At 48.1% G+C, this 63812-nt stretch overlaps 1 protein-coding gene and 1 long non-coding RNA gene across 2 annotated transcripts; both read left to right on the forward strand.

Moving 5' to 3' along the window:
• The first annotated feature begins 42777 nt into the window (after nt 1-42777).
• LOC135982820 (olfactory receptor-like protein COR4) lies at nt 42778-47399 on the forward strand. Its single transcript, XM_065591024.1, has 3 exons — nt 42778-43691; nt 45747-45767; nt 47369-47399. The coding sequence occupies exons 1-3, from the start codon at nt 42778-42780 to the stop codon at nt 47397-47399; spliced, it is 966 nt and encodes a 321-aa protein (XP_065447096.1).
• A 6454-nt stretch (nt 47400-53853) lies between these two features.
• On the forward strand, nt 53854-56406 carry LOC135982960 (uncharacterized). The gene is made up of 3 exons (XR_010600454.1): nt 53854-54126; nt 54922-55384; nt 55992-56406. It is a non-coding gene; the product is annotated as an uncharacterized LOC135982960 (long non-coding RNA).
• Nucleotides 56407-63812: the final 7406 nt, after the last annotated feature.

The raw sequence follows: 63812 nt of genomic DNA on the forward strand, positions 1-63812 counted from the left end.
TCTCAGCTCTAGGATACCGCTGCTTCTGTAGGCCACGCAGCAGGCTCCCCAGCCTTTAGAATTGCTTTTCCCCCTGCCCTAGGTCTGAGCTGTGTTGGGGGCAGGGGAGTGAGATGAAAACTCCACGGTGTTTGGGTGAGGGCAGAAAGGGAGTGGCAGCAGTAGGAGGCAGAACGGAGCAAATTGCATGGAAAAGAGGGGAAATGTTTGACTGGGCGTCATGAGTCTGAAAGGCAGCGGGCTTAGGGTTTAGGCTGTGATACCTCAGACCACTTCAATCTCTCCATTCCTGAGGAGAGCCCTGTTGGGTCATACATATAAAATCAAAGGATCCTAGAAGGAGCCTGGCTTGTGGTTGAAACTTGCCCGTAGCTCAATGTTATTAGTTTTACAGTAGCGACTGGAGGTGCAAACTGAGACCAGAGCCCCAGAGTCCTTGATTTCAATGGGGCTTCTTACAGTCTAAAGCATGTTAAGCATGTGCTTATGTTTCCTTGGATTGGGGTTAGCGAGCTCAGTACCTTGCTGGTCTGAGCTCTTATTCTGGGTGAGCTGAGAAGTTGGGAAACGTCTGTAGATCCTAGGAGAGCTGTTAAAGCAGAACTGCAAAGAAACTGGAGGGATTTGACAGCTTTATATGGCATAGTGTGTGGATTCAGTAGCTTAAGGGATACTAAACATCACACTTCAGGGCTTAAACCAATCTCTAATTATTAGAGATCATGGCAGGATGTGGGGAAGGGCTGATTAGTCCACATCTGCCTATTGAAGGCTATTAAACCTTCTTTTGAAACCTCTGATACTAGCCACTATCAGAGACATGATACTGCACTAGATGGAGCTCAGGTCTGATCCAATCTGGCAATTTCTATGTGTTTATCCAGTATTTCATAATAAGACCGGTGAATCCAAATGCTTCTGCAGACCAAAGTCCTTCTAAAGAGAGAATCTGAACCAGTGGGTGCTGCCCCATTCCAAACGGAGTGACCGTAGGCACTTATCGGCCAGAGAGGGGGTGCTCGTGACAGGCGGGTGTCGAGGCCGTTACACTGAAAACTGAAATCTGAAGTCAGATTTGATTCAGGTCTCTCTTAAACAGCTATAAACAGATGCAAATCAAGAGGAACTGCATTGAAATCCCCTGGAGTTCCATCTATGTAAAACCTGTGCAAACCAGATCATAATAATCATAATAATAATAAAAACCTCAACCACAACAATATACTCCACTGTACAGAGCTTTCTCCATGGGGTACTCCTGGGGGAATTCTGCAACAAAACAATATTTTTAAATTCTGCGTATTTAATTTGTCAAAATAACACTATATAATCACACCGGTTTCAATTATTTTGGTAATTTTTCAAAATACCTGCCAGCCACAGGGCCCCCCTGGCCCAGACACCTGCACCCTCTCCCATCCCCCAGAGCCCAACTGCAGCCTTCCAAGCCCAGACACTCACACCCCTCCCTTTCCAAAGTCCAGGGAGCCAGAGGGAGAAACAACCTGATGCTGGGCCCTGTGCTTGTATGGAGTTTCCTGCATGTCACCTCCTCCTTTCAGGGTGTGCCAGGAGCCCTTCATCTCCATTTCCCTACCCTGGCAGCATCTCCTATGTGCAAGCTGGGAGCTGGACTCTGCTGGGTCCAGCGGCCCCTAGTGGCAGCCAGCAGCTCTGCAATGCCAAATCTGGGGGAAAGGGAGGAAATTCTGCACAGAATGTTAATGTGGTGTGAATTCTGCACTGTGCAATGGTACAGAATTCCCCCAGGAACAATGGGGAGAAGAAGTGAGAACAAATAATCATGTCACTTAATACACTGCTGGTCGATGCTCAGATATTATGGTGATGTAAGTCCATATAGACTAGAATCAGAAATTGGAGCTTTATTTTGGGCCTCCTTCCACCCAAATGCAGAAGATCAATGATCCTTGTGCAAGAAAACAGGAATAGAAATAGTGGGCATGTGAGTAAAAATCTCTTCTCGCACCCCCGCTCCCAACAGAACAATAGATCTGAGGGCAATTATTCTGTACCCAAAATGTCTGTCTGCAACGTGAGTCTTAGATACTTAATTGTGCGATTCTGTCATCAAGAGATCTGATGGTGGTGTGCTGAGGTCACTGCCTTTCATGCTGATAATATTAACTCCTTGTTTCCTTGTACTCCCCTATTAATCTGTCTGTGTCCAGCTGTTCCCTCTTGACATATTTAAGCCATGTCCTCCTCATATTTACAGCACTATGCCCTGACTAAAGAATGAATTTTCTGAGAATTTGCTAGTGAATCTGTTAATTAATTTCTGAATTAAAATTAATTTTAAAAATATGTCCTTTAAAAATTTAACACAGTGTCAATCCATTTATTTCTCCCTAAATAACCCAACCCAGGTCCTCCCTATTTCAATGGAAATGACCAAAGAACTAAGTCTTGGGTGGATCTGGGGCAGTGGGTGGTTTTTGAAAAGAACTTTTTAGGTCTTTTTCCCTGTTATTTTACTTAACTGAAAATGTCCCCTTCACAGCAAGATGTATTAACAAACCACTATTTGATAGTGTCATAGTCTTTGAAACAATTTACATAGTAATTTATTTCTAAATCACTGTGCATGCAAGCTCGTTTTCATTAGTACTGTCTAAAGGGTCGCCACTTTTCCCAAGGGCAGGACACACAGCCTCAAATGCTCTGGGACTGGCTGGTGGAGCTCCAGCACCCCGTGTCCCGTTGTGAGCTCCTATAGCAACTCCACCTTAGTTCAGACTCCCGGGGAGATTTTACCTTCCTATGGGGTGATGCAACCCAGCAAGTGTTTACAGTGACCCGGGGCAGCCTTTTCAAAGCAAGGTAGCACTTCATAGTCACCTGGAGTTTTGCATGAGCAAGTCCCAAGGCTAGCAGAGGAAAACCAAGCTTAAGAGAAAGTGAAGTGTAATAATAAAATCCGGCAGGCCATAAAAGGATTTGAAGAGCAATTAGCAAAAGACACAAAAACAGAAAGTTGTTTTTAAGTACCTCAGCAGCAGGAAGCCTGTTAAACAACCAATGGACAATTGAGGTGCTAAAGGATCACTCAAGGAAGATAAGGTCATTGTGAAGAATCTCAATGAAATTTGCACAACTACTAACTGTGGTATGTAACCTATCCCTGAAATCAGCCTCTGTATCAGATGACTGCAGGAAAATTAATATAACCCTGATTTCAAAAAATGATAGAGATGATCCTAGCAATTACAACAGTAAGTTTAATTTCATTACCAGGCAAATTGGTTGAAACTATAGCAAAGAACAGAATTATCAGATACATAGATAAACATGATTTTTGAGGGAAGAGTCAACATGGTTTTTATAAAGGGAAATCATGCCTCACCAATCTATTAGGATTCTTGGAGCGAGGTCAACAAACATATAGACAAGGGTGATCCAATGGATATAGTGTACCCGGACTTTCCAAAAACCTTTGACCAAGCCCATCACCAAAGACTCTTAAGCGAACTAAGCAGTCATGGGGTAAGAAGGAAGGTTCTGTCATGGATCAGTAGCTGGTTAAAAGACAGGAAACAAAGGGTAGGAATAAATGGCCAGCTTTCACAATGGTGAGAGGTAAACAACGGGGCTCCATAAAGAACTGTATTAAACATATTCATAAATTATCTGGGAAAAGGGGTAAAGAGGGATGTTTCAAAGCTCGCAGATGATACAAAACTACTCAAGATAGTTAAGTCCAAACCTGATTGCAAAGAGTTAAAGAGGGACCTCACAAAACTGGACGATCAGCCAAGGACATGACAGATGAAATTCAGTGTTGATAATGCAAAGTAATGCACATTAGAAAACATAATCCTAACTAGACATACAAAATGATGGGTCTAAATTAGCTGTTACCACTCAAGAAAGAGATCTTGGGAGTCAGTGTGGACAGTTCTCTGAAAACTAAGTGACGTGGTGGTTCAAAAAGCCAACTTAATGTTAGGAACCATTAGGAAAGGGATAAATAATAAGAAAGAAAATATCATATTGCCTGTATATAAATACATTGTATCCTCAGTCCCTGAATACTTTGTGCAGTTCTGGTTGCCCTATCTAAAAAAAAAAAAAGATATATTAGAATTGAAAAAGTCCAGAGAAGCGAAATAAAAATGTCCGGCATTCAAGCTTTATTTATTTATTTTTTTGAGAAAAAGCTGAAATTTTCTGCTAAAATGGTTAATGCATAAGAATTTATGTGTATGTGTGTAAAAACTCCATAGGCAAGGGGAACATGTTCCGAAAGTTTTAATGGTGAATCGTTCTTCTTTAGAGAATTGCAGCCTTTCAAAATGGCCACCAGCTCTCATAATTGTTGACAGGAATGAGGCTAAAGCTGCCTTTAAGGAAAGACATCCTCTTTCAATATGAACACCTCTGCCATTATTTCCAAAGCAGTAAAGTCAAGCTGCCCTCACAGAAGCTGGTAGTCCATGTCCGCACAGAGAGCCGTCCTTGAGAATAGAAGATGCAAGCTGTTTTGAAAGAGGGCCGTTCCTCTTGGTATCTTCTGAAGAAGAATTTTACTCTGGAAATATTTTGATTCAAATTGAGGGCTAGGGACAGAGCATCTTTTGGGGACAGAGAGTCACCAGCTTTCAAACTCGCTTCTACTTTGGTCCACAATCCCTTGGATGTGTTAACATTCTGGGAATGTGGTCAAGCACATCTTCTTTCCCAGGCTAGATTTGGGAAGCTGTGTGGATGAGCTGATGCCTCCAGCATGTCTTTGGTTGAAGCTTGTAGGTTACTTTTATAGTTACAAAAGACAATTCTCTAACCTAGGACTTGTTTTTCAGATCTTCAGTTTTGACGTACCTGTTTCAAATTAGGAAGAGCACCTACAGCCTGTGATACAACCCCCACCTTTTCATATTCTCTGTATGTATATATATCTCCTTACTATATGTTCCATTCTATGCATCCGATGAAGTGGGCTGTAGTTCACGAAAGCTTATGCTCAAATAAATTTGTTAGTCTCTAAGGTGCCACAAGTACTCCTGTTCTTTTATTAAAAAAATCAGCTCCTCGCTAGAAGCTGATGCTGCATCACTGACCACCAAGTTCAATGAATGAGAACTGCATGGGACAAAAAAAGCTAGAGGGTTTAACACTCGGATCAGTGTCTGCGCTCCTCTCTTCTTTCCTCTCATGTTGGCACCATTATCGTAGACCTGACTTCTCATGTCAGCTATCGCAATTCCCATATCTTCCAGCTTTTTAAGAAGCATATTTGCCATTCCAGCTCCTGTAGTATCATCAATGTCAATACATTCTAGAAAATGCTCTCTGACAGCCACCATTGCAGAGACATTTTCACTAGGTTCTGTTGTTGTTACAACACGCACCATTAAAGTCATTTGTTCCGTACGGCTGATGTCGGTGTGCAGTCCAGAATAACAGAGTTATATCTTGCTGACTTCAGATCTGCCACAATCTTCTCTTTGACTTTTGTTGCCAGTAATTGTATGATCTCATTTTGAATTATTTTTCCAAGGTCGTGGGGTGTGTCCATTTCTTGGGTGGTGACTCTTCTTAGATGCTCCTGGAGTACAGCATCAAACTCAGCCATCAGCTCCACAATTTTAAGGAAGTTTCCATTGTTTGGCACATACAGCTGATCTGAAGTGCCACGCAGTGCTAGGGTTTTGGGTAGCAAGCATTCTCACAATGGCAATGAGCCTTTTCAGAACATTTTGCCAGTAAAGAGACTCTGATGCAATCTTCTCTTGATGCTGATCATCTATGGTGGCCTTTAACCTTAGTCTCATCTCAAGTTCTTTCCACCTATGGAATGCTCTCGCTTGATTTGCTGCCTTCTCATGGCATGCCAGATTTCTAGCCAGATTTTTCCAGTCCTTTGCTCCTGTAGAACCCAATGCGGCTGGAATATTAGACTGGAAGAGTTTGCAACAAAAACAGTATGCAGCATTCTGGGTTTTTGAGTACATAAGCCATGGCCTCTCCACTTTGTCACCATTGGGGATTTCACACAAGTAATGTGTTGGAAGGAAACTTCTATTTTCATTAAAAAGCAACAGAGGGTCCTGTGGCACCTTTGAGACTAACAGAAGTACTGGGAGCATAAGCTTTCGTGGGTAAGAACCTCACTTTTTCAGATGCAAGTAATGGAAATCTCCAGAGGCAGGTATATATCAGTGTGGAGATAACATTGTCATTGTCTTTGGGGAACATGACGTTTTTCACCTGCTGTGGCCCATGCAGTACAAGGAAGTCCCTCAGGCTACTGCTCAAGTGGGTCCACCGTCCTGGATCATCTAGATTTAAGGAACTAAACTCAGCAGCAGCTGTTTCTTGCACCTCCACCACACTCTTCTCTGATCTACACTTTTCTTCAGGAATGTGCCTGGTTACATCCATTGGAGATGGAGATATGGATGCTGCAGTAGCTGCCAGGTCACCTGCACTCTGACTAACTGGACGATCAGGCATCTCCTCACCACTCCCATCCTCACTGGGGCCGGAAGGCTCACCGTGAACATTTGTGTCTATGTATCTCAGGAGAGCTCCTTCCTGCTTAGATAGAAAAGCTTCCTTTGCTTTCTTTCTTTTTCTGAATGCTGCCCCAGAGGACAAATAAGCAGGCTGGTAGCAGGACCTGAGTGAGGGAAGGTATCAGCGTCTTAAGGGCCTAACTGGCTCCTACTACCTCAATTCACTGCCTGTTCTCCTCAAGTGGCTTCAGGGAAGCAGCAGGAAACAGGAAGCTCCCTGAGAAGCTGGTGTTAATCAGTCCAGGCTCCTGGGGGTGCTGGAGAGGTACATAAGAGGCTCCTCCTCCTCTCTCTTCCTGCAGCTCCTGTTGCTTTCTGTTATTCCATCTCATCTTTTCTCCTGCCTGCCTGTTATATCTCTTGTGCCCTCCTTCCTCCAGCCCAGCACGCCACCATCTCTGTGCGTCTAGAGCAGAGAGGATACATATGTACCAGGAGCAGACACAATTTTCTACACTCTGGGTCCTAGTGGCGCCCTCCACAGTCTGTCACCTGAGGCAGCCGCCTCAGTTCGCCTCATGGTAAGGCCAGCCCTGTCCTGTGGGCACGGAGAACCTAACTCCCACTGAGGTCAGCCAGGGAGGCTGGATGTGGACTTTACAGGAAATAGACAGTCAGGACAGCATAATCAACTGGAAAAATGGCGTATTGCTAATTGCAACCCAGGCTCTCACTGTGTGGCTCTTTGTCCTGCCTCTGCTGTCTAGAGCGTGAGCAGAACTTGATGAGAGAGCTGCTGCGGCAGTGGCCCCCATCTAAGCGTGTTTCCCGTCGTCTCTCTTCTGGCTGTGGATGCTCGACTGCAGCAGCTCTGCAGAGGTCCCAGCCTCGCTCTCTAATGTCCATTCTCCCCTTGCTCGCATGGTGATTCATGGACCATTGAGTAGCCTCGTGAAAACATCCCAGTTGTAGACACAGGCACCAGAACTGATTCCCCAAGCCAAAGTCCCCTTCGCAATCCAGGGAAACAGCCTGGGTTGTCTGGAGCGCAGGGTTTGGCCCATGGTGACTGCAGACATTGCACCTGCCGCACAGCGACTCCTGGGACCCCTCTAGCCCATCAGCACTCGGCTCTCCTGCATTCTGCTGAGCGGCTGAGATCTGGGGGAACAGAAACCCTTTGTTAGAGACGGAAAATCTCCTCCCAGGAACACTCTGTCAACGGCTGCCAGAGGCCTTCCCTGTGAAACTCCAAATGTGCAGCCCCTCGGATTCCCACAGGGGAGATCTCAGCTCATTCTCTTGTCACCCATGGCTGCAGTCTCTGACAGGGGGAATGAAGAGGGGTTTTTGCCAATGGTCCCTTCTACAATGCCCATAATGGGAGGCGGTTTGGCCTGGTGATGTAAGGCCCGGGTCTGAGAATCAGGGCTCCTGGGTTCTGTGACAATGGACAGGGATGTAATCGAGTGGGTGGAGCTGGATTGGTTGACACTGAGTGAGAGGGGCTTGTGCTGAAGGACCCTGGTTCAATCCCCACCAATTCCTGTGATGTCTACACGTGGCCATGATTTTACTTACCTATCAGTGTAGGTTGTTTAGCCTATTACTGGACACAGGTGTTACATCTGCTGCTGGCCATCCCTGAGATGTAGGTCCTTCATCCACACAAGGACATGGCACATCAAGGTCAATCCAGCAGCACCCATCCGGTCTTCACTTCCACAATGCACGGCGAGTCTGAGCTTGACCAGAGAAAGACAGGGTGGTGTTCTTCAGGGGAATCTGCTGGAGCGCCCGTCTCCCCTGCTCCACCTCACACCCCGGCACCCTAAGTGTTTTCCAAAGATACCACTAATCTCGGATAAACAAAGCAGCTGAGATGAGGTCAGTGTGAGTGGATTTACTGAGCAGTCTCATTCTAATGGAAGAACAGATTTCTCCCCTGCTCTAGGGAGATTCCCATAGGAAAAAGTCTCTGATGGTGGAGGCAATGCTAACCCTCAGCCCCTTGAATTGTAGGAAATCAGGACTCGGGGAGTTAAGGGGTGTCTCTGTCCTGCTGGAGGGAGCAGATCTGGAGAGCAGAAAGAGCACTAGTGGCATTGTAGGAAAGACAGTGACTTCTACCTGTGAAGGTGGCTGAAGCTTCTTGCAGACATTAGAGTCCAGGATCCTTACATCTCTGTTGGGGATCCTTTCCCTAGGAATAAAATAAGGACATCACACAGAGAATGACGTCTGTAGCCCAGGTCTGGGATCCAGGGAAAAGGTATGATCTCAGCCAGGCTACATACCAGGAACCTGATTTTTGTCTCAAGAGCCACAATTACCCAGATGAGCTTTTCTTCTCCATTTGCTTTCAGGTTATTTACTCATAGTAGTCATTTGTTTGCTTTGCCGTGTTTCCACTCTCCGCATCTGTTCATTGGTTTCAGTAACATTCTTTCAGTTTTTGCTTCTGTTTCCTCTTATTATAGTGTAGCATCTGCTTAGCACTTTTTAAACAAATCAATTAGAAACAAAATCCCGATCCTCCATTGAAGAGGAAGGTTTCTGAGAATTTGGCTGCAGAACTTTAGTGTCTGCATATTTCATTCACTATTATTTATTCAAGTGCAGGTCTGATGCAATCTGCCCACCCAAGAATGCCCATATGAAGCACGGGGTGCCCTTAGAATACCTGTTAAAAGAGAAGAAGAGAGTAGATTAAAAGGTGGGGAAATCAACCAATGCATCAGCACTTGTCTGCCTCATTGAAGCACCAGTCATGGGAGCCAAACAGGTTAAAAATCCCCATAGTTTTTCCCCACTAGACAGCCATCCAAAAAGAAAAAAAGGCCTTCAGCCAATTATTTCCTTACACTCTGAAGAGGTGAAATTCAGGCGTGTGCAGACAGCAGGGCAAGGTCTGTGCATCACAGCGGGTTTAAGTGGCACTTCACTGCACAGGTGCTGTGAGATTTCAGTGGCAGAGTTTTCCTCCTGGATTGGAACAGCCGGCTGGAATCCTGCGAGGTACAGAGCAGAGAGAGGTTTGGGCCACAACGTTCACCTCAGAGGCTGAGCTTCTGCAGACTTTTGGGATGTTCCCGTCTGAGGAGGATGCTTTTGGCCACCCCCAGTTCAGAGCTTTCAGTCACCTCAACCGGTGATTCTCTGGCACAACTCATCTAAAGTAGCTGAACTTTTCAGGCCTTGCCCCCATCTCCGACACCCCTTGCACCTCGCATTGCCCTCTAATAGCCCCGTCCCTTCTCTTGATCCCTGCCAAGCCCAAATACAGAGCCTAGCTCACCCTCCTCCTCTCTTAGACCCTCCCCTTACACGATCCTCCCCTATCTCTGACAGACTGCTCACTGTGCCCTTCCCCAGCTCCTGGAGGAATCATGGCTCCTCAGAACAACCTGGGAATGGGCGGTTCCTACCTCTGTGTGGGGTGCGTGGTTTTCCGTCGAAGCATGACTGAGAGCCAGCACGTCTCGATTTCACAGGATGAGGTCATGGCTCCCCAAGCTGGGCCAGCTGCAGGCTGCATTGCTGGGGACAGATCCCAGACATTGGAAGACAGAGGGGGAGGAAGTCCCGGTTCAGAGATCCCCATCGAAGACGGGCCAAGGGGGGAGGAGAGAACGAAGGGCAGAAAGTGAAGCTGCCTCTGTGGGGAGGGCACTCCTGTAAAACCCAGTCCAGTTCCCAGATCTCCTCCACATTTCCAGGTGTGACTTTGGAGAGGTCATTTCATCACCTTCATTCCCTGTCTGTAAAATGGGGGTAGTAGTCCCCCCCACAAGGAGGAGAAGGTAGGACAGTCCCATTGTCTGTGAGGGGCTCGGTCCCTCTGGGCACGGATTGTGCCAGAGTGAGGGAAGGGACCCAGAGTTTGCTCCCTAGAGCCAGGGGAGGAGGATGGGATCAGAAGGTCATCCAAGGGGGATGGGTCAGGAACTGCTGCAACAGACGGGGCTTAGGGATTCGGTCAGTGCCAGGGACTTGCTACCTCCCTTCAGCAAATGGCTTCCCTCTTCTATCTGACTCCTTCCTAGTGTCCTCGAGGGGCTCCCTTCGTTCTTCTTGAATGTGGTGGATTCATTGACCCAGGTCGAAAGCTGGGAAGTTTGGAGAGGCCATTAGTAGTGTGGCATGAAATCAGTGGGAAATCTATAGTTAGCAAAACAAAGGTGTCATTGGCCTTTGGAAATTTGGAGCTGATCTTTCCTCTTAGCCGAAGGTACTCGTGCACAGAGGGATGAAGCTCGCGTAGTCCACGAAAGCTTATGCTCTAATAAATTTGTTAGTCTCTAAGGTGCCGCAAGTACTCCTGTTTTTTTTGCGGATACAGACTAACACGGCTGCTACTCTGAAACCTGTCATCTTGGTCATGTGATCTATGAGAGTCAGTTCCATCATGTGGCCATTTGAATGAGTGAAATTCCTGGCAATGGCTGCCATGGATGGAGCAGGGTCTTCAGAGGCCTGAGATGCCAAGAAGTTAGGTGCGTGGTGCCTTGGTGAAAGCGCAGAAGTCACGTGTGTCAAGCTAAGTCTGAATTTCAGTCCACATCTGGCAGCACCAAACAAAGCAGGCCCTGGTGGTCATAGTAGATGCATCTACTTCCATGAAGAATGCTGTGCGTCAAAATAGATGCAGTGGTGAAGGCAATTCTGAGCTGTTTGCGGGTTTGTTGGAACTTGGATGACCAAACGAATGTGGCCATTATGTGGAGGAGAGCTCTCGTGGGGTTTACTGGCTCTGAGAACCCTGGGCCAATGCAGCAATAAAGTTGGTGAAGTCTAGGAAGCGCAGCTCTTCTTGAGGACTTCAAACTTTGTCCCATTTATGAATGGCTTCCACCTTATTTGCATCAATGGTAACATCTTCTGGGGAGAAGATGTACCCCCTAAACTCTGTGGAGAGTTCGCTGGAGATATGCTTTACCAATTCTGTGTTGAGACCACGCTGCCGAAACCTCTCCAGGTCCGGATGAGGTGTGTGTGCTGCTCTGGGTTCTCCGAAAAGAGGAGTATGTCACCTGAATAGATGACACTGTTCCCAGATACATCACCGATGAAGGGTTGCAAGGTCAGGGGACCATTAGTTAGCTCCAATTGCATATCAGACAGTTAAAATGTCCATAGTGTGTTTTGAAATCTGTCTTCCATTTGTCCCTTGCCCAAATGAGTGTTAGATTGGAAATCCTCGCAGATGAAGTTTGAGGAAAACCTTTGCAGATTTCCTGGGAGCCAACAATTGTGAGATTCACAGCCGGGTGTAATGGCCTGGACTTGGACACTGGCTCTGGTTCTGCTTCTGCTTTGTTGATGGACTCTGATCTCGGTTTTGATCCTGGTGTGTCCCTGGATCTTGATTCTAGCACCAGTCTCACACTTCTTATCAAACTGTCTGTACTGGGCTAGCTTGATTATCACTTCAAAAGTTTTTTTTCTCTTAATTAATTGGCCTCTCAGAGTTGGTAAGACAACTCCCACCTGTTTATGCTCTCTGTATGTGTGTATATATATATCCTCAATATATGTTCCATTCTATATGCATCCGAAGAAGTGGGCTGTAGTCCACGAAAGCTTATGCTCTAATAAATTTGTTAGTCTCTAAGGTGCCACAAGTACTCCTGTTCTTCTTTTTGCGGATACAGACTAACACGGCTGCTACTCTGAAACCAGTCTTAGCCTAGGTGCCATCCTGCACCTCGCTGCGACCTAGGCTCCTACCACTGGACCTAATTATCAGATGCAGCATGTGACATCAGGTTGTGCAACTTTTTGCATAAAAGCAGGCTCTCCGCAAGTAAGTGGCCAGATCACTCCAGGTGTGAACAATGGCCTCACTCCATGAGCCTGGCCCGGTTCTGCCCCTACTGGAGTTGTGCAATGGAGAAATCATGGAGCAGGTCCTCAAGGAATCAATTATGAAACATTTAGAGGAGAGGAAAGTGATCAGGAAGAGTTAGCATGAATTCACGAAGGGGAAGTCGTGCCTGACTAACCTAATTGCCTTCTATGATAAGATAACTGGCTTTGTGGATGAGGGCAAAGCAGTGGATGTGTTATTCCTTGACTTTAGCAAAGCTTTTGATATGGTCTCCCACAGTATTCTTGCCACCAAGTTAAAGAAGTATGGGCTGGATGAATGGACTGTAAGGTGGATAGAAAGCTGGCTAGATCGTCAGGCTCAACGGGTAGTGATCAATGGCTCCATGTCTAGTTGGCAGCCGGTTTCAAGCGGAGTGCCCCAAGGGTCGGTCCTGGGGCCGGTTTTGTTTAATATCTTTATTAATGATCTGGAGGATGGTGTGGGCTGCACTCTCAGCAAGTTTGCAGATGACACTAAACTAGGGGGCATGGTAGATACACTAGAGGGTAGGGATCGGATACAGAGGGACCTAGACAAATTAGAGGATTGGGCCAAAAAAAACCTGATGAGGTTCAACAAGGACAAGTGCAGAGTTCTGCACTTAGGACAGAAGAATCCCATGCACTGCTACAGACTAGGGACCGAAGGGCTAGGTAGCTGTTCTGCAGAAAAGGACCTAGGGGTCACAGTGGACGAGAAGCTGGATATGAGTCAACAGTGTGCTCTTGTTGCCAAGAAGGCTAATGGCATTTTGGGCTGTATAAGTAGAGGCATTGCCAGCAGATCGAGGAACGTGATCGTTTCCATTTATTCGACATTGGTGAGGCTTCATCTGGAATACTGTGTCCAGTTTTGGGCCCCACACTACAAGAAGGATGTGGAAAAATTGGAAAGAGTCCAACGGAGGGCAACAAAAATGATTAGGGGTCTGGAGCACATAACTTATGAGGAGAGGCTGAGGGAATTGGGATTGTTTAGTCTCCAGAAGAGAAGATTGAGGGGGGGATTTGATAGCAGCCTTCAACTACCTGAAGGGGGGTTCCAAAGAGGATGGAGCTCGGCTGTTCTCAGTGGTGGCAGATGACAGAACAAGGAGCAATGGTCTCAAGTTGCAGTGTGGGAGGTCCAGGTTGGATATTAGGAAATACTATTTCACTAGGAGAGTGGTGAAGCACTGGAATGCGTTACCTAGGGAGGTGGTGGAGTCTCCTTCCTTGGAGGTTTTTAAGGCCCGGCTTGACAAAGCCCTGGCTGGGATGATTTAGTTGGGAATTGGTCCTGCTTTGAACAGGGGGTTGGACTAGATGACCTCTTGAGGTCCCTTCCAACCCTGATATTCTATGATTCTATGATTCTATGATTCTATGGTTCCTTTAACCAACCTCCGTCCCTGGAGCTACTCCACCATTCTTGACTCGGACACCCGGCAGTACTATAAGGGTCCTACCATCAATCAAACCCTAACCCCCGCCTCTTGACCCCTTAGCCCCACCCTTTGACCCTTAGTCCCTCCCTTCTGTCACTGGAAGTCCCACCTCATGGGGGTGTTACTTCCGGGATCAAGGTGACCACATGACTGGAAGCAAGGTGTGTCATGTGACCCCTCTAAGAATTCCTCCCACCACCCTCTACCAATCAGGATGGGGTTCATCCCGAAAGGACCACCCCGAGAGGAGATTTGACCAATCAGGGCGAGTTCCGGAGTGGGGTGACCCGTCTGGAAGTGGCTTGTGTGATGCCTCTAAGAGCTCCCCCCACCGCCCTCTACCAATTAGGATGTGTTTTGCCCTGATAGGACTGCCTCAAGAGGAGAATTTGACCAATCAGAGCGAGATCCGGGGCGGGGTGACCCATCCAGAAGTGAGCCGTATGACCCCACTAAGAACTCCTCCCAAAGCCCTCTGCCAATCAAAGTGCAGCACCATTATCCCATAAGTCCCAGCGCCGGACAGAGGAGGCCATCTCTTACCAAGAACACGTGTTTTAGAAATCGTGGAAAGGCTGCTGAGTGGAAACATGGACTCCTTCACTACCCCGGTGAGAACTTTGGACTTTGTTTTAGCCCCGAGGCCTCTCTTTGTCCACCCCCTTACAGGTGGAATGCGATCACGGCTTGGGGGAGTCACCGGCGGACAAAGTGAATGGAAAAGACGTTGCACAGGTAAATGAATGATTAAGAAGCGACGGTCGAGGAGGAGGTGTAATGGGTTAGGAACTGGGGGTTGTGTAAATCGAAAAACAAGCAGTGGGGTGCTTACACTATTTCTTTTCCGAAAGTTTTCATGAAGCATCTTGGTTTGTTTTCAAGGAGCTGTATGTCTTTTAAATAACAAATCAATTGTTTGTGAGCACCTAGCTCTTGTGGGTTTTTTTGTGTAAAAGTGACCCATTTACAGCAAAAAGCTGAAATGTATGTTGTGGGAGGGGGAAAAAATCCTAAAAAAATGTGCTTACAATAAAACAAACAGGGCTTGTTCAGACATGTGTTTGAGTACAGTAGAGTTGAACTGAATGGGTTTAACTACACCTCCCCCCCTCACTGAATAGCCAGGGTGACTGCGATTACTTACCCTTGTTGCCATAGGGTTAAATTTGATGGGGGTGCACCCATAGTAAGGGGGGTGGGTGGGTGTGGATGGTGAGTTCTGATTAATATGAAATGAAATAAAACCTCAGGAATTCGCAGATGCGACTGGAAAGTTTAAATATAACCCCTGGAGTTGGCAGAACTCCATTGGACAGTTTAAATATGACCCCAGGAGTTGGTGGGACACTATTGGACGGTTTAAATATGACCCTGGAGTTGGTTGATTGCTATGGGTCATTCTTTCTAGGAACCCCCGCCCCAAACTTTAAGCATGAAAGACATGTTTAATAAAAAAGCCCCAAGACATTCATTAATATCTGCAAAGGGCCCCCCACTTGGAAATGGGTACTGTTCGATACTGTAAGATGGCCCTACTGAAAAATTAATTTTAACTTACTTAAAAAAATAGCCCTGTTGTGCAGACAACTTGGTTCCCCCACCCCAGATCACAAAAGGGTGTGCTATGGGAGAGGTGCCTAAAGTCCTTAAGGATCTATTCTTTCAGAGCTGTGGTGATTAAATTAACATGCTAGCTACTATGTTGAAGTCTGTTTGAAACAATGGGCTAAGATGCTATAAAAAGCTCAGGTATGTTGGAGACTGTCCTTTTCAACAGAAACGTTCTTGAATGGCTGCTGGACTGCAGAAAGAGGTAAGGCTTGCTGTCTTTAACTCTGAAATGCCACTCTTTGCCCATGCTGTCTTTGGAAAATAATGGTGTCTAGGGTTACCATACGTCCTCTTTTTCCCGGACATGTCCGGCTTTTCGGCAGTCAAACCCCCGTCCGGGGGGAATTGCCAAAAAGCCGAACATGTCCGGGAAAATGGCGGCTCTGCTCCTCCCCGACTCTTTGGCTCTGTTTAAGAGCCGGGCTGCCCGAGCGCTACCGGCTTCGGGCAGGCCCCGGGCCTCCAGACCCTGCGCCCCCGGCTGGGCGCTTCCCCTCCCGGGCTCCAGCTGCGCTGGGGAAGCGCCGGCTGGGGGCGCAGGGTCTGGGGGCTGCCCGGCAAACCCTGAAGCCGGTAGCGCTGGGGCAGCCCTTTCCCCCTGGCTGGGAGTGGGAGGGAGGAAGGGGCGGGGTTAGGATGGGGAAGGGGCGGAGTTGGGGCGGGGCTAGGGGTGGGGAAAGGGGCGGGGCCAGGGCCCGTGGAGGGTCCTCTTTTTTTATTTATGAGATATGGTAACCCTAATGGTGTCTATCTTCCTTACAGTGTGATCTGCTTAGCATGGAACCAGTAACTTTAAGCTGCAGTTCACCAACAGGCCAAGGTAAAAACCATTTTAACTATAGTTGTGCTTAATACTTTTTTTTAAAACTTTAGGTATTACGCAAGTTGTATAGGGATTTGGTGGCAATACTAACTACAATTTGTTCTTGTTCTTTAACCTGAAGGCCCAAACACAAATGGGGGGGAACAGAACAAGCATGTGCTTGCAACACTTTATCCCATAGTGAAAGGGAACTTTTTTGAAATTGGCTTTTAAATGCGTGGGGGCGTTATTGAAAAGTATTTTTTTTAAATGTGCTGCTTTGTGTGAGAGAGGGGTCTGTGCAAGGCATAGGTGTGGGGTTTTTAAAAGTACTTGGTTTGTTTCAAACTAACAGGTTTTTTTACTGTGCATAATGTGTTGTTTTTAATGGGTTTGAGGCAATTGGGGGAATAATAGTAACTAACCCAAAGGCCCAAGCACACGTGGCTGAGGGACAGAACAAGCATGGGCCATTTAAATGCATGGGGGGTTATTGAAAAGTATAGGGCTGCAAACTTGGTTTGGTGTGTTTTATAAAGCTGCTGTTTTGTGTGTGAGAGGGGTCTGTGCAAGGCATAGGTGTAGGTTTTTAAAAAGTACTTGGTTTGTTTCAAACTAACAAGGTTTTTTACTGTGCAAAATATGTTTTAAAATGGATTTTAAAAGCAGTTTGGTTTTTTATTCTGCAAAATGAGATGTATTTTTAAAAAAAAAATTGTGGGTTTTTTGTTGTTTGTTTTGTTTTGTTTTGTTTTTTAAGTGGTAGAAATAAACTCAAAACCTGTGTTTGTTGTACAGCCTGAAATGGATTATTTGTTTTAAAGCTGTGACTTTTTAAATAGAAAAACACCTTAATGAATATTTTATTTTTTAAGTTTACAAGACGGTTTCATGTGTTTTATAATAATGTTGTTTGCTCCGCAGTACGGTCAAAACATGAGAGATCCTTAGACCAGAGGGAAAACAAGCTCAAAAGAAAAAGGAAAGAGAGACCTGAAAAGGAAAATTCACCAGCATCAGTGATTGATGGATGGATGAAGCCCCGTAAATATATTTTGCTTATTGGTTTGGTTGTTCTATGAGGTTTTGTATTTTAAGTAAATACATAGGTGTGGGTGAGAAGGATGGTAAAGTTCAGTTTTGTAAAATGTTTTTTTTTTTGGATCCTCCCCGAGGTATTGCAACAACACAACCACAACTCCAGTTCCTTAGCGGCGGCCGCCACACCAAACCCTGAGGAAACTGTGAGTGAAAACGCCCACATTCACAAACCCAGAGCATGCGCTCTAGGGGCTCTGAACGTGCGCAGAACCACACACCTTCACAAACCCAGAGCATGCGCTCTAGGGGCTCTGAACATACGCAGAACCACACACATTCACAAACCCAGAGCATGCGCTCTAGGGGCTCTGAACGTGCGCAGAACCACACACATTCACAAACCCAGAGCATGCGCTCTAGGGGCTCTGAACGTGCGCAGAACCACACACATTCACAAACCCAGAGCATGCGCTCTAGGGGCTCTGAACGTGCGCAGAACCACACACATTCACAAACCCAGAGCATGCGCTCTAGGGGCTCTGAACGTGCGCAGAACCACACACATTCACAAACCCAGAGCATGCGCTCTAGGGGCTCTGAACGTGCGCAGAACCACACACATTCACAAACCCAGAGCATGCGCTCTAGGGGCTCTGAACGTGACCAGAACCACACACATTCACAAACCCAGAGCATGCGCTCTAGGGGCTCTGAACGTGCGCAGAACCACACACATTCACAAACCCAGAGCATGCGCTCTAGGGGCTCTGAACGTGCCCAGAACCACACACATTCACAAACCCAGAGCATGCGCTCTAGGGGCTCTGAACGTGCGCAGAACCACACACATTCACAAACCCAGAGCATGCGCTCTAGGGGCTCTGAACGTGCGCAGAACCACAGACATTCACAAACCGAGAGCATGCGCTCTAGGGGCTCTGAACGTGCCCAGAACCACACACATTCACAAACCCAGAGCATGCGCTCTAGGGGCTCTGAACGTGCGCAGAACCACACACATTCACAAACCCAGAGCATGCGCTCTAGGGGGTGTGAATAAAAAACGAAGGACTGAAAACTCCTGCAATGCTGGAGTTTGCTAGGGAAAAAAGAGTCGCTCGATTAATCTAAATACAAAGTACATGGTTCTGTTCAAAACCCCAGGGATAAATGACAAATCGCTACGCTCGCTCGGCAAATGTACCCCGGCAAAGCTCAATTCCTTCTAGAAGCTTTTGAGGATGCTACCAGAAGACCTTATGGCTACCTGGTGGTGGATTTAAATCCTTCCACACCAGAAGCTTATAGACTAAGAACTGGTCTTTTCCCTCCAGACAGGCCGGCGGTTTATACTTTGAAAAGAACAACAGGGGGTATAAAAAGAGATGAATTATTGCCAGGCCCCCTTTTAACAGCCGGGGCTGCCGACCGAAAACCTGTCTAGCTGCATGAAGAGCAACCTGGGCCTTTTAAAATGACTTAGCAAATCGTCCCCGCAGCAAAGGAGGGCTATACTGTGTTAGGCCTCTGACGATCTAGTAGTGGCCATCTCAGAAATAGCGCTCAATACCTTAAAAGGAAACGTACCTTTAACACAGAATCAAGTGCGCGTGCTGAAAAAGAGACGCACGCTTTCCTGTTCTTTTTGTAATAAAAGTGTTTCACTTAAAAGAAAGAAGCATCTGGTAAAGAAGTCTGGGGGGTTTATCGGCCCTCTGTTAAGTTTTGCTATCCCTCTGATAACGGGGCTTTTAACTAATCGATAATGGAGTATGCAGAAAAAATTTACCTGGTGCCCAGCCACCCGTTGGAGCAATTAAGGGCTCCCCCTCTGACAGAGGAAAATATTAGAACGACCGCAACTCGCTAACTGGATGCTGAAATGAAGTCTGTACTTCAAAGAACTGATGTAGCCGAATACAAAAAGGCTAAACTTTACAGCGCCGGGCTTCAAAAGTACCTAATGTACGTGAAGCAGAACGATGTGGATAAAGGGAAAATAAGTCTGTTTCTACCAGAACAGGAACAGAGTGTAACTGCCAAACCTCCAGAAACACCAAAGACCTCAGACTCTGTTGCTCAGGAGGTGTTGGATAACGTGAATAAGCGTTAGTATTGCTAAATAAACTGGGCCAGGACGAAAATATCTCTTCATGGAACGATAAAGGGGCTTTTGTGTATAAAAGTTCTGTGGCTAATGGTTCTAACATGCTCGACTTAGGCAGGGCCATCACCCAGACGCGCTCTGTTCCTAGCAGACATGTACCTAAACAATGGGGTGTGTTTCTGAATGCCATGGCAGAACTGAACGTACTATCTTCCGTCATGGGCAATTAGGTGTTCCAAAAGATCTATGTTGGCCGCAAGACCTCGACCGTCTCTTCTTAATCGTTCATTTACCTGAGCGCTGTCTTTTCCGTTCACCTTGTCCGCCTGTGACTCCCGCAAGCCGTGATCGCATTTCACCTCTAAGGGGGTGGACAAAGAGAGGCCACCATGCTCATCAGGGTGTCTCACAAGCAGTTTGGTTCGGGTTCTGGCATATCCATCAATAGCCGGGCCAAAGGGCTCCCCTCGGTCGCTCCCTCCTCCTCCTCCTCAAACTGTTGCTGATGTAGCGCTTTCTCTGCGTATGGTCAAAGACAGTCGGGGCTAAAACAAAGTCCGAAGTTTTCACGGGGTTGGTGAAGGAGTTCATCTTTCCTCTCAACAGCCTTTCCACAATTTCTAAAACATGTGTCGTTGGTAAGAGATGGCCTCTTCTGTCCAGCGCTGGGACTGATGGGGTAATGGTGCTGCACTCTGATTGGCAGAGGGCCTTGGGAGGAGTTCTTAGTGCGGTCATACGGCCCACTTCTGGACAGGTCAGCCTGTCCCGGACCTCGCCCTGATTAGTCAAATCTCCTCTTGGGATGGTCCTTTCAAGACGAAACCCAACCTGACTGGTAGAGGGTGGTGGGAGGAGTTCTTAGAGGGGTCACACGGCCCACTTCTGGACAGGTCACCCCCACCCTGGAAGACACCCTGATTGGTCAAATCTCCTCTCGGGGTGGTCCTTTTGGGATGAAACCCATTCTGATTGGTAGAGGGTGATGGGAGGAGTTCTTAGAGGTGTCACATGACATCCCTTTGCATCTGGTCATGCGGCCGCCTTGACCCCGGAAGTAATACCCCCATGGGGCAGGATTTCCGGTGACAGGTGGGAGGGACTAAGGGGTCAAGGGGTTGGGCTTAAGGAATCAAGGGAGGGGTTAGGGTTTGATTGATGGTAGGGCAATTATACTATGGCCGGGTGTCCAAGTCAAGAATGCTGGTGGAGGTTGTTTAAAGGAACCCCTACATTTTCAGTCATTTCCATTGCACAACTCCAGTAGGGGCAGCACCGGGCCAGGCTCATGTAGTGAGGCCATGGTTCACACCTGGTCCCCTTTTGCACATGGATGGCACTTGGCTAAGAGTGATGCTAGACACACCAGGATCAAAACTGAGATCAGAGTCTATCAACAAAACAGAAGCAGAACCAGAGCCAGTGTCCAAGTCCAGGCCAGAGGTCGAAGCCGGGTGGTCAGACCAAAGATCATCCAAGTCCATTCTCAAGCCAAAGTCCATAGACACGCCGAAGGTCAAATCCAGGTAGTCAAAATCCGACGGGTTGGGGAAGATCAGGAGGAGGAGGCAATGCTGGAGCGGGTGGGTGGAGGGACTGGAGCGAGGCTAGAGAAAGGCAAGGAAAATACTGAGGCGTGGTTCATAACCAAAATCTGGAGCCAAGAAGGGTCATGCCAAAGTCATAGCCAGAGACCTGAGTCAAGAGTCAAGCCAGAGGCAACAGCGAGGAAACCGGAGGGCAGGGCAGGGCAGGGCAGGGTGGTACATGCGGGAGGGAATGAGGATGGCTTACTGGAGTCCAAGAGACCCCTCATCGGTGGACTCCTTTCCTAGCAATAGAAGAAGGACAGCAGGATGACCAAGATGTCTCTGACCCTGGGGTCCAAGCCAAGGGGAGCTCCCATCCAGGCTATATGCCAGGACCCCATCACCCTCCCTGTTCATTTCACACTCACTGACCCCCTAGCTGGAGAGGAGAATAAAGGGCAGAAAGTGAAAATGCCCCTGGGGGAAAGGCTCTAGGCTGGGACCCTGTCCACTTCCCAGATCTCCACCCAGGATTGTGTGACCAGGCCCACAGCCCTTCCTCTACGTCTCAGTTCCCATCTGCCAGATGGGGAGGATCCTTCCCTGCCCCAGACTGCTAGGGGCGAGTTTCATTCCTGGCTGGGAAGGGTTCAGATACCAGGTGGGTGGATTGGGCCCGAGGTGGGGGATGGTCAGACATTCGCTGCGTCAGGGGTGACACGGGCCATGGGAAGGTGTGAGCAGTGACGACAGGGGAGGGGCTCCATGTCAGGCCACCCCTCCCAGACTGCAATGGCTATTGAGCATAACCCCTGGTTCTGCGGATGCTCTCATTTCTGGGCCAGCCCCACAGCCTGATTCTTCCGAACCAGTATCTGGCCTGGCCCCAGCTCCAGGGGTCGGGGTGGGGCAGGGTGGTGAGAGCGAGGTGCTCGGCCTGGCTTTCTCTCAGTGCTGTGGGCTCTATGGCCGCTCCCCCCAGCCCTTCCCCCCCAGGCACAGTGAGACAGAGCAGTACCTGTGGCAGGGGCTGGGGGCTTCTAGTCATGTGAAGCGGGGGGTGGGTCTTCAAGTCTGCCATGTGGAGCACTGCCCCTCCAGTCCTTGGGGCACCTGGGCAGATCTCCTGATAGCAAAGACCTCGAATATCACGTTTGCTGTAATGTCCCCCTGTTGCCAGGGAACAAGGATCAATCAGAGACTCGGACACCCACGAGAACAAAGGGGATTAACGACACCGGGAGCCAGCAAAATTTCCTCCCTACCCCCCACGTCTGAGGGACGGATTCCCCCACCCAACCCCCGAGACAAAATCTCGTCTCTTCTCCAGTGACTCCCATCCCCTCTCCCACCATTGGGGAATGAACTCCTGCCCGCAGTCCTCTCAGTCCCCCCGAGAGCTGTTCTACCTCCCAACCCAGCTGGGGATTCCGCTCCGCTCCCCAGAATCCCCTCAGCCGCCCTCGCCCCCTCCAGCTGCGGGGCTGGGAGGCTTTGGGCAGTAGTGCCGGGGGGTGAGAGGAAGTGGACACCTTTCCCCAAGGGATCCCCCATCCTTAACATGATGCCATGGACAGTAGCTCTGGGGAATGGGGCACTTAAGCAGCCTCCGCTGACTGACTTCTCCAGCTTTCCCAGAGCAGGTGGGGGCTGAGATAACATGATCCCAGAGCACTAGGAACCGGCCTGAGGCCCGGAGGGGATGAAAGGCTCCGAGAGGTGGCTAGGGGAGTTGGCAGCCCCTAGCATGAGCAATGGCAGCGTGGCGTGTTGATGTGATGCCTGTTAGGAAATAGCCTTGCTGGAGAGCTGGGTCTGCCCTGCTTTGAGCTGCTCAGGGGACAAGCTGGCACCTACCAATGGCACCTGCCTGGGTTCATCCTCTCCTTGCTCCCAGGTCAGCGCATGGGGATGGGATGGGAGTGACTGTCAATGGCCTGGAGGTGAAAGGCCCTGGGGTTCCCTCCCCAGTTGATCCCTCTTTGGTTACCTCGTCATCTAGCAGCTGGCCGGCTTGCCCCAGGATGGAGTAGGTGAGCAGCAGCCCAGCCTGGCTGACATGGAGCAGGGGGTGGTGTATGGCCTCCAGCGCCCCCTGAAGAAAAGTTCTTCTCTGATCTTCAGTGAATATCTCACGAAAGACCTAAAACCAACAGAACCAGAGCCCTTGCAATGGCTCAGAACCAGGCTCCAAATCCCTCTGGTGGCTCACAAGGTGGAGAAGAGTCCTGGGGCAGCCAACCTTTGGGGTCCCATGGACCAAAGAACCCCCTTCAGTAAGAGGCTGCAGGCACTGAGGCCTCCAATAGCTCTTTCTGGAGCAGGATTCAACCCAGGTGCCATGAGATGCTGGAAATGGGTCTCCGCACTTTGAAACCAGCTCACCCAGACACTCTACTGCTCCCAGCAGCGATATCTCCTGCAGCTCACCCGCTAGAGGTGAGGGGTCTTTTAGATCTGGTTCATTCCCACGCCTCACCCCACTGACATTCCCAGGAACCTCACATACTCTGCTGCAAATAAGTAGCAGGCTCTTGCCCTGTGTCCATGACACACTCACTGCAGGGGGAGACAGCTCCACACCTGAGCTGCTGCAATGCACCGGCAGAGAGTCCTTACCTCTCCCACCCTGGCCAGGTTTCTATAGCCCAGGTGCTTGGTATCCTGGAGCCCTTCCCGGCACCACAGCTCTCTTCCCTCGGTGATGTTGAGCCCTGGGGGAGAAAGACACACCCATTGGGGAGGTTTGACATTCCGCTTTCACTGCCGGTTTCCGTCTGGGTGCACACTGGCCAGGGTCCTCGTGGCATCCACAGCCCAATGGAATCACAGGGTCCATACCAGGCGGTTTAGTACCAGAAGGGGGATTTGTTTTAGTCATCACAGTAATCATGTGACCCTTAGAGTCATTGTGCTCTGGGAGTGGGTGCCTGTTAATGGTGGTGTCTAATACTGAGAACCCCCCACACCCACTGAAGTCAGGATCTGGCCCTGACTACCCAACTGGTGACATCCTACAAGCTTTGTGTCCTTCCCCTGTGGTCTCTGCTCCTACCCCTGCCCTCATGATGGGCTCTTTCCCTCCATGTCTCTCAATAGCTCTGTTCCTGTCCCCTCACGAGCTGGCTGCCCTGTGGGTGGGCTATTTCCCTGGGCTGGCGACAGAGCCGGGCTCTGAAATAAAGCAGCCAATTTCCCTGGCACTTTCACACTCATCTCCCTAATTCAGAGAGAGTGGAAGAGAAAGAGTCATCATCTAAGGTGGGATTGGTCTCAGAGGAGGGGGCTTCTTTCTGTAGGGTCCCATTGCCCAGCAGAGGGAGTCTCAAAGGAGGGGCCTTGTTACTATTGGGGTTCCTCTTCCCTGCTACAGTGGGTCTAAACAGAGAGGCCTTAGTCCTCTAGGCGTCCCAATGGCCAGCTGGAGCTAGTCTCCGAGAGGCTTGTTTCCATGGGGTCCCATTGCCCAGCTGGGTTCTTACCCCTCTTCTGCACCAGGAGCCTGTGCAGCCAATATATCCCAGCCCTGGCTTGCTGGCTGATGTCCTCGGCTGGGTGGGCTACATGGAGACCCAGCTGCAGCACAAAGTCACCTGCCATGGAGAAGTCGGAGGAGGTCTGGTGGAAGGAGGAGGAGAGGGGAATCCATCAACCTTCTCCCTTCAGCTCTCCAGTGCCCCTGGGCCAGAGCTCTGCTCCCACCCCTCTGTAGGAGGCGCTGGGCGAGAGGAGCGAGAGCTCTCTGCCCCAAGGGAGCTTGGAGCAAAGGGACCAGGGCAAAGGCCCTCTGTGAGCACTTACTGCCTAGCTGCTCCAGAATAACAAGGGCCCTGAGGCCAGGCACAAATCTGCCAGCCCGTGGCCTATGGAATGCAGTCCATTGCGGACCCAGGGGGGACCAATTAGCCATGGGATGAGGAACTTGACTCAAGCCCTGACTCTGCAGGATGCTGGGGTCAAAGGTCACTTACGTCAAATCCAGGCAGGGAGGTGGCGAATTCGAGCAGGGCAGCGCTGCTCTGTATGGCCCTAGCTCTCTCCAGGGCCCTTTTTGATTGGATCCAAACATGGATGTGCTGCGGGAGAAGGAGGCAGGGGAGGGTCAGTGGGCAGGCGTACATGCTCTACAAACGAGCCTCTCCCGGTCCCCATGGGGCTTACACCTTGCGCTCAGGGTGGAACAGCTGACCCCGGGTCGCAGAGCTTGAAAAGGGGGTCCATGACACTGCCCACGTCTTGCTGAGCACAAGCTCATCGTCTCTCCAGGCTGGGACAATGGTCAGTCTTAGGGCTGGTCCGTTTGCCCTGAACCCCTGATCCATGAACAGCACGTCAGGATCAAGGCACATGCCCTGGACCCCAGACCCCAGCTGCAAGGGCCTTGGTAGGATGGATGGAATGGCCGTGAGGACAATCCCTCCGGGAACTGCAGTGTCCCTAGGACAGAAGAGCTGATTCCCTGAGGCTCCTCCTGTATCTCAGGGTCTCCCTAGAAAGGAGCCAGTGACTTTTCTCAGAGGCCCATGTCCTGCATCTCACAGGGGTTTCAGTCTCTCAGTCCCCAGCCAGGCCTGCTGCTCACTGTTAGTGCTTAATGCAATCGGGCAGAGCGCTAGCTGACAGTCCCAGCTCCTCCCCCCTGCACTGGCAGCTCTGGGAAAGTGTGGCCGGCTGGGTCCAAGCTGGAAGGACACAATGGAAATGTGGCTCTTCTAATCTCTCCTTTGCTGCCCTCCCACAGGGTTCAGGGGCAATTCCACCCCAGACCGTCCCATTCTACTCACCTCCAAGAGGTGCTGCAGCTTCTCCAAGCTGGGGGTCTCTGTCAGCAGGCCCCTGAGCATGCTGTCCAGGCTCTGCAAAAAGCTCTTGTGGAGAGCCTGCAAGAGGAGGGAGCACCACACCAGTCAGGGGACAATTAGGAGGATTCTCTAGGAGCCCTGGCAAGACTCAAAAGGCACATCCTGGCCTCTCCCATTCACATCACTCAAGAGAGACTAAGCAAAAGTTCATGGCCGGATGCCTGCTGCCTCTTCAATCCTTGCTCTTAGCAGTTCTCTGCACAGGGCCTGGTACCCAGCAGACTATGGAACAGCCAAACTGCAGTGGGTGGGAAGTAGGATTCCCGGGAGAGTCCAGGCAGCAGAGCACAGAATGAGGAGAGGAGGGAAGTCTGGGATCAGCCACGGAGGGGTACTGCAATCCCCTCTGGACGGAAGGGGCCCCCACGGCCAGTTTCTTGCGGGCCTGTTCCCAGCTCTGCTCACCCCTCCCCTATTCTCAGCAACTCTATCAACGTGAGGGAGCAGGGACCAGAGCCTGCTCCTGCTCCGGGGACAGAGAAGTAGGATCAGGACATACCTGGAAGTGGGGGGTGTCGTTCCCAGTGCCCATGGTGAAGATTTGGTGCAGAAGCGCGCTCAGGAGGCGAGATTCCAGCTCCAGGGGCAGTGGTGGCTTCAGTTTGCTGGCAGAAGAGAGGAGCCTGTCGTACACTTTGCTGCACCAGTGTTGTGCTGGCACTGGCATGGACATCACCCCCTCCCCCACAGTGATCCCCTCCCCACGGCCACTGTAACGTTCCTGGAGTGAAATCCACCCCCCAGCCAGGAAAGAGGGGACGTTCCCGCCTCCTCTGCTGGGGGATGGGAACAGCCACAGCTGGGGGTAACCTAGGAGGAGGAGGATTTGTGACTCCCAGCTCTGGGCCCGATCAGCACCAGGGTTAGGGCAGCTGGACGGGAGGGTCCTGATACCTGAGGCTGCAAACCACGTCCATGGAGCTGGAAATGATGGAGCTCGGCTCTGACACCACGGGGAGAATTTCAATCAGCTCCTGGGAGACCCGAAGGAAACAAAACCATGTGTAAGACCAGGCCTCGCAGACCCACAGGCACTTCCCAGGGTGGAGGCCAAAGTGCTCTGCAGAAACAGCCAGTGTCACCCCCACCCCCAACCAGCTGGGCCCCCCCATTCCTCCCATCCATCAAACTTCCTTCCCCCTCTCCCACCCAATTCCCCCCTCCCCTCCCCTCCTTTCCCCTCCGGGCTTACAATTCCCCACTGCCAGCTCCTGATCAGTGTCACAATTATCCCCTTCCCTGCTCCCCAGCCCTCACCCCAGGAACTCCTGTCCTCTGCTTCCCCCTCCAACCCAACTAACGCTTCCTCCCATGTCTGGCTCCCTCGCCCCAGGGGCCGGGCACGGGGTCCCACTCACCACAATGCTCTCCACAAGGGCCGCTTTGGAAATATAGGGCTCCAGGGTGTCCCACCCCTGCTGCTGTGCCAAGAGACACAGACTCAGCACAGCGTCGAGGAAGCGGAGCTGATGGGCCCTGCTCCCCATCAGCTAGGAGTGGGGTGGGGGGAGAGAGAGAGAGCCTGTTACATAGGGACCTCCCCACCCAACCCAAACCAACTCTAGGGATCAGGACCTCCATGGGGTTGGACAGGGAAAGCCGCCCCTTCCTGAAACCAGTGTTGCCCGGCACAGACCGGGGTTGTAACTTGGACAGTGTCTGCGGGGAGCGGAAACCTTGGCCTGTGTGGGACAAATGTCCCCACTTTGGGGTGCCAGAGAACAGAGGAGACGTGTCCCCCCATTGGGGGTGAGGGATTCTCTTGGACAAAACCCCCCTGCCTGGGTGGAGATGGAACAAGGGGCAGGACGGACTCGGTGGCAGTGCAGCTGGGGGATTTTTGTACCTTATCTCTGCCCTGTAGATACTGCTGGATCTCTGTGATGATGTCTTGTTCCAGGGACACATCTTCCTCCTCCTCCTCTTCCTCTTTCTCGTCCTCATGGGCACTGGGGGGCTCTGCACCAGGGGGGAAGGAGAAAGTATAATCCCTTCTGCTGCTGGGGGGATGCAGTGGACAGAGAAGGCTCCATGTTTCCCCCTTCTCTGTAAGAAGCCCCATGGCAGCGCGGGCCCCACCCTGCCCCTGCGAGAGACGCCCTCAGCCCCATGAGCCTCAGGGCCCCGTGGCAGTCGCCCGCCCCAACATGATCAGGGGAGGCTGGAGATCCCCAACTCCACCCAGCATCCCCTGCCGCGGGGTGTGGCTGTGCCCCCCCCCCCACTAGTGTTAGTGGGGCTCACATGGGTCAGTCCCGGCACCTTGGCGAGCCGATGGGCACAGGGGGTTACTAGTCCCCCACCGCCCCAGTCCTCCTCCCTTTCCCCTGGGTCTCCCCTCACCTGCAAAGAGGGAGCATTCATCCGCACGCCTGTCAGACCATTCAGAGGAGCTGCTGCCCCCTTGGGAGTACGAGAAGCTGCTGGTGTTGGTCCCAGAGTCGCTCAGCTCCTCCTCCTGGCTGGCGGGGGGCTCCTCAGGGACCAGGGTGGGGCTGGCGCAGGGCTCCTCAGGGGCCAGGGTGGGGGTGGCGGGGGGCTCCTCAGTGGCCAGGGTGGGGCTGGCGCAGGGCTCCACAGTTGCCAGGGTGGTGGGTGGCTCCTGCTGGGCCCTGGGATGCAGCTCCTGGCTCCTTGGCTTCCTGTGAAGGAAGCCCCAGAGCTGCCTTGCCCGGCTCCTGCCCTCTCCTGGCTCCCTCCTCCGTAGCTGTACCCGGGGCCACCTCCATTTGGGCCCAGAAGGTGCCTCAGGGTCAGCTAGGGGAGCTGGTGTCATCCACTTCCTGCAGCATGCCAGGCAGCTCCTCTGTTTATGCTGGCCACCAGCCTCTTCCCCGCCCGTGGGGCCAGAGGGGCCGCTCTCCTCCTCAGAAAGACGGATGTTCTTTCCCTCTGGCTCTGGAGCCACCTGCCTGGCCTTCCTCCTGAGCATCTGCCTCAGCCGCTCCATCCTGGAACTGAGTGGGGAGCAGCCGTGAGTCTGGGTTCAAGGCAGCCTCTCATTAATGGGGCCTGCCTGCTCCCCTGCCCACCTCCCCTCCGCTGAGGCAATTCCTCCTCCCCACACATCCCACCCCAGGGCACAGGAACCCTCATCCTGGGGAACAAACCCTGCCAAGGGACAGGCTGGGAGCCCTATTGGTGGGATATTTCCACCACACTGGGGATGGCTCTGGAGAACTCCACTTACTTACTCTAGATGGGATGGAGCTGGATGGCAGATGCTTGCTGTTGGTCCTTCCTTTACCCTCCTCCTCGATCCTCTGCACCCAGGTGGCCTAGAAGGGGTGCTGCAGAATCCCCTGCCAGCAGGGCAGGGGGTAGAAGTGGGGAGATCAAAAGTGACTGTGAAAACAAGACAATGTTTTATTGCCAGGGGATGGATAAACTCAGGCCAGCAGCCAGGGATTCACAACACTGACCGACGAACAGAAGGACACCTCCCATCTCAAGGTCTCCTAGTATCTCACGCACATTCCTGAAATGTGAGGGCCCAAGGGCTCTAGGGGAGTGTCTCCAGCCCCACTGTTGGAAACAGAGGCCTTGGCAGGAAAAGCCACTGCCTCAGGGTTGCACTGGGAGTCAGGGATAGAGCCGAGGATGGAGCCCAGGAGTCCTTTGTCCAGGCTCCCGCACTAACCGCTAGAGGAACACTCCCTTCCAGAGCTGGGAAGTGCTAGTCTCCCTGGCTCCGAGGGTGACCTGTTGTAGTGACTGACGCATTTGCTACTTGTCCCCCATCCAAAGCCAATAACACATCTCTGTGTTGGCAATCATGAGTTAGACCTTCTCAGCACCCCTCTGTCTCCCGCAGCTGTCAGGTATTCCTTGGATTATGGAGGCTTGGATGCTAACAGGACTGGAATTTGTTACTGGCTCCCTGCGTGGTTCTAGCCAATGAGGGTCTCAGTCTAGCCTCAGAGGCCCACACCCCCAGACACTAAAGATCAAGGTGGATTGATTTCATTCCAAATGATTTGTATTTATATTTTTGAGTGATTTTCCTAATGAAAGATTGATTCTCATGAAATTCTAAGTGGTGGCCGATGACAGAACAAGGAGCAATGGTCTCAAGTTGCAGTGGGGGAGGTCTAGGTTGGATATTAGGAAAAACTTTTTCACTAGGAGGGTGGTGAAGCACAGGAATGGGTTACCTAGGGAGGTGGTAGAATCTCCATCCTTACAAGTTTTTAAAGGTCAGCTTGACAAAGCCCTGGCTGGGATGATTAAGTTGGGGTTGGTCCTGCTTTGAACCGGGGGGTTGGACTAGAGACCTCCTGAGGTCTGTTCCAGCCCTAGTCTTCTAGGATTCTATGAATAGGTAACCATTAAAACATGCTGGTTTTGCAGGATACATAAGAACAAAAAGGTTAACTGAAACATTTGTTTTCATTTCAAACACACTGAGGTAAAGAAGTATCTCTAGTTCGTGCATTGAGCTGATTGTTCCTGGTCATAAACCTCCTTCCAGATTTTAGAGGTAGTAGCTCACATCTCCTCCTCTCTAGCGTTTATTCATATATTACAAGAGGAAAAGAAGCCTTCATTCTTTTTCAACTCCCAATCAGTTTCTTAAATTGGAATGAAGTAGCTGCATCAACTGAAATGAAGAAAATAGTCTTTTTGCACCTGCAGAAGAGGCGATTGCTGCCGAAATCTGGCTGAGTATTTCAACAACTTCTGCACCCCCAGGTGCTTAGGCCATGACTTCCAACAGTTCAGTGGTTTGACTTCCTCTGAAACTTGGCAGCAAACATGGACTTCTTCATCGATGTATTTATTTAAATGACTTTCCTAGGCTAGAGCAACTATAGGCCTTAACATAGCTTGTCATAGTTTCAAATTTTATACTTGATAGGTTTGTTTAAAAAAAAAAAAAGCTTTTTAAATTTAAATTTAAAAAATCCAGTTTAAATTTAAAAAAAAATCTCTTTGGGGGGGGGTTTGGTTCTGAAAAAGCCATTGATTGGTATTCCCCTTGATTTTAGAAGAACTACTTCATTTGAGAGAATCATAAACTGCTCATATTCTCTTAAAGGAGAGGAGGCAGCAGAATTCATCATATCAGTAATTTGTTGCACCTTATTTGCTCAGTCTTAAACAAACAAGTGTCCAAAACTCTAGTTAGTCTCTTTTATGTAGGCCCAGCTAAGAGGTGGTAGGGGGGCAGGAATGCTGTCTCCGTCCCTGAACCAGTATTAATTGCACAGGATATTGCCACAAAACCTCCATTTTACTGCCAAATTGTCTAAGCCATTCCTCTTCTGCGCTTCCTGGTTTATACGTTTCAAATCTACAAAACCTTCCCCTTGACCGTCCCTGCCCAGGCGGTGCAGCAGGCAGAGGAACCCGAGCAGTAACACTGTGACCCCAGAGGTAACTCAGCCCCCCTGTCACTCACTGACTCCACTAACCCTGAGCATCAACCCGAAGCCTGCGGCCTGCCTTGGGCATCGCTCCCACGGAAACCTGCAGGCTCATTTACTGACTTATGCAAATCACCTGTGGAGAGTTAGCTCTGACTATCTGAATTCACTCTAAAGCAGTGGTTCCCAAACTTTAACAGCCTGTGGACCCCTTTCACTAAAATGTCAAGTCTCATGAACCCCCTCCCAAAAATGAATATTTCCAGGGATTTTCAACTTTACCTGAGTATAAATTAGAAAAGAAGTGATCTTGGAAATACACAATTTGTTTTTATGACATGCTTATTACACACTATTCATTATTATTTATTATTTATCATTACAGTATTCTTATTACATTATGAAAATGGCAACACTCTTCCAAGATCTCACTTTCGTAGCTTGTATCACTTGGAATAAGCCTGTTATAAGACAAGGCTCCTATGTTTCATCAAGGAGTATCAGATGTGAAACAAGCATAAAGGTATTTAAGAAGCCAACTTAAAGAGTTCCTCCTACACAAGCATTCAGGTCTTGAGCAGTCCAGGCAAACAACGCACATTACAACAAAGTTTAAACTTGTTCTTCATAATAATTGTAAAAACAATCCTAGCTGCCTATTTCATTTTAAAAACAGCCAAAAATATCTACCTCCCTTTCCATTTCTTATAAGGAGTCTTGAAATTTAAATCTCTTCAGTGTGATAGATATGCTTGCTTTGATCTGCTTACCTCTTGGAAGTCCAGGGGCTCTGGGCTGCTGGCCCCATGGTGCCTGGGGTCCCTAGGGGCAGCTCTGTCCGCCATTAGGGAATTTTTTCCCGAGAACCCCCTGTAACATTTCGCGAACCCCCAGGGGTTCACGAACCTCAGTTTGGGAACCACTGCTCTAAAGTCACAATGCCCTTCAGCTTACAACACCAATGTAAGGGACAAGAGGGAAGGAGGAAGAGGGAAGCAAAATGATCAAATTCCAAACACCCCCAGCGAGTCACAGATTCATAAATTCCAAGCCCAGAAGAAACCACTGCAGTCTGACTTTCTGTTTTGCTTCGGCCATAGAACGTCCCTCAAAATAATTCCCATAGGAATTAGAGCAGATTTTTTAGTAAAACACCCAATCTTGATTTTAAAACAGGCAAGTTGTGGAAAATCCAGCACAAGCCTCAGTGAATTGCTCCAAACTCTGATGTTTAAAATGCTCGCCTTTTTTCCAGTGTGTATTGGTCTAGCTTCAACTTCCAGCCATTGTCTGCTCATAACCTTTATCTGGTAAAGTGAAGAGCCCATTAGTAAATATTTGTTCCCATAGGCTCACCGCTTAACCTTCTCTTAGATTGAGCTCCTGTAGTCTGTCACCACAGGGCAGGTTTTCTAATCCTTTCATCATTCTTGTGGCTCTTCTGTGAACCCTCTCTGATTTATCAGCATCTGTCTCAAATTGTGGACACCAGAAATGGACACAATATTCCAGGAGTGGTTGCACCAGTGCCCAGTACAGAGATATCGAACCTCTATACCTCTACTTGAGAATCTGCTAGGACAGAGTCCCCTATCTTGTACTTAGAGCCTATATTTTTTCTTACCTTCTACACAGATGACGATTTCTTTCAAAAAAATCCACACCTATATGAAAAAAAATTCCTCAGAATGTCCTCCACAACAACCGTCTCTTGGTACTCTGAGAGAACCGCGAGATGGAGACTTGCTGCAGCAAGGCTACAGGGGGTCTCTGAGGTTCCCCCTGCCCTGCATCCCTGTCCTGCCTGGCTGTTGTCAAGGGAGCTCTGTGAGGTCACAGACGCCTCATCATCTTTGCCCAATAGGCTGAGTTCCTGCCTAAGGCCTTTGTGAAGTCACTGCCACACTCACCATTCCCTGGCAGGCCTGATGCCTGCCCCTGGCCAGCCTGGTTGGATGTTTGAGCTGCACCCTGGTTCTCCCCACTTGCTCATTATTGATTCTGGGGAGCAACCAGGCCACCTGGTAAAACAGCAGAGTCTGTTCCTCACCCCACACTGAGTTTTTCATAGAGGCCCAGATTGTGAAACAATTCAATCTCCTAATCTGGCCTCTATATCACGGGCTATGAAATTTCAGACTCTCAGCACCCTATTAAGCCCAATTGCTTGTAATTAACTAAAAGGACCCTTCCAGAATGAAAGGCAGTTGTGATGTGAGGACACCAGGAAACAGAGACTTCACCTCTCCCCTGGGTAATTTGTTCCAGTGGCTTGTCTCCCTCGCTGTCAGAATTAAATGTGAAATTGACAACCTTTGATAAGGGCAAAATTTATGACAATCTTTTAAATAATTTAAATGGAAGAGAAAAAAGAACATTAAGTGGAATATGTTCACTGCCAAGTTTTTCAGACAGTCGCACCACTGATGTGGTAGCTAAGGCCCTGGAAGGAAAGTTAGCTGAAATGCTAGCCTAGCTTTGGACAGCAATAACTTCCTTGAAAGGTTCAGAAAATATTGTCTTCATTTCAGTTTATTCAAATAGTTCAGTTCAATCGACTAGTTCGTTAAAATTCAAGAAAGCCATTGGGAGTTCACAAAACAGGCAAACTTGTTTTCCTCCCTCAAGCTATGGATAAAAACTACCTGTGAAGGGATGGATCTACTGGTTCATCAATCTAGAAACACGTGGAGACCAGAATGTATCATTTCAGTTCACTAACCACACATCAAATTTCCTTGGTTTAAGAAATCAGTTAGTTTTAAAAGCAAAACATTTTGATACAACTTTTTTCTTATGCTTCTCTTTCTAGCTCTGGCATAACCTTGATGTGTGACCAAAGAGAGGTCACTTCTTTTCTTTTTCCCTCTGTATCATGGGGATGGAGAAAATTCTCTAAGTCCTAGCAGGAGAGAGATTTGAGCATGTCAGGCGTGTTAGGGCCCTTGTGCTCTAAAGGACAATGGATGATTGTTGTTTGGGACAAGAATCCCGACGGATTTGATACTTGTCCCCCAACCAAAGTCAATAGCACATCTCTGTACTTTCAATCATGAGTTAGACATTCTCAGCACCCCTCTGTCTCCCGCAGCCCTCAGGTGTTCCTTGGATTATGGAGGCTAAGAGAACTGGAATTTTTTACTGGCTTCCTGGGTGTTACTAGCCAATGAGGATCTCAGTCTGGCCTCCGAGGCCCACACCCCCAGCCACTAAAGATCAGGATGGATTGATTTCACTCAAAGTTTTTTGTATTTGTATTTTTGAATTATTTTCCTAATGAAAGATTGATTCTCATGGAATTCTTAGAGCTGGCAGATGACAGAACAAGGAGCAATGACCTCAAGTTGCAGTGTGGAAGGCTTGGATATTTGGAAAAACTTTTTCACTAGGAGGGTGGTGATGCCTTTGAATCTGCTAGGATAGAGTCCCCTATCTTGTACTTAGAGCCTATATTTTTTCTTACCTTCTACACAGATGACGATTTCTTTCAAAAAAATCCAGTCCGATATGAAAAAAAAACCGCACAGAATGTCCTCCACAACAACGGTCTCTTGGTACTCTGAGAGAACTACGAGATGGAGACTTGCTGCAGCAAGGCTACAGGGGGTCTCTGAGGTTCCCCCTGCCCTGCATCCCTGTCCTGCCTGGCTGTTGTCAAGGGAGCTCTGTGAGGTCACAGACGCCTCATCACCTTTGCCCAATAGGCTGAGTTCCTGCCAAAGGCCTTTGTGAAGTCACTGCCACACTCACCTTTCCCTTGCAGGCCTGATGCCTGCCCCTGGCCAGCCTGGTTGGATGTTTGAGCTGCACCCTGGATCTCCCCACTTGCTCATTATTGATTCTGGGGAGCAACCAGGCCACCTGGTAAAACAGCAGAGTCTGTTCCTCACCCCACACTGAGTTTTTCATAGAGGCCCAGATTGTGATACAATTCCATCTCCTAATGTGGTCTCTATTTCCAGGGCTATGAAATGTCACACACTTTGCACCATATTAAGCCCAATTCTTGTTGTGCCTTTCTTGGCTAGATCGAATTAGCCCTGCCCCATGATATCCGATCTCCCCGTCCTGCTGGGAGCCCCCGAGCCAGGAGCACCCCAGTAGGGGCCTCCTTGCTGTTTGTCTGCCGGGCTGGTGACAGGACTTCCTCTGCGTGGGGATATCAGATGCACCTCCAGAGGCAGTGCAGAAGTGAGTGCACTGCATCAGCCCAGCGTTGGGCTCAGGGCTTTGCCCTTGGCAGCTTCTGCTCCAGTCACGTCTCTGGGTGCCCGGATTCAGAGCTTCTGCCCCCTGTGGCTGCAGCCAGTGCTGGGGAACTGGGCTCAGGACTTTCATGCCCCTCCCCACTCCTGCTGGCACTCTGGGTATCCGGGCTCGGGTCTTCTGCCAGGCATCTGCAGCTGAGGCTCGGGGCTTCCCTTGCCGTTCCTTCTGGGGCTCAGGTGTCTATTTTTCTAGATGTCCCGAAAATGGTAGGAGCCGAGGTGCTCCCAAGTAGTAGGTAGGAGCTGAGGTGCTCCCAACAGCAGGAACCCTCTTGCACATCTGGGAACCTCCTCTAGCTTCAGAAAGGTTGCTGGCTGCTGCCCTTGGAGCCCAGGTCTGAAGGCACCACACACGTGAGGGTGGCCATGCTGTGACCCCTACAACAACCGCTGAACTCCCCTATTCTCCTATTTTGGTCGGGACCCCCATGGTTACAATACCATGACATTTCAGATGGAAACATTGGTCAATTTCAAGGCCAGAGGGTTTTTAAATTAGTCAAACTGAGCCCTGAATTTGGTAGGGACCTGGCTATTATGGAAGTCCTAGCAGGTTTGCACTCCCGGTTCTCCTGAAAGGCCATTGAGAATTCATGCTGCCTGAGAAACTTCCCAGAATAAGCTACCAGGACTTGGGGGGGATGAAGGAAACCAACCAAAGCCTGAGCTAGGATGGAGAGCATTGATCCAAGCGGTGTTTGAACCCCTCCACCCCCAACTGCCTGCCTGCCGTGAAACGGACAGAGGGGCACTGATTTCTATTGGTGAACTTGCTACAGACCGGGGGCTTCAGCACAAGCCATGGAGCCCATACTCTGACCTCTTGGATAAACAGCAACATTGGCTTTTTAGAAACCTTCCCCCCAGTGCTCTGCATCCACTTGGGATTGTGCCCAGCAGAGGCTGGTGGAGGGGAGGGGAAGGCAGAGGAGGCCATGCAAATGTTGTGGCGTCTGCACTACCCCACAGACACACACCCAGCAATGCACGGCATAATAGCCAGGACAGTAAATGATTTGGCCGTAACCTCCAAAATCCTCAGTGTTGAAAGTACAATTTATCTAGAAAACAATGGGAGGAAGGGGTTAGAGAGTTGCAGTAACCACCTGGATTTCCAGTCTCTGGCCAGGCACATCCCCCTCTCCACAGTTTTCACTGATATCTTCTCCAAACTGGTCCTCCTGATATAATCTGAGGTCACATCCTGGCCTGCAGGGACATTGGCAGGATCTTCACTGTTCCCAGCTGCAGCATCACCCTTGTTATCCTGCCTGATAAGGATCCCGCCAGGGCTCAGCTAAATGGCATGTATCATGACAGGCTCTTTGCTGAGGGCCCTTTACAGCACCCGCACCCAAACCCCTCAACCCCAGCCCCACCCCAGAGCCTGCACCCCCAGCCGAAGCCCTCACTCTCTCCCACACCCCAACCCCAATTCTGTGAGCATTCATGGCCCTCCATACAATTTCTATACCCTGATGTGGCCCGTGAGTCAAAAAGTTTGCCCATCCCTGGTCTAAGGCCACCAAATGTTCGCAGTTACATGGCCCATGAAGCTCGCCTCCATCACTCACTGGTTAAAGCTTCAAACAAGCCCCTTTGTGCTTTCTCCCATTCTGCCCCCCAAACTCGGGAGGAGCTCCCTGTAAACATCAGCAAAACGACCTCCTCATCCCAGGGATTGTTTGATTCTTCAATTATTCCCATGTCCAGCAGGCTTGCCAGCTCCTTCTGAACCTGCTGCTGCAATGTACCAGTTCTGTGGGGTGCTTTGCTGGGTGCAGGTTGTGATCCCACAGTGTTAATCTTAGGCAACATTTGTGAGTCAGGCCTGGCCTGCTAGATAATACCTGGCAGTGACTTTGCAGCACAGTCATAACCTCTGTCTTTTCAGTTACGGTGACCTCTTCACACACCTCAATGCTCTCGAGTGGTATTCAGGCATCAGATCCGTAAGGGGCTGTCTTACAATCCTCTGCACAGAATAGCATCTTGACAACAGCTTCACTATTGTGATGCACATTTAACAGCCCGAGGTGCATCCCTGCTGCGAGGCCTGTGTACTTTGCAGGTAACAGTGTGACCCCTCCCTACCACCTCGGAAGGCCCCTCCCATCAGTTTTGCAATTTGTACTTTTCCACGAGGAGTAACAACTGCAGCAGATCACCTGCATCAAATGATCACTCACAAGGACAGCAGGACCCCGTTTATCCCCTTGAATTGAGACCAGGGCCAGACTGGTTAACTAAAACTTCAGATAATCGGATGAATGGGAAAGTGGGAGGCTGCAGCGCCATCTAGTGACCATAACAGATACTGCTCATTTCTGGACCTGTGTGTGCTGGTTGTTGGGTTAATATGGAGAACCGGATAATGGAGGGTCGGATAAACAGGGTTCTACTGTATTGTGCTCATCCCATTCTTTCCGAGCTGCTTGGCTTTTAGTGAGGCTTCGCTTCGCTATTCCAATCATGGATTTAGGGAAACCTAATTTAGGCTCCTCCCTGTGAAAGGGAAAGGAAAAGTGAAGTGCTTCAGTAAGAGTAAACTTACCAGAATGAAATGGTTCCATTTTTTTCTGTTTCAAAAGGGCATTTGGCTTCAGAATTTTATTTCATTTTTTATGAGATTGTGTCTTTTATGTTTTGTGGCACACAAGCAGAGAAGTTAGAGAAAACATAAAATTCTCTTGCTGGAAGTTCGCAATGTTTTGCTAATTTGTTTCTTAGGAGCCAGAACAATAATGTGTGTGGAATCATCATTACTGTGTATTCTGTGTAGTTATGTTGTTGGCTTCTTTAGGAAATTTGCAAAAGAGGATCACTGGGAAAGCCTGTCCCCCCCCCCCCCCCGTTCCCCCCCCCCCCACATACGCACTACACATTTGCTGCCCACTGGTGCTGCCTGAGCAGTAGCATTGTGACATCAGAGATAATCCACCACTCAGCACTCACTCCCTCCAGTTCATTTTCATACTTGGGGAGAATGGCTAGCAACCTGGCTACCATGGCAACAGCTACCTTTGACAACTGATTGCCCCCAGAACATCACCACAGGAAGGAAGTTGGTAATGAAACAGGGACAGATTTGGATAAGCAGGACAGCCTCCTGCTGTGCTCATTTGGGTTTGTACTGTGATAGGGTCCAGTGTTTTTTTCAAAGGGCAGTTGTTTGCTACTTTCCTTGGTAAGGGCCAGGTGAAAACAAGAGGAAAAATTCCAGCTCTTTTTCTTGGATATTGTTTATCTGCTTCTTACGCATTCAGGGTTCTAGCTGAGAACTTTCACTGAAACAGAAGTTGCATAAAATGAGTTTTGTTTTAATACAGTTTAATTTAATTACTTTCCATACTCTGATCAACACGGCACTGAGTGGTGAAACAGAGATTTTCACAAAGATAACAATGGCAATAAACTATATACTGAAAACAACACATGAGTAAGAGCTTCAGTGTTTAAATAACACATATATAAAATATTTTCTTTCTATTTAAAAAAAACAAAGGAAATCAACAAACAAAAAACCCTTCCTTTAACGTTTCTTAAGTTTGCTTTCATCAATAAACTAAACCATAACATAATTAGGAAATACAAAGTCAAGGTTTTAAAAAGGATTAAAAGTTTACAAAGTTTTGCATTCTCAGGTTAGCAAAGGTCATGCTCTCAGAGTTCAAGTAAATTGGAAAACCAGCATCATACATTGCAAGTAGCACCCTGGGCCGGCAAACAGGATGGAACATGGCAGGTACCATTGCTGGAGCAGATGCTGCATGCCAGGGACCAAGTCACGCTCTCCGCCGCACTGTTACAGCCCCTTGGGAATCAGTGATGAGAATGATGTTAAACCTACCCCGGGCCATTCCACCAGCACAATATAACCACACCCTGTCCTTCCCCTGGATTGCTCCAACCTGCCTCCTAGAGCAGGTGCTGGGTCGGGGAGACAAGGGATGTGTTCTACATCAGGCACAGAGCCCATATCCCCCCAGTGGCAAAAACCTTCGCAAAACTTTTCAAGATAATGCATCTGCATGTGATTATCCCCTGTCCCCTAGAGAAATACGGTGTATTTTAATGAGTCTGCCCTTGCTTGTCTTGATGATCAGAGCTCATAGGTGCTACAGGGATCCTCTCCCAAATGATGCTATGCCAAACATAAACGCACTTCCATCCTATACTTTGAAATCAAGAAAGACGACATCTCTCCGAAGGTAGGAGTGAACACTATTTCCAGTACAATAAAACTGAAATCTCCTTTTGATAGTTACATCAGGAAATAGCTCTTTTCAGAACACCTTGCCCAAGGCAGAAATTTGCAGAAGTCAACTTGTTGATTATTTGAATCTATAATGCAGCCACGTGGGAACAGAAAGGAGATTGTTCTGAGTCTTTCACATGAATTCTCTCTTACAGTCCATACCTTGGGTGACTTCTGGAGTGGATTATTGCAATGTTCTCTACAATGAGCCACTCAGCCCAAGCACAGCTACTGCCAAATGCAGCTGTCCACTGAATTACAGGGGATATTACACCTAGGAGGACATCTGGGACCATTGAAACTAATGGGAATTTTGCCATAGATTTCAATGAGGCTGAGATTAAATATGTGGGGAGTGATGGTCGAGCATTCTCACTGGGGGTCTCCTACACCTGGAGGTCATTTCCCTGGGCACACACATCCAAACTCTGAGTTTTCAAGGCACAGCGTAAGGCTCATCTCTTTCTCTGAGTGCCGTGTGGAGGTTTGGTTGTGGCGAGCACGGCGTATTGGAATGCATGTTCATTAACACTTTGTAGAACATCACTGCTTTGCCGAGCAGAGACAATGTCTACCAAGGCTCAGTCCAATGAAAATAAATCATTTTCTGTGAATCGGATGGGCTTTCAGTGACATGGTCCGCTCAGATGCTCTACTGAGCATTATGTAGAATGTGTTTACATTAGTCTTTTCTCTGATGTTTTTAACTCCATCTTTCCTTGAATTACATAGAGGGGAATTCTACAGCTTCTTTTGAGAGCACTTTTCGCTTGCACATAGATAGATAGATAGATAATGTTTTTTAGGATCTGAGATCTGTGAACAGGCAGGAGAGCTCCTTTAGCATTAAAAATATTTATGGTCATCAATCCTGTACTTCCTTTAAAAGTGGGGGTAGGAAATAGCTTAATAGAAATTTGCTAGAATGTAACTATCTGACCTCTGGTTCTGATTCTCTTTAGAAGGAATTTGGTCTGCAGAAGCATTTGGATTCCCCGGTCTTTTTATGAAACACTGAATAAACACACAGAAATTGCCAGATTGGATCAGACCTGAGCTCCATCTAGTGTCTTGTCTCTGATAGTGACTAGTACCAGATGTTTCAAAAGAAGGTTTAATAACCTTCAATAGGCAGATGTGGAATAATCAGCCCTTTCCCCCATGTCGCCCTGATCTCTCATAGTTAGAGAAGAGATTGGTTTAAGCCCTGAAGCATAATGTTTAGTATTCCTTAAGCATCCACATCCACACACCATGCCATATAAAACTGTCAAATCCCTCCAGTTTCTTTGTGGTTCTGCTTAACAGCACTCCTAGGATCTACAGACATTTCCCAACTTCTCAGCTCATCCAGAAGAACAGTTCAGACCAGCAAGGCACTGAGCACGTTAGCCCCAATCCAAAGAAACATATAAGCACATGCTTAACTTTAAGCAACTTTAAGAATGTAAGAAGCCCCATTGAAATCAACATGCTTAAAATTCTGGGTGCTCCACTTCAGGAAAGATGGAGATAGATTGGAGACAGCCCAGGGGAGAGCAATAAAAACAATAAAAGGTTTAGAAGCACTGGGGGATGGACTAGATGACCTCTTCAAGCCCTACTTTTCTATGATTCTATGAAAAGATATGCACCTGCTTAAATGTTCTGCTGGACTGAGGGAAGAATGCTCAGATCCATGCAGGATCAAGCCCTAAATGACCTATTGTTCTTTGCTTGGATGCATTTGATGAAAGAAGTCAAGTCCTTCTCCCTTTCTATCTTCTGTAGAAGTGCACGTTAAGCAAGCTGCCTTTGAAGTTGAATAATCATTTTATTTGTTTCAGAGTAGCAGCCGTGTTAGTCTGTATCCGCAAAAAGAACAGGAGTACTTGTGGCACCTTAGAGATTAACAAATTTATTTGAGCATAATCTTTCGTGGGCTAAAACCCACTTATTTGTAATATTTGTCTGAATGCCGACTGACTGACATGCTATTTGGCCAAAACCAAAGAGTGTGTAAAGAAATAAATGACATGTGTGTGTATGTACGGCATGTGCATGAATATGTACACACACACACACACACACACACACACACACACACACACACACACACTTTTTCTTGATCTTTGGCCACAAAAAACATACCTGATGATCACACTAGACGTTCACTACCTTTTACATTGCCAGGGTGTTATGAATGAGAACCAAGCCATCCCCATAATTTCACAAACTGGAATGTGCGACATGAGCTAAGTACAATTAACAATTATATGATTTGGCAATCACTATTGTGACATGGGGTGAGGAAAAAGGTGCATTGAGGATATTGATTATATGATTAAATAGGTTTACAGGCAGTTTCTTATCTCTATAAAGACAGGTTAAAAGATAAATCTATACATAGAATATTTTTTCTTATCATTATAAATATATGTTTCTAAAAATATATTCACTGTTGTTAATTTTCTCAGAAATATTCACCCCTGGCTACACACTTTTTGTCTGATCATTAGAAGTGTACATAAGGTAATTTTTCAGCAGCCAAAGAACAAGAAGCTACAGGATTTAGTCAGCATGGCTGTAGTGTCCAGAAGGGATACATTTAGAAGCTCCATTTTTGAAATATTTTCTCAATGAAAGCATGTGCATAATGTGTTCTAGTTGGTAGCCGATGATTTAAAAACATGGAGGCATATTTCGGTGGGGGAAACTGTCAACCAATAACCAGAGTGCGATGCAAACTATGCGTTCCTCCTAACCATGTTATTGTTCCCAGGTATAATGGAGATCCACAGATTCTACTACTGTCTAAGGTACCAGTCCCACCAAATTGAACATATTCCTTAATTTTATTTATGTGAGGCATTCCACTGAGTCTGTGAGGCTACACTAATAAGTGAAATTAAAATATCAACAGAATATGGGTCAAAATGTGTAAATCAGACTAAATGGCAGGGTAATGCACTTTCCTAGAGATAAAGGATTTTTTTCTCCCTTAGAAGAAGTGAAGGAGTGATGGGTTTTCCCATCAGTTGTTCCCGGTTCCATTCCATGACTCAAAGGGTCTTTACGCATATGACCACAGTTCTTTATATTAGCATACACCATTTGCATAAGAACGAATGCCTTCCTTTATGGTTGATCCCGCAGCTAGCGCCCAAGGCTGAATGAATGGCTGGAGGAAATTGTACGGCAGTGACCGAGTTCATTCTCACAGGAGTGACAGATCGTTTGGAGCTGCAGGTCCCCCTCTTTGTGCTGTTCCTAGTGATCTATATTATCACCCTGGTGTGGAATCTGGGGATGATGGTTTTAATCAGGATCGACCCCCAACTCCACACCCCCATGTACTTCTTTCTCAAGAATTTATCTCTCGTGGATGCCTGTTACTCCACAGTCATCACTCCCAAGATGCTGATGAGCTTCTTAGCCGAGAGGAAAGCTATTTCCTATACAGCTTGCATCATCCAATATTTTAGCTTCATATTGTTTGTCATCTGTGAGTGCCTTCTGCTGCCAGTAATGGCGTATGACCGTTATGTAGCCATCTGCAACCCGCTGCTGTATATGGTCATCATGTCCCCAAAGCACTGCCTACGGCTGGTGGCTGGTTCATATCTATGGGCCTTCCTGAACTCTGTGATACACACCAGCGGTTTGCTAAGATTATCCTATTGTGACTCCAATATCCTGAATCATTTTTTCTGTGATCTCAACCCACTTCTAAAGCTCTCCTCTTCCGGCACCTCCATCAATCAGCTACTCGTTTTCCTCTTTGGCAGTCTGATTGAGGTGATCAGCATTGTGACCATCCTCATCTCATACATCTTAATTATTGTGACTGTGCTGCGGATCCGCTCCACCGAGGGCAGGCGCAAAGCCTTCTACACCTGCACCTCCCACCTGACAGCCGTCTCTATGTTCCATGGGACAATTCTCTTCATGTATTTCCGACCCAGTGCCAGCTACTCGCTGGACACAGACAAAATGGCCTCGGTGTTCTACACGGTGGTGATCCCCATGCTGAACCCCCTCATCCACAGCATGAGGAACAAGGATGTGAAGGATACCCTGAGGAGAGCAATAGAGACAAAATTGAGGGCCCATCTTTCCCCAAAGGGTGCCATAATAGGACAACCCAATCCTTCAATGGCTTCTCTGCACACATAGGGCTTGTCTGCACTACAGGGTGGATCGATGCTGCAGCGATAAATCCACCAGGGGACAATTTAGCAGGTCTAATGAAGACGCACTGGATCGACAGACTGTCACTCTGGCTTTGACTCCGGTACTCCACCAGAATGAGATGAGTAAGGGGAGTCTATGGGAGAGTTTCTTCTGTCGACCCAGCGCAGTGTGAATCCTGTGGTAAGTAGATCTAAGCCATGTCAACTTGAGTTACGCTACTAACGTAACTCAAATTGTGTAGCTTAGATCGACCTGTCCCCGTAGCGTAGACCTGCCCATGGGCTCTGATTCAGAAAGTCCTTAAGCACATGTTTAGGTTTGTCTCCCTTTGACTTCAGTGGGGCTTAAGCACATGTTTAAAGTTAAACATGTATTTAGGTGCTGCTTTGAAGAGAGATGCGTTCCTGACTAGAGGCCGTATGTGCATAAAAAAGCCATGTCGGTTATTAAATGATGGTTTGCTCCCCTGTGCCTATAATAAAATACTTTGAAATTGATTTTTCAGTGTAAGATGTAAGAGGGTGATTTAAATATTGTTTAGAATTACTGCATAAAAGGGAAAAGTTCACCCTGCAACAATGGATTCATGAGCAATGACCAGGATGGGTTTTAATGTCCAAAAACGTTGACAGATATTTGTTCAATTCCATTTTGTGATTTTACTTCAATCAGATCCACAGCCCAACTCCTCTGTTTTTTGGGAGACATTTGTGTGCGTGAAATGATATTCAAACCTGTGTTTGTTGGAAGGGAGAATGTTGTGAATGCTCAGTGGGGTCTGATAGTTCTGGTGAGGACTCACACCAACTCTTTATGAGTTTAGGAGTCACACAATTAAAGACCAGGTAGTTTAGGTGACCAAACATATACAGACACATTTTCAAGGATCGTCGTTGATTGTGAAAGCCACGGTTATTGGGATCTCAACGTAAAAGATCTTGGACCTTATTTTCCTAAGTGTTGAGTACTTACAGCTCCCGTTCACTTCAGCTGGAGTGGTGGAGTTTCTGGAAATCAGGACCGAGGGGACTGAAGTTGGGCACCCATAAACAGAGGCTACCAAAATCATTGGCCATTGCTGAATCTTTAGGGCACGGTGAATTGCCGAAGCACCAGTCACCTCACAGTCCATCTACACTGAAATGTAAGCCCAGGGTAAGCCCACGGTTCGAACTCATGCTCAGGTTAAACCCCCTTCCATCTACACACAAATTGCACTAACCCTTTACTGGTTTGTAGTGTAGACGCAGGCCCACTGGACTCCTCTTTGGGAGTCAGCCAAAAGTATCCGAAAGGCTGAGTTTCTTTGTCCTCTGGACGGTCAAGTGTTCCCACACTGCACCGTGAACAAACAGCTAAAGTGGTCACATTTTGGGAGCCTGCTAGGAACTCTGGGATATGAGTGGTTGAAATGGGGCCCACATAATGCCATGTAAATGCTGGAGCCCCAGTTCGGGACCCAGGGTGCAACAATCCCTAACCTGGGTTTACAAATGAGTGTAGTTTCTCAAACCCTGAGTTAACAAACCTGGGTCTGCTAACGTGAGTTCTACTAGCCCAGGGATTACACTGCAGTGTAGACGTGTCCTCAGAGAGTTAGTGAATCACTGTGATGTGTGTGTGTGTGTGTGTGTGTGTGTGTGTGTGTGTGTGTGTGTGTGTGTGTGTGTGTGCATTGTTCAGCACAATGGGGCTCTGGTCTCAATTTGCACTTCCAGTCGCTACTGTAAAAGTAATAATAGTGAACTAGGGGCAAGTTTCAACCACATGCCAGGCTCCTGCTAGGATCCTTTTATTCTATAGATATGACCCAGCAGAGCTCCCTCAGGAATGGCGAGATTGAAAAGATCTGAGGAATCACAGCCTAACCCCTAGGCCCACTGCCTTTCAGACTCACGATGCCCAGTCAAACCTTTCCCCTCTTTTCATGCAATTTACTTAGGGTTACCATACATCCGGATTTTCCCGGACATGTCCGGCTTTTGGGGGCTCAAATCCCCGTCCGGGGGGAAATCCCCAAAAGCCGGGCATGTCCGGGAAAATCGGGAGGTCAGCCGGGCCGGCGGGGAGCCGGGTCAGGCGGGCCGGCGGGGAGCCGGGCCGGCGGGGAGCCGGGTCAGCCGGGCCCGCGGGGAGCCGGGCCGGCGGGGAGCCGGGTCAGCCGGGCCGGCGGGGAGCTGGGCCGGCGGGGAGCCGGGTCAGCCAGGCCCGCGGGGAGCCGGGTCAGCCGGGTCAGCCGGGCCCGCGGGGAGCCGGGTCAGCCGGGCCGGTGGGGAGCCGGGCCCGCGGGGCCGGGAGCCGAGGGGTGCGCCGGGCCGGCGGGGAGCCGGGTCGGCGGGGAGCCGGGTCAGCCGGGCCCGCGGGGAGCCGGGCCGGCGGGGAGCCGGGTCAGCCGGGCCCGCGGGGAGCCTGGCCGGCGGGGAGCCGGTCAGCTGGGCCGGCGGGGAGCCGGGCCCGCGGGGCCGGGAGCCGAGGGGTGCGCCGGGCCGCCGGGGGCCGGCAGTGCTGGGCGGGCCGGGGGTGGTCGGCCGGGGCCGGCACCCCAGGGCCCGAGCTGACCCAGGCTGGAAACGCCGGGGGGCCAGCCTGGGCCGCGCCTCCTCCCCCCACACCCCCCTTACCTGCTTCAGGCTTCCCGCGAATCAAATATTCGCGGGAAGCAGGGGAGGGGGCGGAGACTTTGGGGAGGGGGCGGGGTTGGGCGGGGGGTGTGGGCGGGGCTGGGGGCGGGGCCGTGGGCCGTGGAGTGTCCTCCATGTGGAGGCACAAAATATGGTAACCCTAAATTTACTCCCTTTTGCCTGCAGCTGCTGCCACCCCCTTTCTGCCCTCACCCAACCACAGCGGAGTTTTTATCTCGCTCCCCTGCCCCCAACACAGCTCAGACCCGGGGCAGGGGGAAAAGCAATTCTAAAGGCTGGGGGGCCTGCGGCGTGGCCTACAGAAGCAGTGGCGTCCTAGAGCTGAGAACTGTGTAGGCAGAGGGAGGGAGCAAAAAATAGAACCACACCCAGCTACCAGCATCAGCCGTCTTAACAGAAACCATCACCCAGCCCATCACCTAAGAACATAAGACTGGTCATACCGGGTCAGACCAATGGTCCATCTAGCCCAGTGTCCTGTCTTCCACAATGGCCAGGTGCCTCAGAGAGAATGAACAGAACAGGACAATTATCAAGTGTTCCACCCCCTGTCATCCACTCCCAGCTCCTGGCAGTCAGAAATTTTGGGACATTCATAACATGGGGTTGCGTCCCTGACCATCTTGGCTAATAGCCATTGAGGGACCGATCATCCAGGAACTTACGTCATTATTTTTTGAACCCAGTTATACTTTTGGCCTTCACAACGTCCCCCTGGCAACCCCTGTCCTCTGCACAGCTCTACTGCTGACAGTTGAAATTCTTCTTTAGCACAGCAAGTATTGGCTTGTGGTTTAGGAACTGAGTTCCAGACCCGAGGTTGTTGTATAGTTTTGTTGAAGTCACTTGAAGTCAATGGAGCTACGCAAAGGACAGCAAATGGGGATCTGGCCCTGAAAATGAGTTCTACTGATACATCTTATTTTTATTAGTTGGTTTATCCAAGGGAAGGTCAAGAAGTGACTTCAACATGCTGTATATGCGCCTGTGTGGGACAAAGATTTCCAATAGGGTAAAGATATTTAATTCTGTAGACAGAGGCATAAGATTCAGAGGCTGGAAGCTAAATAAACTCAGTCAAGATGAGGTGCACCTTTTTCTTAGTGAGGGTAATTAATTATTGGAACAAATTACCTATTACTGTGGCAGATGTTTCATCACGTAATGTCTTAAAATCAAGGCAATATATTTTTCTAAATCATATGCTATCACTTGAGCAGAATTCATGAACTCAATGGACAAATTACTGGGTGAGGGTCTTGTGCCTGTGTTATGAAGGAAGTTCAAATAGTGTGACAGTTCCTCCTCTATCATGGTGGGTCCTGCGCTTATTGGCAGATTTACTTGCCTCAGAGATTCACCATGTGGGTTGGGGAACAGCCCAGAGACCTTCCCCTCTGGAAGAACCCACAGTCCAGGTCAATTGGGAGGTTTGGGGGGGAACCCGGGCCCGCCCTCTACTCCGGGTTCCAGCCCAGGGCCCTGTGGACTGCAGCTGTCTATAGTGCCTCTGGTAACAGCTGCATGACAGCTACAACTCCCTGGGCTACTTCCCCATGGCCTCCTCCAAACACCTTCCTTAGTCTCACCACTGGACCTTCCTCCTGGTGTCTGATAACACTTGTGCTCCTCAGTCCTCCAGCAGCACACCCTCTCACTCTCAGCTGTGCTGAACTCAATGACACCTTTTCCATTGACTTCAGATCAAGGCACAGAATTTGATGCACTACTTAACACTTGTAGTTTATTAAACTGCTCCCTGTAGGAATGTGATACTAGTAGCAGTTACTGATACATAATAGATTGTAAGAAACTGCTATTGTATAAAACTGCTACCTGATGTAGGAAATGCTTACAGGTACTGTAGCAGTTTCTTGCACTGTAGTATGTGTGAAACTGCTTTTTGTGTAGAAATGTGGTCTATGTAACAGTTATTGAGATGTATAGATTGTAAAAAATTGCTACTTGATGTAGCAACCTAACCCTCCCTTGCTGCAATTTAAGCCCATTGCTTCTTGTCCTATACCGGCAAACCTCCCCTCCTCCCAAGCCAGGAGCAGCGGGAGGCTAAAGCCAGGAGCCCCAACCAGGGCCGGCTCCAGCTTTTTTGCCGCCCCAAGAGGCGAAGAAAAAAAAAAGATAAAGCTGCGATCGGCGGCACTTCGGCGGCAGCTCTACCGCATCGCTTCATTCTTCGGCGGCCGGTCCTTCCCTCTGAGAGGGACTGAAGACCCGGATGTGCCGCCCCTTTCCATTGGCCACCCCAAGCACCTGCTTCCTGAGCTGGTGCCTGGAGCCGGGCCTCTCCCCAACGCCTCGCCCCCTGAAGCTGGGAGTTGCATTGGGAGCCCCCCCTGCCACTATACAGTCCCTAGCTACCCCCTCCCTGCACCCTGAGCTACCCCCTGCTTGCACACAGCCCCTAGCTACCCCCTTGCCCGCACCCTGAGCTACCCCCTGCCTGCACACAGCCCCTAGCTACCCCCCTGCCCGCACCCTGAGACATTTTCAAAGTTTTTGAACTGAGTCCTCCCTTTGAGTTATATGTTTTGGTTGCATCCCTCCAGAGCCCTGACAGGCTGGGTGCCCTCCTGAGTGAGTCAGGGGGTGGAGGTGGCGCACCCTTCCTTGACTGTGCTGTGTGGAGCTGGGTTGAGCCCTGCCAGGCCTTGCCCCTTCCCCCTCCAAAAAATAGAAGTAAAACTATGCCCATGCCCAAGTGTGTCTCCCCGGCCTGGAACCCCGCGCTCCCCCACCCGCCCCAGGCCCTGTTGTTTTTATAGGATGTTGAACGGGGCCTCAGCAAGAAAAAGGTTGAGAATTCCTGGATTAGACGATCTCTCAAGATCCCTTCCAGTCCTATGGGTCTATGTGGAAAGAAACAACTGAAAATGGGTGACATGGACATGGGCAAATCCACTAAGCAGCTTTGCTGGCAGATAGAGTATGGCAACTGTGTGGCATGTGGCAATGAAGAGAAGAGATACCCCCATGGGACAGTAGAAGGAGCCACTGCCCAATCCAGCCACACTCACAGCCCCACGGTCGAGAAGGGAAACAGAGAGGGAGTGTCATGGGTTGGCGTTGCTGCAAAGAGTTTGGGCCATAAATGTCATTATTGGGGATTTCCAACCCTACATATTTCAATCTAATTTCCCCTGTAACTGTGGAAAATCCATTCTTTGGGTTGGGGTTTAGCTGCTTCACCTGGGGGTTGCTCCAGTGACTGCAGTGCTGGCCCTGCCTCTCCCACCACAGCAGTGCACTAACTTGTGCCCCATTGGGTCTCCACCCCCCAGTGACAGCTCAGGGCTGCATGAAATTTTATCTCTGTTTAAAATGTGAATATATGCAACACACAGACTAGTACATACAAAATGAGCATGGTTAATAAATGGATTGGTTTAGCTGATTGTATATGTTACATGCTGGATAAAAGAAAGCCAGAGAGTCAAATATTGGTTGCTGTTTCTTTGCTGCATCTCAGTGAGGTCTCTGTGGTACGAGGATCTCCCACAATTCACTAAAACAGCTGTCCAGGCAATACTGGTGTTTCAAAAGCACATTATCTTTGTTCTTTCATATTTTTGTTCCATTTTCTTTCATGTTCATCTTGGAGCTTTTCTGCTTCACTTGAATGGAGACAGAAGCTGAGACGGCATCCGCAGTACTGTCAAATAGCTTGAAAATTCCCAGTGCAGGAGCCAGTCAGAGGACAGAGGTTGTAGCAGCTATTCAGAATAAAGAGATTTTGCATATTCATTATATGGTAAAGAAATAGCCATTCAGTGATCATGTACATCCTTGCACACTGGTCAGCGAAGGATCATTATTAGCCAGCGCAAAGGGATTTGAATACTGCATGTTTATTGAAAAATATTTAGTCAGTAATTATATAAATTGAACATTTTCAACCAATCAGAATCTAAGGAATAGCATAAATTGCAAACGACCCAGGTGTGCTAGGAAGAATCTTCCCCTATAAGCAAGTTTCTTCATAATCTCCATTAGATGGTTTCTTGCACTTCTCATGGAGCCATCTTGTAATGGCCATTGTCAGAGACAGGATGGATACCTGGTCTGATCCAGTGCAGCAGGAGGGTGGGATACCAGGCTAGATGGGCTGCTGTTCTGTTTCGGTTCAGCAGGGAGATGGGGTAAATGGACTATCAATTTGGTTTGGTATGACTGTTCCTGGGCAGCAGCCCTGCACGATCTGGAAGATGTGACCTGCAATTGATTTTCTCCATTTTCAATACCAATGATACATGATGTCAGATTTTTGTCACATTCCATTTTTTTAAATTAAGGGATTTGTTTGGTGGAAGTGCATCCTACGTAAAGAGACTATCGGCATGTCTGTTATTTCCTTTAGGCCCTGCAGCGCCTGCTCTTTAGTTAGATTTTTCCAGTCTCCTGGGAGATCTGCTGCTTTTTTTGTTTTTTTAAGCCAAAGAGAAAAGGAAAAGGAAACAAGCGAAGTAGCTGCTAATAAGGAAACTAAGTAATGCTGCTGATTGCTCCAACTCGTAGCCAAGGGAAGTAGAGAAGGAACTGAGTGGGGGTTGGTCGCACAGTGTTGGTTAACTGCCTGCAGCAGCATGAGGCAGGGACTCGATCATACCCCCCCTTAGTCTCCTCTTTTCCAAGCTGAAAAGTCCTAGCCTCTTTAATCTCTCCTCATATGGGACCCGTTCCAAACCCCTAATCATTTTAGTTGCCCTTCTCTGAACCTTTTCCAATGCCAGTACATCTTTTTTGAGATGAGGAGACCATCTCTGTACGCAGTATTCAAGATGTTGGGCATACCATGGATTTATATAAGGGCAATAAGATGTTCTCCGTCTTATTCTCTATCCCTTTTTGAATGATTCCTAACATCCTATTTGCTTTTTTGACTGCCACTACATACTGACTGGATGTCTTCAGAGAACTATCCACGATGACTCCAAGATCTCTTTCCTGATTAGTTGTAGCTAAATCAGCCCCCATCATATAGTATGTATAGTTAGGGTTATTTTTTCCAATGTGCATTACTTTACATTTATCCACATTACATTTCATTTGCCATTTTGTTGCCCAATCACCTAGTTCAGACCAAAGCAGACGGTGAAGAACGTCAAAAAGATCTCACAAAATTATCTTGAGCAGTTTAGTATCATCTGCAAACTTTGCCACCTCACTGTTTACCCCTTTCTCCACATCATTTATGAATAAGTTGAATAGGACTGGTTCTAGGACTGACCCTTGGGGAACACCACTATTTATCCCTCTCCATTCTGAACATTTACCATTTATTCCTGCACTTTGTTCCCTGTCTGTTAACCAGTTCTCAATCCATGAAAGGATCTTCCCTCTTATCCCATGACAACTTAATTTACGTAAGAGCCTTTGGTGAGGGACCTTGTCAAAAGCTTTCTGGAAATCGAAGTACACTATGTCCACTGGATCCCCCTTGTCCACATGTTTGTTGACCCCTTCAAAGAACTCTAATAGATTAGTAAGACATGATTTCCCTTTACAGAAACCATGTTGACGTTTGCCCAACAATTTATGTTCTTTTATGTGCCTGATAATTTTATTCTTTACTATAGTTTCAACTAATTTGCCCAGTACTGACGTTAGACTTACTGGTCTGTAATTGCCGGGATCACATCTAAGAGCCCCTTTTAAATATTGGTGTTACATTAGCTATCTTCCAGTCATTGGGTACAGAAGCTGATTTAAAGGACAGGTTACAAACCATAGTTAATAGTTCCGCAATTTCACATTTGAGTTCTTTCAGAACTCTTGGGTGAATGCCATCTGGTCCCAGTGACTTGTTACTGTTAAGTTTATCAATTAATTCCAAAACCTCCTCTAGTGACACTTCAATTTGTGACAATTCCTCAGATTTGTCACCTACAAAGGACAGCTCAGGTTTGGGAATCTCCCTGTCGTCCTCAGCCATGAAGACTGAAGCAAAGAATTCATTTAGTTTCTCACAATGACTTTATCGTCTTTAAGTGCTCTTTTGTATCTCAATCGTTCAGGGGCCCCACTGGTTGTTTAGCAGGCTTCCTGCTTCTGATGTACTTAAAAAAACATGTTGTTATTACCTTTTGAGTTTTTGGCTAGCTGTTCTTTAAACTCCTTTTTGGCTTTTCTTATTACATTTTTACAATTAATTTTGCAGTGCTTGTGCTCCTTTCTATTTACCTCACTAGGATTTGACTTCCCCTTTTTAAAAGATGCCTTTTTATCTCTCACTGCTACTTTTACATGATTGTTAAGCCATGGTGGCTCTTTTTTAGTTCTTTTACTGTGTTTTTTAATTTGGGGAATACATTTAAGTTGGGCCTCTACTTTGAAAAGTGTCCATGCAATTTGCAAGGATTTCACTCTAGTCACTGTAACTTTTAATTTCTGTTTAACTAACCTCCTCATTTTTGCATAGTTTCCCTTTCTGAAATTAAATGCCACAGTGTTGGGCTGTTGAGGTGTTCTTCCCACCACAGGAATGTTAAATGTTATTATATTATGGTCACTGTTTCCAAGCGGTCCTGTTATAGTTACCTCTTCGACCAGATCCTGCGCTCCACTCAGGATTAAATCAAGAATTGCCTCTCCCCTTGTGGATTCCTGTACCAGCTGCTCCAAGAAGCAGTCATTTAAAGTATCTAGAAATGTTGTCTCTGCATTTCGTCCTGAGGTGACATGTACCCAGTAAATATGGGGATAATTTAAATCCCCCACTATTATTGAGTTCTTTATTTTGATAGCCTCTCCTATCTCCCTTAGCATTACATTGTCTCTATCACTGTCCTGGTCAGGTGGTCGATAATAGATCTGTACTGTTATGTTCTTATTAGAGCATGGAATTACTATTCATAGAGATTCTATGGAACATGTGGATTCATTTAAGATTTTTACTTCATTTGATTCTACATTTTCTTTCACATATAGTGCCACTCCCTCCCACGCATGACCTGTTCTGTCCTTTCGATATATTTTGTACCCCGGAATGATTGTGTCCCATTGATTTTCCCCACTCTACCAGGTTTCTGTGATGCCTATTATATCAATATCCTCCTTTAACACATCTGAGCACTGTGACTTCATTGGATTGGTGGCGAACTCACTCAGTGTTTGTGAGGGCGTTCCCTTCATCCACCATCAACCTTCAATGATGCTGATGTAGGATGTGTCTGCTCTGGGATTGGGATCTCTGGTGGGCTCCCTTTGAACTCAAGATCTGTGGCTCTCGAGGGAGGCAAAGAAGGCCATCAGAAAATGTAATCAGTTTTGTTCCCTGCAAGGCCACAGTCCGGGCTCTATTACAGATAAGTTTTTCAAGTGCTTGTACACAAATGCTAGAAGCCTGCCTGCTTTGAAATGAAAGACAGCCTGACACTGCACTGGACTCGGGCTGTGCCATGAAACTGAGCTCAAATAATTTGCACCCTAAGCCGGGCACACCCATGGTGCTGGGCATCAGCCCAAGTTCCAGTTAGGAGGTGGGTTTTGTTTGCTGACACTCTGCAGCTGTGTGGTTTCTGATCATTGCAAAGGAAAGGCTGTGACCCAACCTCCCTGAAATAGTTTTACTTTCAGATTCCTATTGACTCTTTATTTTTACGGCACAAGGCAAACCCAGCTGAACAGACACCTCTTTAAGAGCTGTGATCAGTTTAGCTTCCAACAAAAAAGAGTAAGTACTATACTATTAGCTATTTAAAAAGATTGGAAAACTTAAAATACAAATCTGTGGGCCAAATCCTGAATTCTCAGGAGGGGCTTGGTGGTGGGGTGGGAATGCTCCTCCGGGATCTGGGTGCAGAAGAGACTCTGTGACATACGCTTCCATTTCCATTATGGGGACATTATGGGGTGAGCCACCTTTGCAATATAATCTCTGAACCCCAAGGAGGTGGGGTTGGGAATTGCAGCTCCCCCACCCTTGACCACCAGCAGTAAGTCCACCCCCAAAATGAACACAGCCTGAAGCAGCATTAACTTTCACAGGAGCCTTTGATTTTTCACATTCCCTTTGATTTTAATACAACATCCGCAATCCTAAAAAATGGGGGTGGGGCTTAATGGGGGGGTGGGGAAATTCCATCATTCATAACTGAAATGTACAGAGACAGAGGTGAGGTGGATTGCTCAAGGGAGGGACCCTCTGCATGCAGATCTCCCCATTCCCGCTTAGAAAAGGAACAGCTGTCTCAGCAGCCTGGTCCCCACTCCCCTCAGGACATGCTGGTCTCTAACTAGCAAAACATGGGTAAAAAGATGGGTAAAAGGAGGGACAGAGCCGCAGCAGCTTGGAAACAGTGAGCCGGGAAGGTGTGAATGAGCCAGAGCTGCAGTTCAGTTTTGGCAGCATTATTGGAGTTGGCCCTGTCTCAACCCCATGGGGACTAACACCCAGTTTTCATGAACCCCAGTGCACTGCTAGAGCTAATTTCCAGTCGTTATTACAGAACTATTCCATTTTCAACAGGAAAGAGGGGAGTCTGGTGGGTCCGTCTCTCAAATTGTTGAAATGGCCAATCTCATGATAACGGACAAGGCACTTTCCTTCAGTTACTCGCTGAACTGAAGCTGCCTCTAGCAGCGTCACGAATCCTGTGTCTTCTGTCTTTTAAAAGCAAATCACTGCGGATCCTGCGATTCAGTGATAATGGCCACTGGGGACAAATACAGGATTCTATGCACCAAACGCAAAGAGCTGGTAGAAACTATTCAAAGTGATCCTGATAACATCTTGGATGAGTTACTTGCCCAGTCCATCATCACAGAGGAGGAGTACAACAGCTTCTATCAAAAAGAGAACTTAGTGATCAAAATCAGGAAGTTGTTAATTCACATACAGAAAAAAGGGGAGTCAACCTGCCAGCAATTTCAGGAGTGTTTAGAAATCCTCTTTCCTGGCATCAATCAGGATTTACAACCTTCTGGTCATGGTAAGTCAAATCTCTTTCTGTTTTATTTTTAAAAAACAACAACAACAAAAAAGAGGTAATAGCCATAATCTTTATGAGGAGAGATTAATAAGACTGGGACTTTTCAGCTTGGAAAAGAGAGGACACCCCAGCTCTCACCCTGGGCTCCTGCAGCACCAGCGCAGAGCTGTCCCTACAGAGTAAATGAGAGACCCTGGGGGGGTTGGGACTCAGTCCTCCCCACCCTTAGCCTTGCTCCCCTTTATCTCAGTCTCTTCTACTCTGGGGGTCTCCCCTGGTCAGTAGCATGAGTGTTACTGGGGATGTGTGACCCAGGGACTTCTTGGTGCCAACTGGCAGAGGACACAGGAGTGCATTAGAATTTCCGGGATCCCCTGGGCCTGGTATCTACATACTAGTTCACCAAAGCGTGTCATGCCAGGCCTCTATGAAAGCCTGTGTCACACTGGTCATCTTAATCATTGCAAAATGTATGTACAGATACCATGTAAGGAGTTATGTATATAGACTGAAACTTATATTCTTAAGGTCTGTGACTTGAAACTGGTGAGAAAAGGTGAAAAACAGGTTTCTTTCAGACAAAAGATGTTTATCGGTCTATCTACAGGTACGCTGAGTATTGTATGGTTCACAATGGGCACCATTTACAGTCTGAGCAAAATGTTAATCAAGTGCTCACAGAGTGTTCTGGACAGGAAAAGACAAGCAGCGGGAGTTGTCCTACAAGTGCACACAATGGAGTTTTGGACGATAACTGTAGATAAAGAGACAAACTCTGCATCTTCCCACTGAGGAGACAAGAGGACTGTGTGCTTGTCTCATGAATAGAAGATCACAGCCACACCTGATTGGAAGGATTTGGGGCTTTGGCTCTTATGACAGGACAATGGCCTATTCATCAAGTTTAGGCTCGAGTGTGCATGTCATGATTTTATTTTATATGTAACCCTTTGTTTCTAATATTTCTACTTGTTATCATTTGAATCCCTGTGTTAAATAAACATACTTGTTTTCTGTGTGAACAAGTGTGAGTGCGGTGCATTAAATGGAGCTGTGTAGTGTGGTGTAACTGGTAAGATGCAGTTTGGGAACACTGGGTCTAGTAATTCTGCATGTCTGGTGGGTCAGGGGCTGGATACTCCAGGGCGATGCTCGAGGGTTGGTGGGTGCGTATCACTAACCTATACCGAGAGAGCAAGACCTGCAGAGGCCTAGAGGGGAGTGACCCCCTGGCACACACTGACTAGGCTTCCTCACGCGAAGGGCAGGTGGTAGCAAAGTGTCTCACAGCCCTGGGTATCCCTGGGAGGCATCACAGGAGAAGGGAATGGGACTGACCCAAACCCCCTGGTCCATTGCCACCTCCAGTGGCTGCAATGTCCCCCCACCCTGGAGCAGTAGCAACCCAGTCCTTTCATGGATGCTTGTTCGCCGGTTGCCCCCTTTGTCCTGTCAGCCGAGAACTGCTCCGCCTGAGGGGGATGGGGCAGCAGTCCTATCCTGAGAGCTCGCTGCCCAGGGCAGAGGGGCCCAGCTGGGGCTGATGGGGGAGTGGCAGCTGCCAGGGCCAGGGGCCTGGGAAAGGCCTGAGAAGTTGCCCCCCCCCATGAAAACCCCTTCACTAAATTCCCTCACGGACCCTGAGCTGCTCCTTCCCCCTGTACATTTCCCCCTCTCCTTCCCTACCTCCTCTTGGCTCCCCCACATCTGCTGCCTTCTGAACTCTCTTCTCCCCTCTGATCCCTCCCAATCTCCCCCATCCCACAGGGCCCTTCCCCTCGACTCCCTGACTCCTGCCCCCTGCCCCTTCCCTTCTCCACAACTTTCTCTCAAATCTGCGTCTCTCCACCCTCTGGAATTCCCCCTTCCCTACCCATGTAAACTGTGTCCTCCCCCTCCATGGCCCTCGCCTAAATCCCCCCTCCTGTTCTTTACCCCTCCCCGTGAACTCCCTGCCCCTTTGTCCCCCCGTTCCCCCTTGTGTCAGTTGTGTCGGTTTAACTGTCACCTCATGCCGAGCTCCGCCCCCTTCAGGGCACCTAGGCCTTCATTAGCCTCAAGGGATGGGTGGGGCTCATTTGCATAGAGGAGGCTAGAGCAGCCAATCAGGGACCAGCCTGGGGGAGTTATAAAGGGCTCCCCAGGGTCCAGTGGATGCAGACCCCTGGGCAGGACTGCGCCTGTGCTGGGAGCCATGGCTGCAGTCTCAGGGGAGGGGTCTGTGACCCACCCCAGAGCAGGCAGGGCCCCAGGTGGTGGGAGGGGGAGGCTGCCCTACACCGATGCTGGGGTCTCAGGGGCAGCATGAGGCTGTGGTGTCCAGAGCCAGACGCATGGGGAGGGCAGGGCCCGGGGGCCCCAGGGATGGGAGCTGGCAGCGACCAGAATAGTCAGCCTGGTAGCCAACTGGTAAAACAGGTAGCCACTCGGTCCGTGTCCTGGAAAGGAAAAGGACCGTGGAGGGAGTGGCAACTCCAGAACAATTGTGATGCTGTTTGGAGTGGGGGGAAGGAGGGCAGCAGGGGAGTCTGTTTAGACACAAAAATCATGGTGTTTCCAATCCTTTGGTATCTAAAATCAAAGGTTTACTTACAGAAAGAGAAAGAAAGAAAGAAAGAAAGAAAGAAAGAAAGAAAGAAAGAAAGAAAGAAAGAAAGAAAGAAAGAAAGAAAGAAAGAAAGAAAGAAAGACGAGAGTTAAAACTGATTAAAGGAATCAAATACATATAATAATTGCAAGTTCTTAGTTCAGGCTTTAAAGAGTGATGGAATAAACTGCTGGCTTAAGTCAAGTCTCGGTTACTTCCATATCAGTCCTCAGTCCCTGTGTTACAATGCTCCCATTAGTAAAAGTCCATAGTCCAGAGGTTTGAGCAGGAAAGAGGCAAAATGGAAGATGTTTCCCAGGTCTTTTATAGCTTCTGCTAAGTGAAGGGAAACCCATTATTCTCACCGTGGAAAATTACAGGTAACAAGATGGTGTTTGGAGTCACATGGGCAAGTCACATCTCCATGCATGGTTCGCTTAGTCATAGCAGAAGCTATTACCCCCACTCTAGTTTGAACGTTCACAGGAAAGTCCATTAAGTGCAGATCGGTGTCGTTCCTGGTCCATTATCAGCTTTTGCATTTCTGAATATTGCAAAAGGTCCTTTTTCTAGATTTAAAGATGAGTGAGCCTTTAAAACCTGTCTCATCAAATAACAGGTTCTTCTGATCCCAAAGGACCAGCCACACACCTAGGTCAATATACAATCCAGATCTTACACAAAAGCCGATTACACGGGAAAGAAACAGGGAATGGTACAAACTTCATCAATGGCAGTAGTAACTTGATCCTGCCCCAGCTTTATTGAACATTAAATCAACATGTTAATAGGATTTAATGTTAATAATAATAATTAGTCCTGCCTTGACTGCAGGGAACTGGATTAGATGGCCTCTTGAGGTCACTGCCCGTCCTATGATTCTATGATCATCATCCAACCACTAAAGAATCATTCATTGTCTGGTATATCACTTTTCTCAGGGCATGTTTCACCTCCTTGTTCCTCAGGCTGTAGATCAGGGGTTCAGCATAGGGATCACAAGGGTGTAGAACACGGACACCACTTTGTCCTGAGCTGATGAGCTGCCGGATGTGGGCCGTAAATACATAAAGAACAGAGTCCCATACAATATGCTGACAGCCGTCAAGTGGGAGGCGCAGGTGGAGAAGGCTTTGTGCCTGCCTTCGGTAGACCGGGTCCTCAAGATATTGAGGATAATATAAATGTAGTAGATGAGGATGCAGTCCATAAATCTGAAAATCCCCCTAGGACTTCCAGTCAGGGATACACTTGGAAATGTTCATTACAATATTTTTTTTCATTACTTTTTTTCCCTGAGAAAATAAGGTTTGTAGACTGATCATATGAGAATCCAATGTTAGGAACTTTACAACAAGTTTCCACGCGCAATTGAATGGGTGTTGAAGGAGTCAGGATTAAGGGGCATGTCAAAGATGAGCAAAAGCCTGAGACTGGAGTAACAAGAGGGGCTATACATTAGGATTCAGGGGAACGTGTAGAGTCACTAGACCAGACAGGACTGGGATAGCTCAGGGTGCTGCATGTCAAGCCTCAGCTAAAACATGCAGAGAGTCGGGGCCTAGAAGAGAGGGTGTGTCAGAATTAACTTGCGTTAGTAGAAGCAGTGGTGGAATGTCCAGTATTGCAAGAATAAGGGGTTGTGGGTTGAGACGGAAGGTTATTGACAAAAGTGTGTCACAGACCAGGGCAACTGCGCTTGTATTCCTCCTTGGTTACTCAAGGGCACTCGCTTTCGGCTCCTCAGCCATCACCTCTCAGAGTGATGTGGGTCTCTTCCCCACCTTCCTGACGAGTGGTTTTCCTGCTGCACAATTCCCTGTCTGCGCAGTGGTATTTCTAGCAAGTCAGACTACCTTAAAGGCCAGTGTCTCTCCTTGGCTTTCTCGCCAAAGGTTATAATCGGCATGATTGTCAGTAGCTTTAAGTTACCACACTACCTTTTCTAGGCAAAGACGTTTATTTTTAAGGTGAAAGCTTTGCAGAGAAAACATATTAAAAACAATAAAAGAACCTGTCCACTGGCTGATAAGCTTGACAGAGATCACCCAGCTGCAGCAAGGGCGCCCGGGGAAGTCAACCCTTCAAAATTCCATACAGAGTCATGTGGCCACCATCCCATCTAATATCTCTCCTTAGAACCTATGGGGCAGAGCTGTCACATCTCCCTTCTTACACTTGTTACCCCAAATAATTGGATTTAAGTCTGAGATCTGGTCCTCCCACCAGGAAGTGGGTATGATGTTCCTTTGGACCCCACCCCTCTTTCAGGGATTAGCTGTGCCAGCAATGGGTTGAGGGTCAAGTAGTATAAGCAACAGTTATTTGCTTCAAAGGGCGAACTAAGGTAGGGCTGCCTCGCGGTAAAGCAACTCTCAACCATACACTACTTTTAACAGCAGAGGGGGCAGGCGAGGGAGGGTCTCCAAACCTCCCCCATAGCCAAATTCCTTCCTTGCCATTATGTTCTGATAACTGGGCCTGCAAATTTGCTCTAATTGTGAGCTCTACTGTAAAAAGTATATGAAACATTATAAAATAATACTAGAATAACAAAACTTGTTGACAAAATAGGTCAAGCAGTTTTCAATAATAAATATTATAAACAGGTGCAAAGAACTAGACAGAGAGACTAAATTAGGTGCATAACTCAAGGAATATGTTGAAATCATGCTTGGTAAAAACAGAAGATGTGGAACCAGAAATTAATAGACCAAATTTGGTATATCAGATATTAGGCCAAATTGGTGGCCAAAATAATGAGCGGATGGGCTATTCCACCCAACATTTCTTTTCTGGGTCCTGAGAGAAAGAGACGTTGGGGGGAACCTGGGGGTATATGAGGAGAGGGGCAGTCTAGAGGAAGCACACAGGAAGAGGACCCTGGAGAGTGGGAAGCCTTGGAACTGGGCATTGTAGCTGCCCCTCAGGTGAGCAGCCATGCACAGAGAGCCTGACTGGTTTCCATTCAAAGTACTGAGATAAGTAACATGGTTCCGTGCAATGTTTTATTCCATTTTGGATGGAGATCTATTCCACTGGAAACTTTGTGACCTGCTCTATTCATGAACCTCTTGTTCCATTTATTTGTACACGTCTCAGCTATTATCTCATGAGCTCCAGGCTTGACCCTGCTCTCGCTTTCACCAGTGAGAACCACGTATCTCTCCCCTGATGCCCAGGGAGTTGCACTGGTGAGAGCAAGGTCAGAATCCGCTCTCAATCTTCATACAATTCCTTCAAGTCCCTCCATAAAACCCACCTCTCTCGCAAAGACTTCAGTAAACTGTCAATTGATAATGACAGGCAGGGTGTGAGCTGTTCCTACAGCATTTGCTACGACTGACTGACTTACTGCAGCTATGAACCATGCTCAGAGAGACAAGATGCGTGAGGCAATATCCTTTATTGGACCAAGTTCTGTAGGTAAGAGAGGCAAACATCTGAGCCACACAGAGCTCTTTCTCAGGCCCGGGAAAGGTACTTGGAGAGTCATAGTTAAATGCCAGGTGGAACAGATTGCTTGGCGTAAATAGCTAGGACATATTGTAATGGACCCCCATTCAAGTACCTTTCCCAGCCCTGAAGAAGAGCTCTGTTTGGCTTGAAAATGTGTATCTCTCACCAACAGAAGTTGGTCCAAAGGAAGATAGTAAACCATGCACCTTTTCTTTCTAATATCCTGGGGTCAACAAGGCCAGAAATACACTTCATACAGCCCTGCTCTGAGACAGTTTGTATTAAAACATCCTGTTGTTGTTTCTTCCCGCTTCCTTCCGGCTAACTCATGGATTCATAGATTTCATGGCCAGAAGGAAACACTGTGATCATCCGGTCTGACCTCCTGTATAACGCAGGCCAGAGAACTTCCCCTGCTCTCCAACTTCTGCATGTGAATAAAGTGACAGATTAAGTCCATGCTTTTTTGCTCCAAAGTAACTCAAAAGTGGTTGAAGTTTAAAATAAAATGTTTGCCAGGTGTTTGTTGTGCTCAGTTGCAAATGACATCTTGTAGATGCAAGGCCAGGCAATATTCTGGGTCAGTAAATTTAGTCTGCATATTCGTTCCTCTGTAATCTTAAACTCATGGAATAGAATATGCTGGAACACAAAGTTGCACTGAACTGACCAAACATGCATACTAATGAAGACATCTGTGTTGACTTTATCCAGTGCGTTAGTGTGATGAATCCTTACGTACATAGAGGACTTTAAGGATTGTGACATCACACGGTGCTTATGTAATGCAAATACATTATCCAAACCACATGAGTTGTGTCTTTTGTTCTCAGCACAAGTATTGTTATTAAAGGAACTCATATGGGCAAAGATGAGTCCCCAGTAACCATGTGTAGTAAAAATATCCCAAACATACACATTGCTGCCCTGGCAGCTTCTAAAACACAGAACACTGTGAGCACCACTAGAGAGCTTACAGACTATTTAAAGCAATATCACCTTATTGCCGGTATACTACAGTCAGAGGATGACATGATGGATTACCTACCATTTATCATCAAGCTGTTTTTTTATTATTATTTTAGCACAGCCAGCAATGTGTGTGAGGCTTCAAAAATCAGATCCCTGCCTCAAAGAGCTTACAATCTAAATATCACACAAGATTCAGTACAACAGAGCAACAAACAGGAAGACAAGAACATAAAGTTTAGTTGTAATGTTTTCAAAACTAACTAGTGATGTGGGTTGTCGCCGTTGTGGATGCCCAAGTTGAGATACCTTAAAAAGCCTGTTGAGAGTGGGTGAAAATCAGGTTCCTTTGAGGTGTCTCAAAGTGGGAGGCCAGAAATTGACTCATGGAAAATCACTCCTGACATGTCAGTGTGCTAGAGTACACTTCTGTAGCTACTTTAGCCTCTCATGCAAATCCATTTTAATCTACTTTTATGGCCCCTCTGTGTTGAAGCATCTCACAGCTTTTAATGGATTTATTCTAACAGCACCTCCATGAGGTAGGAAAATGATAGAAACAAAAGACTGGATGGAACTTCAAGAGGTCATCAAGTCCAGTCCCCTGCACTCATGGCAGCACCATCTAGAACATCCCTGACAGGTGTTCGTATAACCTGTTCTTAAAAATCTCCAATGATGGAGATTCCACAACCTCTGTAGGCAATTTATTCCAGTGCCTAACCTCCCTGACAGTTAGGAAGCTTTTCCTAATCTCCAACCTAAACTGCCATTGCTGCACTTTAAGCCCATTGCATCTTGTCCTATCATCAGAGGTTAAGAAGAATAATTTTTCTCCCTCCTCCTTGTAACTGCCGTTTAGGTACTTGAAAAATGTTATCATGTCTCCTCTCAGTCTTCTCTTTTCCTGACTAAACAAACCCAGTTCTTTCAATCTTCCCTCATAGGTCATGTTTTCTAGACCTTTAATCATTTTTGTTGCTCTTCTCTGGATTTTTTTTCCAATTTGTCCACATCTTTCCTGAAAAGTGGTGCCCAGAACTGGACACAATTCTCCAGTTGAGGCCTAATCAGCGTGGAGTAGAGCGGAAGAATTACTTCTCATCTCTTGCTTACAACGCCCCTGCTCTTGTCTCCATATTACAAGTGAAAACTGAGGAAAAAGGAGACTGAACCCAGGATTTTTAAAGGTATTTAGGCAGCTAAATCCCATTCATTTCAATGGGAATTAGGAACTGAAATCCCTTTAAAAAATCTGGCCCTAATTGATTTGCGTAAGGTCACAAAGGAAGTCTGCAGTGGAGGAGGAGTTTAAACTCAGACCCCTTAAGACTTAGGCGAGTGCAATAACCTCTGGACCATCCTTCCTTTCTCATGTGTGTGTATAATGACGTGTTTCTGCCTACCTGTCCC

The sequence above is a fragment of the Chrysemys picta genome, chromosome 4 (genome assembly GCF_011386835.1).
Source record: "Chrysemys picta bellii isolate R12L10 chromosome 4, ASM1138683v2, whole genome shotgun sequence".
In the NCBI taxonomy this organism is placed as follows: Eukaryota; Metazoa; Chordata; order Testudines; family Emydidae; genus Chrysemys; species Chrysemys picta.

Coding starts and splice junctions, on each gene's coding strand:
- LOC135982820 (XM_065591024.1), top strand. CDS start 42,778: ATGGCTGGAGGAAATTGTACGGCAGTGACCGAGTTCATTCTCACAGGA. Junction 43,692..45,746: donor GATACCCTGAGGAGAGCAAT/AGAGACAAAATT, acceptor AGGGTTACCATA/CATCCGGATTTTCCCGGACA. Junction 45,768..47,368: donor ATCCGGATTTTCCCGGACAT/GTCCGGCTTTTG, acceptor TATTTTTATTAG/TTGGTTTATCCAAGGGAAGG.